Source organism: Hippichthys cyanospilos, chromosome 1 (assembly GCF_059441005.1).
Source record: "Hippichthys cyanospilos isolate Australia breed blue-spotted pipefish chromosome 1, RoL_Hcya_1.0, whole genome shotgun sequence".
In the NCBI taxonomy this organism is placed as follows: domain Eukaryota; kingdom Metazoa; phylum Chordata; class Actinopteri; order Syngnathiformes; family Syngnathidae; genus Hippichthys; species Hippichthys cyanospilos.
In genome coordinates, this window is record NC_142369.1 from 31,856,185 (window position 1) to 31,928,273 (window position 72,089).

The following is a 72,089-nucleotide window of genomic DNA, read 5'->3' on the forward strand; positions in this document are numbered from 1 at the left end:
GTAATGTGACTAATTACTTTGAAGTGACAGTGATAATAAATAATGCATTACAGTTTTGAAGTAACTTGCCCGACACTGATCCCATGAACTGTTTTGTCTTGCATTAATTTCCACTGCTACTGATGACTGCCCATTCAGTAATACGTTTCAAACAAAGGATACCAGTACCAGTACCTTCTTTTGCTTTATGAGCGTCAATTATTTTCAGTTCCTGTGTTCTTGATAACAGCTTAGTAGAACCCACTGTACTGATAGTTAGGGTAAGGTCCAATACCGCTGGGCATGAAAAGACACACAGCTTCTGGTCTTTCCAAGAGGAGCAGTGATTCTTATAAACTCTGCAGGGTGCCCAATCTTTTGCTGACACCGTCATTTCAGCGTATATTATTTTGATATTGTAAATGAAGTATTACAAAATGTTTTCCTTGGCTTCTTTAGCCGCCCAAACTTTTGCCCCCCTCCCCCTTGTGTTTAAAGCCAAAGGTTCAGTCAGAAAACAAGTTAAAGAAATAAATACATTCACAATGACTAAAAGTGAAGCTTAGTGCTATCCTAGGTTAAGCATTTTGTGAGTATGTGATGCAGATACTCTCGAAGTCACTGAAAATAGTCTCAATAAAAGAACTGTAATAACCGAACATTAAATGTCAGACTAGAGAATTTTCGTAAAACCTTTTATAGCATGAAAGCCTACATTTAAATTCTTTCCTGATCAACTGTGGTGAAGTACAAAGAAAAAGAAATACAAATACTTCTCAACAAAGCAACAAATTTCAGGGATAACAGAAAAGTTACAAACATTTAAACATTTTATAAACTGAAATACACATGCATTGATGTTGACCCTGATCCAACTTTGCACGTATAAATGAATGTATAAATGTATAAAACGACTAAGCGGAATAAAACCCCCAAACACGTACGGACAAACACAACAACAGAACTCAAGTTTTGCGTTAAAGCCTTCCATTCCAAGTCATGCGAAATGGTTTGTTTGAACTGGAACAAAAGCTCCGTCTGTCTGCCAGTTGCAGAACTCTCATGTTTCCATGTTTCCAATAGGGGCTCTAAAAACAAAACACCCAATGCAAAAAAAAAAAAAAAAAAAAAGTTTACTTGCAGTGGGCTATATGCACACACTCCAATAAAAAACAAGCAAGACGAGAGAACACAAAGTAAAGACAAATAGAACAACTAACAATGTGACATTGTGGTCCATGTTTGTGATGCCAGTTAAAGTAAAAGGTCGAAGGTGCTATTGAAGTGAGATCTTAGTGCTTCAAAAGTGATATGTACTGGTTTGAACCACATGAGCGATAATGAGTATCTGCTCCTAGCTGCTAAATGTGACTGAAGTCAGGTACTTGACACATGAAAAAGCAGTGTGATCACATACGGCTGAAATGGGTGAAGGGATTTTGGTGAATAAATACAAAGTAGTGCTAGGATGATTGAAAAAGTAAAAAGAGAAAGATAAAAATGTATTGCACTCAAAGGTTTCCATGGAAGTGGATCGCATACGTTCCATAAGCCATCACCTAAGTTGTCATCTTATAAAAGCATTAAAAATGGCAAAGAGTGAGACAATTTGTTATAAAAAGGCTACTTGAAGTAGAATACATTTCTGATGTAATATCGTCGGCATTCTTCAGTGCTTTTTGCAGAGCTACACTCGTGGTCGTCAAACTGATTATTTATTTATTTTTTTTAAACAGTGATTCTGAGATACTTGCAGAAAAAAAAAGGACCCTGTGCGGCTGACAGTCTCCGACCCTCCACCATCTAGTCCAGCACCCTTGGTCGTTGTCTGTGTCCCAATATACCTTCTGTGCTAATCCCCGTCCAAAATCTGCTCTCCCGCAAGATCCATGGCTGCGGAGGCCTTCAGTGAGGTTCCGGAAGAGTCCATAAACATCTGTGGTATGTCATTCCCAAAGTAGATTTTGCTGTTGGCGGCGATGGCCTTGTACTTCATCAGCTGCAGGTATTCGGGCGTTAACTTCAGCTGCGACAAAGGAAACCGAATTAAAAATGCGAATCAAAAACAATGAACTCTGGTGTGCACGTAACCAAAACACACACACTCTGTTTAAGTTACATAAATTCTACATCATGAAAAGTCTTAAAACAATATCATAGTGGAAAGTCCTAAGAGGGGGAAAAATATATATGTTTTTTTGTCTTATTCAACTTCCCCCGTTTGTACCTATGTACTGACCAAAACCTGTTTTTCTCTCACCTTGTTGGCCTCTGCTGCTTTAAGTGTAGTGTAGAACTCCGCATCTGCTTTGGCCTTCTGTCGCGCAAGGAAGGCCTCGTCTATGAACCGTACGAAAAGTATATTGTCAAAGTAGAAGAGGAACATAATTGTGTGTGTTGTCTGAGTTCTGCTGCAGGCTATAATCGAGGAAGTTTTACTATTAAAGAGAAAGCAACCCCCTTTTTTTTATTTTAAATATTACAATCACCGCTTTTCTCCGTGTACAATTCGACCTCGTACGTAAGTCGACCCCCCCGCCCCCCTTTATTAACTTCAACTTGGGTGAATTTTACACTTTTACAGTCTACCCCTGACTTGAGTGGTTACACGTATTATGTCTGTCCAATTAAAACACATGCTGTGTGTTAATAAAATGACAAAATGACAGTACTTTTAGTTGCATTTCTTCATCGTATCGGATAACATACTGACAAGTGCGGGGCAACGCGTGCGTCGACGCAAATGCCGAAACTAATGTTGAAAAAAAAAAACGATTTGAAGTTTCAGTGCTTTATTTTTTGACACTTTTGGCTGAAAATAAATTTGTCTAAAAGCCGTCATCACTATCTGAAACGCCAAATAGCTCCTTCCGTTTTTTTCTTTTCATAATGGGTCAAAGTCCGCCGGAAAAATTATCCACGCAGGCTTGTTGCTGACAACAAATAGGCAAGAAAGTGGAGCTTGACAACAGTGCATTTGAAATTATGAATGTTATTCAAACACAGATACTGTATGTGGAGAAAATTGGTCTGGTTTTGAGTTACGCGGGTATAGGTTGTCCCCCCAATATGCGGGTTTAAAATGAGGGAAAAAAGAACTCTACTTGAACATGGAGGAATACGGTATTACTGTAAATATTCTATGCAACACCATGAGTTCAAGTTGGGCATCCTGATTAGTGCTGCCATTGTGGAATGCGAATGATGCAGCAAAAACCCGCTTTTTTGTCCATCTCTGGGGGTTTCTCAGAGGACAGGTAACGACCATTTAGGGCTCAGCTTGCGGACGTCTCACGCCCCAAACCGGAAAACAGGTGAGTCTGAATGCAGAGGAACTGTGATGCAATTTTCTGTCGGCAGACTGATTTTGCCGCTTGATTCTTTTTCCACAAACAGTCAGGATGCCATCTTTGGACTGGTCGGGGCAAATGAAACTTAATATTGCCACGAAATATTTGATTTGATTGCCCCTTTAATGTTCCTCCTCATCCGAAGATGACATCTTCCAGAGAAAGTGCACAATTGCCACAGCAGAGAAAAAATGTTGGGTAGTGGAAAGAAATGTCTCGCCCCCACACAGAGATAGATTTTGGCAGACATTAGTCGATAAAACATCCTGCTGGGACTTGCCAAATACCTTCTGCTGTACAAGAAAGATCATTTTACAAAAGATCTATGGTGAAAATCTCAACCCAGAATACAAACCTTCAATTTCGGAGATCTTTTTCTCAGTTTCCTTTTCCATGACTTTTTGTCCAAACTTGATTTCTGCGACTTGAGCCACTTTTTCAGCCTCTGAAAGACAAACCATCCAAATGTATTTTTTCCTCCCCAACTTCTCTTTTTATCACATTATTTGTGGACAAAAGACTTCCTCTTTTACCAATCACAGCTTTGATCCTTTCTGTTTCTGCTTCTTTCTCCACAACTTTCTGCGTCTGCTGGGAGATGAGCAACTTAGTCTTCTCGCTCTCCCTGTGGGCAAACGCACAACCTTGAACGCAAATACTGGACATGAAGGATCAATCAATCAATCAAATTTTAACTGCCATTGCCAGTTTGTGTCTGCTGACACCGGCATTTCTCGTGCTGGGTAGTGTGTCTTAAAAGTGCGTTGCGATATATTGCCATAAAGCAAAGGCGAATTGCGAAATATAGTATTGGACAATCTTTGTTTAAAAAAAATCTATGGCATATATACAATCAATTAATGAAAAATGGAAGGAAATGATTAAAATAGACCAAATTGTTTTTCAGAAGCCATACATCATAGACATCCACTGTATGAGAACCCATTTAACATCCGAACCCAACAACAACAAACGAAACAGCTCTGACGTCACTCGCGTTGATGAAAAAAATGCGACAAAAACCAAGGAGAGATCTATTGTTATAATTGATCAAATACAGTGAAACCTCGAGATACGGTCGCTTGATGAAAATAATTTAGCGTATAAAATGAACAAATTGAAACAAAAAAAAAACTTCAACCCTCGAAAACTTCAAATTCCCATTTGAATTAAATGCAACATGAGATTTTACTGCTCGATACGGCTGCTCAATGAGGTAGAGTCACATATTATTGCGCTTCTCTGAAACACAAACGGAAGCTTACTACGGACGAACTGAACATGATAAGGAAGCCCGAAATATGAGTTCAATGGCAGAAACGAAGGAAATGCTATCTTCGTATCATAAAGTTTTCTTGTTCTGCTGTTTGGTCTCTTCCTCTGCCACCAAATTCACTTTTGAACATGGCCTAACTTGAAAAGTAATGTATTCTAACAGTTAATGTGGTGTTTTTTGAAACGCTTGGAGAGATTTTAAAATTTTTTGATTTCATTTAAAATGATTTAAAAAAGCAAATTGGTTTTAAAAAATATTACAATAAAAAAAAAAATAATAAGGCGTTTCAAAACCGATACGCAATATATTGGAAACTTGAACGTCATATCACGATATGCATTTTGCATCACTTCGTATCGCAATATATCGATATTATCGCCCAGCACTAGTCATTTACCTACATGCACATCTCATGCAAGTCTCATGATAAATGTTGAGCTTCACTGGATGTGACGAACCATATTTTTAGGACCATAAGATACATTTTCATGTATGCAGTGCTTTGCAGCACATTAAGAGGAACAAGACAGTACAGAACATAAGTCAAATTTTATTCAATTTCAATTCAACATCCATACGTGAGGTCCACCTGATTATAAGGCGCACTGTCAATTTTTGAGAAGAGACATAGATTTTACGTACATCTTATTGTAAAAAAAGAATAAATACCTAAATTCCCCGTTTATGACAGCTGGCTTTTTATGTGCTTCCTTGCACTTAGTGGTGTTTAGTATAATAATGGCTTGTTTTACTGCTAAGATGAAATGCACGTGTAGCAGACACTGCAATGAATGACCATGATCTTCAGAAGAAAAGGTTTTATATTTTCAACGTTGTTTGATAACCAACCTTTTAAACTTGGTATTCATATAAAAGTGAGCCCCCGTGGGCTTCTGGATCGCAGAGCAACATCGGCGGGCCAGACAGCAACATTTCAAACACTTTGCTACTTGAAAAAAAAGAAAAAAATCCCTCACACTAAGCTACACTGTTACACACTCACGTCAACATAACAGCACCCCAAAAAATAGTATTAGTTTACATGCTAAAGGAAAAAAAACAAGAACAAAATATAACACTATCGTGGTGAACCTTTTAAGCACCAAAAAAAAAAAAAAAAAAAAAAAAAGAGCACCGAGCGACATTTACAGTCCGCTTTGAATGAATACTTTATTGAAAAATAAAGGTGTCTCAAAGGTCAGAACGGGCAGAATACTCATGCCGACTGTTACAAACAGACTTTATCTTCACAAATGCAAACATCTGTATAACCTGTATTACCTTCCTGAGCTTCTTCAAAGATCTGACAGTCATGATGAGCGCTTCAACAAATAAAGCAACGATCTGACTAATCCCGCGTGTTATACGTGGAAATCGTCTGTACACATTGACGCTAATGGGCAGCTCATGCAGCTTTACTCAGCAAAGAAGCATGACAGCGATTCCGTTAAACAAAACTAGCAAACTCAAAACACAAAACATCAATTTGGCTCAGGGCATTCAAATGACTTATAAGGATACGTACTTTTTTGGAAAAGGAGAGGCTTTGGACAAGACAAGTTCGAAATTATGTAACAATGTGCAAACGCAATGGATAAAATTGCAGTCAGAGATGATGAAATGCAACCTACTCCTCAGCAATGCACACTAAAACTTTTTTTCTAGTTTTTTTTTTCCTACAGATATTGTTTTGTTGTCTAGAAAGTAGTGGCAAAGTTTGGCAAATTAGAAAGGACTTTTAAACAACAATAACTACCTAAAGGCTACAGGAGCTGAGAAACAGCTCATTCTATGCACATTTGCCAGGATGGAAAATTTAAAGAAGCCTGTAGTGCACTGCCCATGTCAGAAAAGGTAAGTCACTTGGAAAGTTTTCACTTGTTGGTTTTCCAATGTACTTGCCAGTTTTTGATACGCAGGTGAACATAGTATGAGCCTAAAAGTTAATTATTGGGGTTAACACATATTTGCTCAATTGAATGATATCATCGAGGTTTTCGTCTCTGGTTGCGCCACTGAAAAGAATACTAAACTTTGATGTGGGAGGAAATGATCTGTCTTTGAGAGTTAAGATAACTAAATCTCAGCTGCAAGTTGATGCATGCACCGTATTGTCTGTTGAAACCCAGTGCTGTTAAAGTGCCACGTTTTTACGTGAAATGAGAAAACAAAATATCACAATTTTTTCCATCTCAAATGTGGATTTTTTTTTTTTTTTTTTTTTAGACACATCAAGCAGTGAAAATTATGGTCGGCGAAATATTCCCAAGCCAAATGAGAAGGGTAGAAAAAAAAATTGATGGACAGTCATTGTCATTTGGTGGAGAGAAAAAAACGTCATGGAAAAAACTATTAGATGACTTGTTCATTTTGAATGTCTGCTACAACTAATGTTTTTGCCAAATACAATGATAGCAATAAAACTATGTGCAGATATTTTCGATGATCTTCTTGAGCGTAAGCAAAACCTCTTAAGTTCATACAATTGCCATTCCACTCTAGTGCCAAATGTGGTGCTCGATTTCATGTTTTCTTTATCGGTCAGACAAATGATACGGCAATAATGTTGTAAGCAGGCGTTTAAAAGAACCAGAAATGGAACAAAATAAGGTCTAATGTGTTTCCCTGATTTGCTCAAGCGTGTAACTATTATCCACATAGTACTTTAATGGATTGGGAATTCTCATGTTGAAACGCATGTTTTTTTGTGGAAGGAGAAGTTCTCCTACATATTGTATAACTAACTGTTTCAGCTGTCAACACTCAACTCAAAGATATGAATACCAGCGTCATTATCTAGATACAACACGCCCTTTGAGCAGTTTGCCTACGGCCACGTTACGCCAGGAGGTCTGAGTTGTTGGCTTATTTCATGAACGTGGGGGAGCACATTATTTTGGCAGGGGAACGAAGTAAATCTCATGAAAAACGTTTGAGAAAGGAGAGAAACAACTTCTTTTCAATGTCCATGTACTGATAGATGGGAATGAAGAAAGAATACACCTTTTTATTGCCTATTTTAGGTCAGAAATCAAGAGTAACACAGCTTGGGCTCTCACTATCGCATCTTTTTAAAATGGATGATTTTATGATTATTCTATAGACTAACGGAGTGCTACAGTCTTTTTCAACCACTGTGCCACGGCACATTAGTGTTCTGTTGGAGCCCACTGCTATTTAAACTAAACTCTGTTAAAAATGCCATGGTTTTGAGGAATGAAAAAACAGAAGTTATTCACAACTTTTTCCACCTCAAACAAAGTGTATCAATTATGTTTTAGCTGTATCAAACTGCGAAAACTATGGCCAGTGAAATATTCCAAAGCCAAATAAAGTGATATAGTCAGGTATGCAGTGGGAAATCACTGTATTTTTCAAATTATAAACTACAGCAGATTGGAAGACGGACCAATAAAAATGTAACAGAAAATGCATCTTTGTCATGTTTTGGCAGCGCCGATCTATAAGCTACAGGTTGTACCATTAGATATTTATGTAGAAAATGTTTATTCAAAACTTTTTTCAAAATGCCAAGGCACAGGGTGGCGAGGAGTAAGAGCGGCAAGGTATGGAGCTGTGGAAAGGTATCCTATTTGACTACTTTACTAATTGCGGCATAGACACGCAATGGTAAACTTGGTGGGACACGGCTGGTGCGCAACTTTGGGTATTATGGCAAAATAAACTCAAGCTGTGTCGCGAGGAAAAGGAAAAGCAACTGCTTGGAGCGCATTCAACGTTATTCACCGACCGCTCACAATGTGGGAGAGATGAGATTTATTCTGTTTTGCTAAAGTTTTTACATTCAAACTGTTGGTGCCTTCTATACATGGTACCAAGAAAATACCAGAATCTGACCCTAAAATTAAAGGTGTCCTATATTTGGGGAATTACAGTATGGTAATTATTTTAAATATTCTACACAAATGAATTATTAGACACCAACAAAATTTGCCTATGCTAAATGGTTATCTATGCCAATTTAAACTGCCCCCTACTGCATGCATAAACAATATCTTACGCTAAAATTTTGCATGACATTATTAGCACCATTGTCTGTGTTTGTTGCTATTTATTTCTTTATCGCTCGATGATGGAATGTAGTCTGCTGCTCGGGGAAGTGAAACAGAATAAGAATTTATTGTGTGGTTCAACTATACATATGGCAATACATCTCTTGAACTTGAATAAACACTAGCGCATTAGTGATTAACAAGTAAAGTCAAAAAACACTAACTACCATTTCGTTCAGGCCTACAAATAGTTATATGTATATTAGTCATAATACACACAAAAGTGTCTTTAACTCATTTGATCCAAAAGACATTTTTTTACGTTTTCTCAAGACTCCAGACATTTCATCCCACCATCCCATACTTAATATTTCTTTCCAATTTCTTTTCAGGTTTTTGGCTAAAGGAGGGTCTAAAAATGAACAGTAGTCTTCTGCGGCTGCTGCTTCGTCGTCGCCTCCATGAGCAGACTGGACACATTTCGTGCTTGATTGCAATTTTTAATTTGAACACCTCCAAGTTAGATACATATTTTTTTAGTTACAATAACTCGCTTAACAAAGTTTCAGCCAAATCATGTTGAATCCAATAATAAGGTGGCTACATTTGCGAATCACAACTTTTAAAAAAGAATCAACCTTCTTCTTCTTCTCTTGTTATTTACGATTGACATACAAACCTTTTCCCCCTTTTTCTTCCTATTTTATTTGCGACTGGCACACAAACCCAAAACTTGCTCGGCTGCACACAAGACACAAACAGACGTCCAAACCTGAATTTGAATTACATTCACAAAGTTTTCCTTGTTCGGCTATCTGTTGCTAAAAAATGGTGGCGAAACATGGCTGCCTCCTCTCTGAGCGGCACGCCTCATGTAATATGTAATGTAACTAGACCTGCGATTATATTTAACAAAAAATGTTGATGCGATAAAACACATTGATTTGAATGTTATTGAAATTTACAACATTTTGGACAAAGAGGTGTCCAGGTGTCTGAACACACACTAAACATTGCAAGTCACCAAGTTAGTAATGATTTTGCACACACAGCGGAGGATTGTGTGAGAATTGGAGTTAGCATTTTAAAGTTGCTGTAACTAATCAAATTTTGGCCCTCCCGAAACACCTGAAGTCAAAGCTAAGATGCTAAAAGGGTGACATGAAAACATGTGATTAGTTTTAGGTTTCCTGTGGAACATTTAGCAACATGAGTTTCAACAACCGAGTATTTAGGAGAGGGACAAAAACAATACGAACGGTGGGGCCCAAGGAACATTCTCTATTTACGCAGGGATCAAAAGAAAACTTACATGAGCTCATAGTTTCTGCGGATACTCTCTGGGATGTTGGGCTTTGTGACACGAACTGCCTGTAAAGCACAGAAAAGACTGGTTAGCTCTTTAGCAAAATGTTGCCCACCAAGTGTTCACCAAAATAAGCAGAAGCAGATGTTGAGGAGCCCAGATGTAAAAGCTCAACATCCTCGATGTGACAAGATTACTGGTTTCCCAGAAAGAGCAGCGACTGTTATTACAACTGGTTCTGCTTATTGACAGGAAACTTCAGGCCAGAGTAATAAAACCCAAGGGAAAGTGTAACACTCAGCATTGAAATGTGTGTTTATCTACAGGGTTTAAGAAAGTTCTTCATTAAACCCCTAGTCCACCTACCCAAAAAAAGAACAAATCAAGAGCACTGCTTATGAACAATCCTGTGGGGACGGTGAAGGTCTTGCAGGGGTTGTGAAAGCTAACTATAAATGCCTTCTGGTCTTTCACTGACAATACAATATATACAATGCTGTGCATAGCTGACATCAAATTCATCAGGGGTTCAAATGATGGTTGAGCAGTATTTTCAATATCGGAGGGTATCAAATGAAAAAACTTGCACGAGAGGTTATGTAACGCTCGTTTGGGCTAGGATGGGATCTGACAGCTGCCAAGATGGTGAGACACGGCAAACAGACTATGAACGACTATGGCGCCATGGGGTGCAAATAAGACGTACACAAAGCCTGCTTTTCATTCATGTATTATTAATTCTTAAATTATCATATACTATAATCATATATATATATATATATATATATATATATACACATATACACAAATTATGCTATCGTGATTTGCTATTAATAAAAGATATGACCATAAGTAGCAGGAGATACTGAAGATTTCAATACAGTGCATAATTGAATAAATTTTCCCTTTTTTAAATTTAGTGCCTCAGTCCATATAGTGAGGTGCATAAAAATCAGTCGCATCGCAACCTCAACACCGTTACAAACATTTGGGATTCTCTATCTTGTCATCTGTGACCTCGGAACGCACGGACTAAATTCCCCACCAACCATCAGTCACAATTAACATTTGCCTTCCGGTAACAGTGAAAATACAGACTTTATATTGTGTCTTCTGAGAAAATGAAAGGAAGACAAGCAGTGGTCAATCAATACTTCACGGTTATAAAAACATAATAGTTAAGGTTGACAAAAAAAAAAAAAAAAAAATGTCCGACTAGAGTTTCTCAGCAGTCAGGCTCTACACACAAACACAATTTCTTTTTCTACTGGTCCCACCACCTCATCCAGTGCCATGCCATACAGTAAATACTGCCATGGACTCAGACAGCTGTGACACCTCAGCACTAGTTTGATTAGAGGTCACAAGGCCATGTTTAGAGCTTAAGTACCAACAAAATATCAATTTTCAGATTTGTGATTTAATGACCAGAAAAGTTCAATACAATAAAGCACATTGAAAGGCATTTCTACTCTTGTATTTTAAAAGTAATGAATCAGAATTTCACTCCAAAACAAAATGGAAAATATTATTTTTGCAATTAAAGAGGACTGCTGTTAAAAAACAGTTGAAGCTCTTTGCAAACCAGGCCAAGTCTAAAATCTTGGGAGTACTTTGGTGTGATTGTTGAAAGTAAAGTTTGAGTCAATCAAACTTTACTTTCAACAATCACACCAAATCAATCACTAAAAAAGCCTTTAAGTAGCTGAAAATGATATCCAGATTGAAGGGAGACCAGGAAAAGCTTAGCCATGATTTATCTCCAGTAGACATGATTATTGTCTTCTGACTAAACTCCCTAAAAGGAACATCAAAAAACTGCCGCTCATTCATAACACTGCAGCACCGGTCCTGACCAGAACAAACAGATTAGAACATATTACGGAAGAACAACAAAAGGCTCTCCAGTGGCTCCCTGTCAACTCTAGAAGAGATTTTTAAATTCTGCGACTGGTCAATAAATCACTGAGTTGTTGGGGTCCTGAATACAATAAGAGAAATGCTGATTGACTATAAACCCAGGAGAGCTCTGAGGTTTGCAGACTCGGGTCAGTTAGTGAAACCCAGATGACAGTGCAAACATGGTATTTAGCTGTGATGTTCACACAAGTTGAATAAGTTACCAAGAGAAGTGAAGTCAACGAAGACTCTAAATTCTTTTAAAACCATCTTAAAACCTTTTTCTTTTTCCTCTATCTTTTCACTCGGGTCTTTAAAGAATATTTATATTAAATCTGCATGCACTGTCTCAGTAATTTTAGCTTAAGTTGTTTTCTTTACTTTGCTTTTTTGAATGTCTGTTTAAACCTGTGAATGTGCTAAAATGTAGTTCCTTTGTTGATTTCTATGCCTTCCCTTTAGCTGCTGTGTCTGCTTGTGTGAAGCACATTGACTTGCCTTGTGGATGAAATGCGCCATAAAAATAAAGCTGCTAGGGCTATAATGTGGTATGTAGTGACTAGGAGTGGGAATTGATAAGTATTTAGCGGCTTTGATTCAATCACTGACATTTCATTTCAACCACATTTTTCATTGAAAAAAAACACATAAAAAGCTTTTTGAATTACTGTACTTTGTTGTTGAATAGTGCTACTCTAATAAACCTTCTTTGCCTATGGGTGAAGACCATGGTCTCAGATGTGGAGGTGCTGACCTTCATCTTCATGGTCCTCAGTCGGAAAAGTGTGGAATGCCCTCTGGAATGAAGTCCAGCCCCAAGTGGAGGAGTTTAAGTATCTTGGGGTCTTGTTCACGAGTGAGGGTAGGATGGGACGGGAGATCGACAGGTGGATGCAGAGTCCGCATTAAGCAGACGCCGCACCGGTCTGTCGTGGTAAAGAAAGAGCTGAGCCAAAAGGCGAAGCTCTCTATTTACCAGTCGAGCAACGTTCCTGCCCTCACCCATGGTCATGAGCTGTGGGGTCGTGACTGAAAGAACAGGATCCCGGATACAAGCGGCCAAAATGAGTTTCCGCCGCGAGGTGTCTGGGCTCTCCCTTAGAGATAAGGTGAGAAAGCTCGGTCATGCGGGAGGGGCTCAGCGTCGAGCCCTAACCCTGAGAGGAGCCAGTTGAAGTGGTTCGGGCATCTGGTTAGGATGCCCACGGGACTCCTCCCTCCCGGAGGAGCTAGACGAAGTGACCTGGGAGATGGAAGTCTGGGCTTCCTTGCTCAAGCTGCTGCCCCTGCGACCTGACCCCGGAACACTGGTAGAAGATGGACCAATGGATGCTTATGGCTGTTGTAGCCCAGCTGAGCAAACATACTTACACAGCAGCCATGTTGGTGGGGGCAACCTTCCCATCACAGGCGATGCAGGTATTGTACATTGAAAATAAATCATAACTCATTTCTCAAGTGATTGTTGATCCAGTTTACTACACTTGAAAGTTAAAGCATATGTTCTAATAAAAAAAGATACATTTTCAATTAATATTGGGAAAAGGTTCTAGGGTGGGGCCTGTGAAACTGAGAACAGCAGGGAGGGAGGAAGGGAGTGAGAATCACTGGTGATGTAAGTAAAAAAAGTTGATCTCATATTTAAATATAAATAGTGCGTAGTTCTTTTTGCTCTGGTTTTTGTTTATTTTAAAGTGAACTCCAAATGGGGTGTACGTAATTAAACAGCGCATAGCAGACTTAGGCCTTGTCTACACATAGCTGGGGTTCTTGCAAACCAACAGTAAATGTCTTCGGTTCACCCTATTTGTTATATGTGGCTGGGCTTTTTTTTTTTTTTTCCCCCCCATCAAAACAGAGTCTTTCAAAACGTCCGGCCAAAGTGGGGTTTTGCCCTATCCTCTGGTTTCGTGGTTGCATGTGACTTGCTTAAACTGGAGATTTGCATCATGGCGCTACTCTTTTTTCCCGCTAAAGACGCAGACACTGATGACGTCAGAGGCGGATGTTCTTTCTGATTGAACAGAATTTGGTGACACAACTGATGCCTCGCGACTTGCCATGCTTGTAAGTTAATGAAACCACACTGTGGGTTCGTATAGATGCGATTTCTTGAAATAACAATGAGGGAGAGACTATGTGGGTTTAAATAAGCTGGTTACATGTAGACAAGGCCTCAGGCATGATTGCAAGTGAACGAAAACCACACTGCTGGATGTGTATAGAGACGATTTCTGTAAATAAACAAACTACAACAATGAGGGGGGACTATGCGGGTTTAAATAAGTCGGTTACATGTAGACATGGCCACAGGGAAGGCAAAAACACAAGCGTGTCCCACATTTGCACACGGCAACAAGGTACATCCGGTTCCTTTCACAATGTCAGGAGCTTGCAAGCACAGCATCAATCAGCAAATTAATTGTTCTTGAATATTTTCATGACCACGAGAAGACATAATCATGATTACATTTAAATTAATATCGCAACACTAGCATCACAACCAGGGAGGTTAAACTAATTTTAGTTCAAGGGCTGCATGGAGAAAAATCTATCCTTATACAGTCGGCCCCCGGTTTACGAACACCCTCTTTTACGAACATTTCGACTTACGAGCGTGGACCACAGAGTTTTTTGTCCCACACTTACGTGCAAACCTTTCGTCTTACGAACAATCTGACATGCCGGCCATTGTATTAGTTCAGATATTTTCGCTCGGCTGCGTCAACAAAATCAATAGACGACGCTGGTCACGGCAACGTTGAACGCTATTGCTCTTACAATGTCACAGTCACTGTCTCATTCACGGTGTCAGTCACGGAGATGCCGATATGCTATTGGTTGATTAAGGTCATGGTCTCGGTCTCACTCACTGAGATGCTATTGGCCGGCATCACGTCAATCACAGAAATGCCGATATGCTATTGGCCGAACGCCTTTATCTAGCTTGATGGCACAGCTGGTCGGGACGGAAGGAAGGAGAGAAAATGAGTCAAAAACGGAAGGAAGGAATGTTGTGAAGACTTTGCAAACTTTATCTGTTAGACATGGCTTCTAAAATTGCAAGTGGCGGTAAAGGAAGAAGTAAGAGGATGATGACAATAGAAACCAAGCAGGAGATAATAAAAAAAAAAAATACGAAGGAGGCGCACACATAGTTAACCTTGCTCGTGAGTATGGACGGAACCGCTCGGCAATCTTCTAAGGGCAAGACTTTCCTTGCCGGGGGACGGACCTCGCTCGACAACAAAATGGAGAGGCTTCTTCTAATATGGATTAAAGAGAAGGAAATCGCCGGTGATATGTTTTAGTTTGAGAAAAGTTCTTGTTTAAGAAAATAAATCAATAAATTCTGTGGGTTGGTCTCTGCTCACCTCCGTCTCCACTCAGCTCAAATCACTTCGCCCCAGAGGAAAATGTCATTTATCCTTTGTGTATCCATGTTAATTAAATTAACTACACAGTAGGTTATGGTACTAATTTTAAATGTGTGTGTGTAAATACGTGATGGTTTTATCTCCGATTTAACCACGCGTTGCTAGTCAATGTGTACGTACAATTGACAGCGTTTTACTATTTCAACGACATCATCTGCTCACGCATGACACGGAATCGCTGATATGCTATTGCTCTTACAATGTCACAGTCACTGTTTCAGTCACGGTGTCAGTCACGGAGATGCCAATATGCTATTGGTCGAACGCCTTCATCTAGCTTGATGGCACAGCTGGTCGGGACGGAAGGAAGGAGAGAAAATGAGTGAAAAACAGAAGGAAAGAATGTTGTGAAGACTTTGCAAACTTTATCTGTTAGACATGGCTTCTAAATTGCTAGTGGCGGTAAAGGAAGAAGTAAGAGGATGATGACAATAGAAACCAAGCAGGAGATAATAATAAAAAAAAAAAAAAACGAAGGAGGCGCACGCATGGTTAACCTTGCTCGTGAGTATGGCCGTAACCGCTCGGCAATCTTCTAAGGGCAAGACTTTGCTTGCCGGGGGACGGACCTCGATCGACAACAAAATTGAGAGGCTTCTTCTATTATGGATTAAAGAGAAGGAACTCGCCGGTGATATGTTCTAGTTTGAGAAAAGTTCCTGTTTAAGAAAATAAATCAATAAATTCTGCGGGTTGGTCTCTGCTCCCCTCCGCCTCCACCCAACTCAAGTCACGTCGCCCCAAAGGTAAATGTAATTTTTCCTTTGTATATGTTATTTATTTTAACTGTACAGTAGATGATGTTACTCATTTTTAATATGTGTATAAATGATATTTTTACCTAAGGTTTTTGCACGCGTTGCACGCATTCACTGATTAACATAGGTTTGGAGTGCCCGTCATACGAGCAGTTCAAGTTACGAGCGTAGCCGCTGAACGGATTAAGTTCGTAACACGGGGGCCCACTGTATAAGATCAGGCTATATGGCTTAAAAACAGTGTCAATTTTACGTTATTTTTTTTGCTGTGTGTGCCTGCCTGGTCATAATTCCACATAAATAGATGGGGATCAACTGTAAATATAATGTTGAAAAGTAAATTAAAAATCATAATGTGTCTTGATTTGGCAGTTTTCTTTGGAATGAATGGAAATTTTCAATGATATTTTTTTTCCATTTGTTCATATAGTATATATTTTTTTTACAGAACATATAATATGATGAACTAAAAATCAATAAACAAATAAATACAATGTCACACTGTCCAGAGGAAGAAACATGCTACAATCAGAATCTTGGATACTACTTATTTGCAATGGGTGTAGTGAACTACAAAGGATTTAACACTATTAAACGGTGCTGTAGCATCTAATTTTAGACACTGAGAACGTAAAAAAAAAACCCTCCAAAAGAAGTCATGACGTCATGTGGAATACATTGGTATTTGTGCTAATTGCTGAGATTTTAAATAAAGTAAATGCATAAAACAAATACAAGACTGATTGTTGACTGACCGCACATCGAGACAGTGCTGCTGCTGTTGGAGCCTCAGAGCACCCAGAACTATCTGAGGGGCCCAAAACCCCTTAAAGGGGGACCAAGCTCCCCAAATTTTTAGTTTTATAATTTTTTTAACAAGGACCAAAGCTGAATATCTGCCAAATATCTTCGGGGCGGTCGAAAGTTTTTACCTGGGCTGAGGAGTAGCACGATCGAATGGAGCTGCTAATGTTCCACTTTCTGTCACTGAAACAATCAGCAAGCTATTTAACACAATCATGGCAAGCGGTCACTTCCGCTTGAAATTTGCAGTGCTGATCGTGTCATTGCTTGTAAAAGTAAGAATTTTTGTTGTCGGGCATTGGTGTAACAATAATATTGTTAATGTGAGTTGTTAAGAGTGGGACACATTATAGAGTGTCGGAACGAAGCGTTGGCAATAAAAATGAGCACGTAGCTGCTTTAACTTTGTAAGGTTACAAAAACGGAACAGAGTGAAACAACGAGAAAGCCTGCGAAGGACGACTGAGGCCTGTAGATGTGAGTTTTTTTTTTTTTTTTTTTAACGCTTCATGAAATCATCTTGCGGGCGGAATTAAATTGTACATCACCCCTTGGTGATAACAATTTTGTTAATAACCAAAGAATTAATAAAATTCCAAAAACGCAATAGTGCAGATGGACGACTTACACATGACAGGCAAAAGAGCAAATGAAACATCATGTCCGGACTCGCAGGCTAGTGTGTTGATCGGGTTGACTTGAGACAACAAAAGGATTGTTTCGAAATCACACTTATTATATAAAGAAGAAGACAGGCGGACAGAATGACAGCATTTCCCAAAGTTGTACAAAAGCAAACAGAATGATGCTATCACATTGCTGCTACGTTTCATTGCAATGAGCTGTGCCAGATCCAGATTTTATAGCATTGCACAACTTGTTATATAATGGCCCTGTTTCAAGTTAATAAGGGTCCTGCAAACACAACAATACTGGGGATACGGTTACGATTGAAAAATTTTGGAGTACAAGGAAAAATAACAGTCTGGATAACCCCACTGCTGAAATTAGAAATTCCCAGAAAGATAAAATTAGCAACAGATTTTATGTGCAGCATAGATTGGTACAATACAAAGATAAATGTATCAATAAAAACAACATCTAAAACATGACGGTGTGTTTGGATCATTATGCTTTTATGGGGGCTACTTTCACTGTACCTGTATGATGAGACCAGGTGCCATGCTTGTTAGATCTTCTTGCAATGTTAGTTTCAGGTTTTCGTCGATTTGGTCTGAAGATGAGATTGTGGGTGTGCAGATGAGAACATGACTTTGCAGACCAAGTAATACCATGAAAACAAGGATACTATACGAACTAAACTGTCAAGTTACTCATCTTTTAGAAATATTTTCGTGATATTCATGTCTAATGTTTTCATTTTCCTCTAGGATTTTTCAGCAGTAGGGGGCAGATATTCCAGGGAGCTTGCCGTGCTTGATCACCCCGACTCCAAACAAGGATACACACATTTAATCAGTGTGGGAAATGCTAATAAGTAAATGAACACTCGCAAGTGCATTTTCATACTGAGCAAGATCGTTATATCTGGGCTCAATACTAACTTTTACATTTTCAGTTGTTCACACATCACGGGATTTGGTCAAACACTTTCTTGGTTACAGTATTTTACAGTATAGTATGACCATGTTTGCTGATATAGTCTTAATTTGCATAATGCAATTTTCTATGACATTTAAGATTGGCAGTGAATCTCGTCCGTCCAGTCTTCTATCCATTTTCTGTCGCCGCGAATGGCCACTAGGATTGCTGGCGTGCTGGTGCCAATGTCAGCAGTCTCTGGGCAGTAGGCGGGGGAAACCCTGAACTGGTTGCCAGCCAATCGCAGGGCACACAAAGATGAACAACCATTCACACTCACAATCACTCCTAAAGACAATTTAGAGAGTCCAATATACCTTCCATGTATGTTTTTGGAGTGTGGTAGGAACTCGAATTGCCTAGAGGAAACCCGCGCAGGCACAGGGAGTTTATGCAAACACAAGAAGGCTGGGGCAAGCTGAAATTGAACAAGGGATCTCTGAACTGTAAGGTGGACATGATAATCACTGTGCCACAGGGTCGCCTAAAAAATGAACCTATATATATATATATATATATATATATATATATATATATATATATATGCAAAATATTTTACTGTAAAAAGAACTGCAATGGCTGAACACATGAGGTCCATTAGTTTTTATAATAAGAGGTCCATTATTTTTTATAAGGTTGACAGTATAAAAAAGGCTTTGTTTTTAGGGAAACATAATTTTGTTCGACGCAGAGGGCCAACTCTTAATAGCGCAATTAGATGTTCCAATGCAGCTTTCCAACCACACATGTGACTATATTGCAGGAGAAATGTAGAGACTCATTAAAGCTTGGATGACTGATGAAAATAAAACCGCATACCATGGCTCTGAATATTATTCTTGTCCAGTGTTTTAACACCCCTTTAAAGAGGACAAATTTAAAAGTGCTCTATGTTTTTGTGATAAATGTTACAAATAATGTACAGTATATACCAAAGGCAGATTTATTTTTCATCTTGATTCACAAGCACCGGAATTGAAGATGGAAGCTGTGTTGTTTGATTAGGGAGTTTAAACATAAGTAGACTGACCATGTATTGAAATTACGTAAAACAATTCCCCAAATGTAACACACACGTTTTCCCCCCAAATAAAGGCCAACAGTATGGGTGCATCCGATAGAATAATTTAAAGATTAGAATTTTTTTTCTGATGACATTTGACCATGGCTACATTGCACATAATTGAAAGCTGAGTTTTGATGTACAAAACTCATTTTTATAAATGACATACAGTGGGCCCCCGAGATTAATCCATTCCGCGGTTGGGCTCGTAAGGCGAATTCACCAATTGGCAGCCAATCCAAAACTATGCTAAATAGCTAATGCGTTAAGAACCCCAGGTAAAAACATCAAGATTGTACATACATGTTAAAAATTGGTACCAAAATAGTATTGTAAGCGCTACGTATATATAATATACACAATAAAAAATATAGAAAGGATTTATTTGCATTTGAGTGGCAATTGTTATGCCCATATTCCCTAGTAAGGGTAGCCTAGGCTGGGCTAGCTTCATATTTCTTGATTATCTCCAGGTTCGTTTCCATATAAATCATCATCTTACTTCTCCCTTTAACATCATTAGCAATCCTGGGACCCATGGCTAACCCAACCAAGTTAGAACTAAGCAGTAAAATGTACTATAAATACGGTTTTGTAACCACTCGCGCTAGAACAAAGCTTTACCATTCTGCCATTTTGAAACAAGAAAGGCCGACCAATAGCAGACCAGCATCTCCGTGAGGAGATGCTGACCAATAGCAGACCAGCATTGTCGTGACGCGTCGCATTGATCCAGTATGACGGGCAACAGAAAATAAGTGCAATTACCCAAAAACGCCTGCAGATGGAGACAAAACAACACAAATACAGCCAACCCCCTAGGGTCATGACAGTTGTTTTTGTAGCAAAGTGGGGAAAACACCTTAAAGAGGAGAAAAAAAAACTCAATATTGCACATCGCAACATGAAATAAACGTAAGCCAGGGACGCTATAACTCAGGGGTCTGCTGTATTCTTACTTACAATAAAAGATAAAGGGCAGATGTCAGTTGGCTGTTAGAATCTAGTGCCTGAGTTGCAGGTAACAGCAGCTCGTGTTAGCAGAGGTTGTTACTGCAGAAGCAAGCGAATTGAACCTTTGTCTGAGTTCATTCGTGTTCACATGGGAACACTGCAGTAGCTTTCAAGAGGAAAGTGATTCTTGTATCAGAGAATGGTGCAAACCGTGAGGCTGCTACAAGGTTTGGGTGAAACGGGTAAGGGCCCTCACACGGCAACCAAACATGATAACGAGGAGGTACAATCAGTGTTAATTTATTTTAACAGCACGCTTTGAGAAACTCTGCCGAGGGCACCCTTATTTATAAAACTTACGGATGTAAAAATATGAAGAAAAAAAATAAAGAAAATTTGAAGAAATTACTAAAAGGAGATTTATTCTGTTAAGTTACAGTTTTTACATGTCGCCAAACTGTTGGTGCGTTCTATACATGGTAACATAGAAAATACCCCTTAATTTGCCCCTAAACGTAAGAGTGCATTATATACAGAGGTGTGTCCTATATTCGGGGAATTATGATAGTAATCACATCCAGTCATTCTTGGTGATATATGTCAGCTTTTATGGATTGATAGTAATCTCACATTATTTAGACATTTGTAGTTCCGCACATCACATCAATTGATATCTGAATGCTGTCACATTCATGTATGTAATAAATAAAGGACTTGTATCACAGTATTTAAAATTTTCCACAGTTAAAATATAGGCATATAAATTATTGACTCTTACATTGTCAATTTAGTTTGGAATGAAATATGTTTTTTGTTTGTTTTATTTTGGTACCAACATTTCTAACCGGAAAGTGAAATATCTGATTGACTGAACCCCGCGCCTGTTATCACGTGGCAGCCGCGCGTCTTCATAAAGGCGCTCTAAAGCTGACCGGCCACAAAACAATAAAGAAAATTGTGAACATAACTTGCAAACAAAGCTTAAGTGTACTTTCAGCTATGGCCTCTCCATATGGTGCAAATGTGGGAAATGCGCCAGCTTTTCATTTGACATTTCATGGCAAATTGACTCTTGTATTGGTGAAGGTTCACCATGCAGTGCAGCCGTGTACTTCCAAACACACATTTTTCGCCATTTTTGTAGAGTGTTTTTTTTTTTTTTTTTTTTTAACTAGCGAATGTATTTTTGTTATTTGGCTGAGTTTTTTTTTTTGGTAGCAACATTTCTAATCAGAAAGTGAAAAATCTCATTGACTGAAACCGCACCTGTCACCGTGTGGCTGGTATTTAGACCCGACGCCAGTCTAGCAAATTAGAACCCTGCGTCTCAGTGTGTTGATTTACTGCTGCTATTAATTCCATTTAAAATGTTGCAGTTATGCTCCTTATATGTGTCCTACTGACATTTTTGTACCTACCAAACAGGCCAATGTAGACCTCCTGCAGAGAGTGAACGCTGCAGAACTGGTTGAGTTCGTGGTGAACCTTATTGAATATTAAGGCCTTGTCATAATCGGCAGTGAAATTCTTCACTATGTCAAACACTGTATAGAAAGAGAGAGAGAGAAAAATCAAAAGACATCAAACTCATAACATACTGATGTTCTGAAAGATCAAATAGTTATGAAGTTGTTTACCTGCTGAGGGAACAAGGTAATTTACTACCTCGATGCGATCAAAGTAGATCATCACTCCGCCACTGCAAGATATTTTTATTACATACTTTTGAGTGAAAAACCCCTCTGAAAATGATGCCAGTGCATTATTTTCTTTACACAGGTTGAACCATCTTGAAGCACACATACAATACCACTTAAAACAATCAAAAGAGACACCCTACCTAGTACCACAGGGAACATTTTTCACCTCATCCGTCTGAAGTGTTGTCTAAAGAAAAATAACACTGCATTATTTTCTGACAGAGTATCAGCACAAAAAAAAGCTTCAGTACAGTAACCATATAACCATATTTAGGGAACACCAAGTCTCAGACTGCTGAGGACACAAGTTTATTTACAGTGATCATGGGCATTAATGCCATGACCTTTTGCTTTAAGGTGTTCTTTCTTTACCAGCGTAGAATTACAGGGTGTTCCAAAATGTTTGACCCCATTTAGTAGGTCAATAATTTTGACAATTTTCGTTGACCTCAAATTTTCACAGCTTGTGTAGAAACGTTTCATGTTTTTGTGTCTAACGTTTTATCTTTGTGCAAAGTTCTATCTTTTCAAGTTAAGAAATGCCGTTCACTTCAAAAGAAAAGGCATTTTGCGTTATAGAGTATGCTCGGACTCAGTCACCGAAGACAGTGCAGCGTGCCTTCTTCACAAATTTTACAAAGAAGGCACCAACGACAAAACAAATTAGGACTTGGCACCATACATTTCAAAATGAGTTACATTAGGATCCATCAAGTAGTTTCCGAGATACGGCCATTTAGATTGGGGTCAACCATTTTGGAACAGCTTGTATTATGCAGCTTCCACATTCTAAAGATATTCCGATCCCATTTTTACCTCGGCAACGTATTAAGGAGGCTGGATAGAATAAAAAGTGCATCCAAATTGTCGCATTCAGTAATTTAATTTTTTGCATATAAAACTATGCCAACATGATGCCTTTTGGCTCGTGATGGAGTGGTTAAAACCATAAAGTTTAAAACTAAAACAAAACTATTGAATCCATGACTACTCCTGAAGTCTTCTCCATGCCACAACGCCAAGACACGATTGATCCACTCCCATGCTTAAAAGTTGGACAGGGAATGCTTTCATTCAATTACTGTATGTGCCCCTTCTTCACCAAGTGTACCTTTGATCATTCCAGCCAACAAGTTTAATTTTACCTTCATGGGCCCACAGAACGTTTTTCCAAAGTGCATCAGGATTGTCCATATTTGTTTACAAATTTCAACTGCTGATTTGTGGGGTAGGCACGTAGAAAATATTTTCTTTTGATGACAATGGTTTGATACACACAACCTTGCGTCTTTGTGCAGTCGAGTGAATACCTGCATTAAAGTGTGATAGCACCCTCTGTTGGTGAAGGCTTGCCGTGTGTCAGAATCTCGAATTCAAAATCGTCACTGAGTATGCCGTGGAGCGTGCGGAAAATTGTCCTGTAGCTCTAGACCAGGGGTTGTGAACCTTTTTGAATAGAGAGCTACTTCTTTGCTACTGAGTAATACGAAGGGCTACCAATTTATGTGAAGACCCTGATCATGTTATTGATTTCTTACAATAATTAAGAAACAGCTGTAGTAAATATGTGAATCAAGTGTAATATGTCATGTTATATATGCATAATCGTTAAAAAAAATTAATAGAAAATCACAATATTCTATCACTGTAAACTATTATCAGAACAGGACTGCTGGCTACTCATGTGATCCTCGGGGGCTACCTAGTGCCTGCGGACACCACATTGGTGACCCCTGCTCTTGAATCTATGGTGTAGCCTACTTTCAAGCTATTAAAACATCACTTGCAGTAATCCTAGCAGTAGTAACTACACTTGCGATGGCTCGAGGTTTGGAAACGCTTGGACGCGGAATTAAAACCTAATTTTTATTGGAACCTTGGTTGACAACTTCCTAGAAATTACATGTATGTATTAAAAAAGCTACTGAGAATGACATTATTAACAAACCCTATGAAATCTTTAAAAGCCAACCTCAAGGTATTATTCTACAATGGAGGATTTTTTTTTTTAAATGAAGAAAAAATCCTTAATTAGAGGATGGTTCCAAATCTTCTAAGGATACCTTATACAAGTCAGACCTGAGTATAGGTTTTAAGAAAGAAGAAAAAAGAAAGAAAGGATATAACTTATTGTACGAAAAATACAGTTATTGGGTTGATTATAATAAATTGTGCTTGGAATAAGGGGCGTTAATTTACTGTTTGAAGTGTTGTTTTTGACCACGGCAAAACACAAACATATTATTTAGCATAATATACATTCATTTGAATCACCTGTACAGACTTGTAGGAGGTGATGAACGGAAGCATAAGATGGAAACCAGGTCCACTCGTGGTGGTCAGGAGAGCTCCTCCCCTATTTTGCAAACACATGAGCATTCATTTGGGATTATAAAACATAACAAATTGGTTTTTCTATTGTGTTGAATCAGGAAAGTCGAACCACTAGAATCCGTTGCTTTACAGGCGTTAGTGCAAAATGCTTTTTTTGGGGTCACACTTTGTTAAAGATTGCATTGACAGTTGTCAGACATTCACAAACGTTTAACAATTGCAAATAGTTTTTTCTTCTTGCAATGAAATGCTGAACATGTTCACAATTTCATAACACTAGGAAAAACATGCTTGTATATTTGTCTTATTGATTGTCTTTCCTCTGGCCACATGTTTTCAATTGATCCAGGGACTGAGATGAGCAGTAGAAAACATTGACAAAGTTGCCATATCACAATGTGCAATTAGTTGCATTTTCAGGAAGACAACTCTCCAAAGCCTTATAAATTATGTTTAAGATGTCTTTGGCAAATTGAATAAAAACAGATGGCTGTTTTACAGATAAGAAGGTTAACTGCTTTGCACACAAAGAAAAGCCAAACATGCTGCACAGACCTCACCTGTAATACACTCCAGTGTGACCCTCATCAATCTTGTGCATTGAAGCTAAAAGTGCTGCTCCAGCAAGAGCCACAATAATTGAGAATATGGCACCCCACTGTGCCATCCTGGAAAGCAAAATAGACAGACAAACTGTAATAACGAGTGGATAGTTTAAGAGCGGTGCTAAAAAAAAAAAAAAAAAAAAAAATCAAAACAATCACCCCCCCACCACCACATTCTGATCTGCAGTCACTCAGGAATACATGTAGCAAATAAGACATGCACGTATGCTTGCTTCATGCACACTGTTTATCTGCGCTAGCCTGAGGTTAATCTGTCATTGGCTGGGACTTAATAACCTTGTCACCCTCTAAGAGGATTGAGCGTCAACTTTGAAAATCCCCGATGATAAAATGCATTCAAAGTACTCTCTACAATTATGGGGGATGTCTATGCACATACAGTGGATTCAATCATCTATGGTCATAGTGCATTTGTTTCGCTCTCAGTCGGGACATATAGACAGCTAATCAAACTGTTGATGGTTGTTCTCATTAGTCAATGTTTTTGTATAACTACCTGTGTAAATAGATAGCACCGCAGCTGGACTTTTTAGGCATTGTCTCCGCGTGAACTACGCCCATAAGACACTTACGTGTTAATGGTACTGACAAACCAGCATTAAATGACGTTTTAGCGTGCGCCGTTCTGCCGAATGAAGGAAACAATGTAAAACGTTTGCCCCAGCAAGTAAGTATGCGATCATAATATTGTGGCCAAATGGTCATTGAGCTTTCTACGATACAAGGTACTACAGGGTAGCAAAACAACAACACACAATGTCTTCATGAGTTGCCATGGATCGTAGTATTTACACCGAGTATTGCGGTAAGTATAATTCGATTCTAAATGTCGTTTATGTGGCGCCCTTACCTGCTATTTCATCCAACCGATGTAAAACATGAGAAAACCACACAGCCACCTGTTGACTTCTTCTTCTCACGATTCAACAAGGCTTATAGGTGCGCTACTGACCTCTAACGGACATAGCTAGATAAGCTTAACAAGTATGATGATATGTGAACGCTAATAGATACACACGTATGACACATCAATATTTGTACAATAACTGTAAAGTGTGTATCATAATATTATTAACAGTCATAATGGAAGAATTATGAATTACAGTGTATGAAATAATGCTAACGATTTTATTTTAGTTATTTAAGAAAACACAATGATCGTTTACATTGTTGATATGACAGGATTACCAACTCCTGTACAGCAGTATCTTCTGTATATTTGAAAAAATACAATAAAAAAAAATACTTTATGTACGGAATTAAACTTAAACTATCCGGAAGTCCATCAAAAAACCCTTAGTCCAGGTCACAAACAAATTCGACATTTTAGAAGTGTGTATCAAACTTGGTAGCCCTTCGTATTACAGTATTCATGACCAAATAAGTATATCGGTTAACAAAAAAATAAAAAAAAAAAAGGAGGGGGGTTAGAGGGGGGTGATCCCTGGCATTGGCTATACTTAAAGAATATCATTTTTTTGCATACAGTAGTTCAAAGTAAATGATTTGCCGAGTTAAAACAGCAGAGGGCGACAAAAGACCAGACATTATTTGGCTACATCCGAAAGAGTCACATTTTACTGCAGTCTTTAGACAATGTACTTCCGCAGTGTTTCAGATCAACCTGAATCAGATCAACAGCAATGGGTGGTTCCGTCTGGATCAAAAGGGCAAATTTCTTTGTTTGATTATAAAGGTGGAATTTATTATTTACCACCTGCAATCTTAAGGGTCTTGACTTCAAATGGCAGTGGCACATTATTTTTAGACATTGGCCTCTTGAGAAATTCACTGCGGAGCAAAACCAACCCTAAGGTGTGCCGGTGGCAGCTCTGTGCTTTGCATTTTAAACAGGTTGGAAGGATAGGGGGAGAGAAAGGGAACAACAGAGAAAGGGAAAATAAGTTTGTCAGAGTTCATTAAATATCAAGGGAACATCGCTGGAACTGGCAGCGTAAGCCGTGCCGGGGCCCTAGTGCCATTAATCACGACTGACATGAAACTAGGGGCTGAGGGAGGATGGAGAAAGGGAGGGTGGCTGTGCAGAGACTGCAAGTGATTATAGCAAAGGGTCCCATGCAGTCCAGACCAGAATTGCTGAACACTGGAAAATTCAGGAAATCGTTGCATGGATGATGCTCCCACCAATCGGTTGAGCGTTTCAAGAGTAGAGAATCATTGTCTGTCTCAAATGTGTTCATCTCTTCCTTTGTTTAAATCATGATCTCACCCTCATTTATTTTTGTGCTGAGCCTCTGGCAGAAAAGAGAGAAAATAAGGCAATTACACCATGCCGCTCATATATCTTAGTGAAGTCTGCCTGACAAGTTTTTCCCTGGATTCCCGGAAGCATTGTCGTAGCTCCGCACGCTGCAAGCCGCCACCCTGGAAGAAGAAATAAATGGAGGAGAGAAAGCGAGTGTGGAGAACACTGGTGAGTGGAGAAGATGGAGGCCTCTGTTAAGTGCTGTGCTTGAAAGCCAGTCTGGCCTCATTAGCTGTCAGTTGTAACAATACTGAGCTGGCAGCGAAGACTGCTCCCAGTCTCGGTGCCATAAATCACAGGCTGACAGGGCCCTGACAGGGCTGGGAACTTACACACATGCAGGACTTGCTTGCGCTCATGCTCTCTGCTGCACTTTTTCTTTCCTTCTTTTTCCACCGTTGTCTTTTTCTCTCTATTTATCCTCCCACCCCCTCTTTTTTTCTTGTTTTTACCACTCCCCACATTTTTTTTGTCTTTCCTTCTCTGTCTCACTCAAATGTTTAAACACACATAAGATCACTTGTTTTGTCTGTACCATATGTTGCATGCGGTATAAACAGGGTATATTTTACTGTATATGGTCCATCTGTTTATTTGATAGGCGAGTGTTTGTAAAGTTTTACATACTTTGATGAATCATCACATAATTGGATTATATTGCTTTGCAGATAGTAAAACAATAGTTTGCTTCACATTTTATAACACTTGTCTTATGAGTTCAACTCTATCACGCTTGGAACTCAATTTACTTTGTATATCAATTCATTCATTCATTCTCTGGAATGCTTATATGCACCACGGTAGCAGGTGCACTGGCGCCTATCCCAGCTGTACTCTGTAATAGGGGCAGGTTACGACCAGATCCAGCCATTTGCAGGCACTGCATATGATTTCGGTGATCTGGTGCAAGGAATTGCCAAAGAACATGAATGTCAGTTAGCTCAAAAAGTGGCAGTGGCAGTCTATATAAAACTGCTGCTTTGGTGCCATATACAGTAGCTGCCGCCACCATTGTTTAGAAGCATAAAACTCCCTGCTGCCACACCATATTTAACTGCGGGTGCAACCCCTTTAAAATGACAATATGTAAGATGTAGACCGCTTGTCATTAAAACATGAATAAATTAAATTATTATACATTTCTAGAACCTGCAGATAAATGTGTTCTTAACGACCAACAGTACGTTTTAAATATAATTTTTAGTTATCATTAAATTCAGTGGTGGGCCGTCAGGCCAGCAAGCCTTCTCTGCTGGCCTACTATAACCTCATAGTATCATAACTATAATAAACTTTAATAATTAAAATAACTATAATAAAAGTCAATTTCATTATATCATATATAAAATTATTCTCCATATTCGGTTCTTTTTGTGTCATATTATATCCATATGGTTACACTCCTACAAGTGCTGCCGTTTTAGTGTAGAGTTTTTAGCCAATTAGAATTCAGTTAACGTGTGTCGCCAGGCAGACCTCCGGGCAGGCATGATGCCTGCTTAGCTGGGAGGTGCTCAGGCATTCGCTTGAACAAGTAGAACCCTGAGCAGTGTGCAATGACGTATTGTGTACGGGCCTGTTTTTGTTTGACAGTTGCAATAGGCAATCGAGTCATAAGATCGCCATCTAGAGGCCTCACGTAGAACGTGACGTAACTGGACGCTCACTGCAGGAAGGCAGCAGTGTTTATTTCCACCATGTTTAACAGTGGAAGTAGTTAAATAAAGTTATTTAAATAAAAAAATAAAATAAAAAAACATGTTGCTCAACCAGCTAACATTAGTGTACATCGAAGCCAGACATGCGGGCGCTTTTTTTTTTTTTTTTTAACCCAGAATGGCTGAATGGCTGAGCAATACGGAAATTAGACCGGCGCAACTTTCAGCATTGGCGTCCATGCCAATACAAAATCATTTATTATTGGAAATGAAATGCGATGACAAACTCTACAAGCAAGTCATGAAAGTCTTTCTGAGGAAAATAAGAATGGATTTTGAACTGGAATAACTTGGGGACAGCCATTTTGGGTGAGTTGATATGTTTTTGTGATTTTTTTTTTTTTGTCATTCATATTCAATTGTCATGTTTGGTTGGCTTTTGTTGTTGTGGGGTTTTGTTCATGTTTCTGTTCCACTCACGTCTGCCTTTATTGTCTTTATTTTATTGTCTTTATTACTTTTTTCCTCCATTTTTTCCTCCTCCCAACTCAACTCACCATGCACAGACGTGGCACTTATATTAACTTCATTGACAAATAATTTGAAATTATTATGACTTAGTCTAAGTTTTGGCACGTATAATGATAAGTTTCAATTGCTGATGCTGGTTTATTGATGTTTAAATGCTCTGAAAAAAGCCTGCGTACATGCGCACATCCAATCACTCAAGGCCTAAGTGTGAAATGCTCGGACCGCCACTGATAAAATTCTATTGCATGGGGGGTGGCACTCCTCCAGAGGTTGCCATGTCTGTTAGAGCTACGGACAGCCTGAAGATGAGTGTATATTGTTTGATTTACCGTAATGCCCCTAAAGCTCCCATGGGTGCATGCGAAAAATTACTCTTACTCCCTTTAAGGAATGGTGCTTTGCCCAGTCATATTTGTTTCGACAAATGTACCAACAGTTCATCATTTAGTCGTTTATGTCTTAGTGCATTTCTCATGCATTTCTGTCTTAATGTAAAATTGATCTTTGTCACTATACATACAAGGGCTTCAATGAGACCTTTTTGTTATTGTCTCCAATGTAATGAGACTTTTTGTCCTTGACACCAATGTAAAGTCATTCATATAGTTTTCAGCACAGTACAACAGTTTTCAACAAGCAACTGTGCCGTGGTCTGGTATTATCCGTCCATCCGTCCATCCATCCATCCATCCATCCATCCATCCATCCATCCATCCATCCATCCATCCATCCATCCATCCATCCATCCATCCATCCATCCATTTTACTTCCGGCAGTAGGGAACACCCGAAGTGGTTGCCAGTCAATCGCAGGGCACATAGAGACGAACGACAATTCACACGCCCTATCACACCTAAGGACAATTTAATATGTCAACTACACCTGCCATGCATGTTTTTGGAATGTGGGAGGAAGCCTGAGTGGCCAGAGAGAACCCACACGGGCTTGGGGAAAACATACAAACTCCAAGTAGGAAGGCTGGAGCGAGATGAATTTGAATTCAAAATTATGAATTGTGAGTCCGACGGCTAACCAGTCTGACACAAGCCGTCAACCCAAAATGTTAAAACACAGAAAACAAATCTGTCTGGAGCTGCAAAAAAAAAAAAAAAAAGAGTTTCTGCCATCTTCCCCTTTAAATTACTAGAAGGTCCAGTCAAATGAATTTGGTCAATCCAATTCATCATTCCTTGTACCTATGCTGACTTTGAATGTTAAATCCAGATGGATCCAATAGGGACTGGCCACTAACATACTGCACTAATGCACATGCCTTCCAGAAGTCAAATTTAAGGGCATGTTAACCAGCTGTGAACTCCCTTTCGGTGTTTATATGTACACACCTGCACATAGGCACATTATAAACATGTTAGTTGGGTTCATTCCAGCTGACTGCTCTGTCTGTAAACCCCCAGCAATGCGCGCGCACGTGTGTGTGTGTGTGTGCGTGTGCACGCACGCACGTGCTCGTGTGTTCTACATGTGTCAAATGTGATGATTGATGGCCCACGCTCTTCGGCTTCCTTCCTCTCTGGTCCAGTTGTGTCACACACATCAACACACATCGCCATAATGGATGGCTGCAGACAGCTTTAGAAGCTCCTGCTCAGGCTCAAGCATGCAAACCGTAACTTCTTCCACATGCAAATAAAATTATACATTCAACCCAAAACCACACAGACACTTTGCATTTCAGTCGGTCTTTCAACAATATTCGCTGTGTCCTTGAAGCAAAATGCGCATGGTGCCGTTGTTCTTGTTCGCCTCAAAATCAGTCATACTCTACTGTTGTTACAGTGTAGCTGCGGTTTGCAAGAACACATGTATATAATCAGGGTTACACCGATTAGTCGACAAGTGGACTTCACTACTTCAGCAATGACATATAAAGCTCAAAGTTGGAAGGGCTCTAATCGTGCGTTTTGAATCGGGAAGTTTAAAGAAAATGTTCAGCTGCCCCATCAGTTGCTGTCAACAGACTATGATGTTCTTTGGTGCAGGTAATGTCTGGTCAACAAGGAGAGACAAGGGGATTTGATGACAACAAAGTACTGAGACTGCATCAGTTAGTGATGACATACAGTACATCTGAATAATGGCACCTTCTAAACCTGGATGGAGCTCAGTACTGTATTTGATCCTAATATACTACTAAAGACAAACTAAATATCTATTGGCACAGTGTTCAACTTTTTTCAAAATTTCAATTGCAAGATAGGACTACTTTGTCTCAATTAGAGGTGTATATATATATATATATTTTTTATCATAGCGCTGCTCTTTCAGATTGGTGGTCATGTTCAGCAACGGTGTTTCCGATCAGTCTCACATTGCTTTTCGTTTGGGCAAACTGCATCACAAACTTGAAGCGTAAAGTTTTGGATAAAATCCTTGGCTGTAAATGGCCAGGCTGATTTCACAATTTCTTCTGCTGAGATAACAGCCTGTCTTTGTGAATTGGCTTTTCTGAGTAGAGCCTGCTGCGATTCTTTATTTGAATATTTTTAATTCCACATACAGTAGCCTTTGATTTGTGTCCATGTTGTCTTTGTCTGCATGTTTCGTTTCATGATGCCGTCACGTCTCAGATTGTACTGTTCCATTTCCGCCACACTTTCTCCGCACAGAAGACACACCGGTCTTCCAGCAAGCAACCTCCGTGAACATGTATTCCGACTTCCACCTTGTTTGAAACCCCTGGTTCTCTGTACACCATTGATTTCGCCATTTGTGTTGGGTGTCTGAAAGTTGACATTTGCTGTTATGATACCTTATGACTTCTAATGAATAATAAAATGAACCCACTTCTCGCGCAGACATGCCACTGTTGGATTATGGGAAATGTATTATTGGTGTGTGTAAAACACTTGGTTCTAAGAATAAACCAATATCCTCCTGGTGGCTATAGAAAACCTTTTTGGGAGCTGATCGGGCCTGCCATCCTTGACTTTGACATAGTATGTGCTCTAAAGCAAGCTTGAACGGGCACAAAATTCAAAGTGTGCCAATTTTTACACCCACATGGATGTGAACTGTTTACAAATATAGAGCCACATTTCTGGCATAAAGGTGCATACATAATACAATGTATCATAAGTTGATGGGAGAATCTCCATAGAACAAAAAGTGTGCAACTGCACAATTTTCCCTCTTACGCAATGGCGAGTGTTGAAGATTTAGGTTCCAGTGCAGCCTTCCGAAACTGGCCTCTCGCAGTGTTATGACATTAATCTTCCGGCTGCAAAATTCAACCTATAACATCTTTGTCTATTGTCTGCCCAGTTTTGTTTTGTGAAGAAAACTATGAGACGTGTCCGTGTGTGTGATTTTGTCTGCATGCCTGTGTGTGGGTGGACAGGGCAATTGTTCCCGTGAATGTGCTCTGGTCTGTTGCGGCTGAATCTAGCTGCAGTGTATTTACAGTACAGTTTTGTGCTGAGCTGAGCTATGGGGGTGTGGGAAAGCGATCACAGTGGACTTCAGAGGGAATTGTGGAAGAATGAGGAAATTGCAGACAGATAGACCTAATGGTAGTGCTGAGAGAGTAGAGTGAAAGGCAAGCAGCTGTTAGCCATCCATCTGAAACCAGCCAAAGAGAGCTGGACTAGACAGGACTGCTCTGCCTTGAAGTATTTCGATTTTACCATTTTGCAATGAAAATCTTTCTGTTTGAGAAATGCCATTAATATTATTATATACGTCTTAATGCATGATTATCATTTGTTTTCAGTGTGAAGATGAAGATTTGCACAGTACATTTACTGGCAAATCGCCACGTGTGTGAAGGAACACAAAGATGAACAATAGACGGAAGGAAAATGTATTCCGATATGTCTCCAACTTTTTAAAATTTATGGGCAATGGTTGCTTTGAACACCAACTTTAGATCATCTAGTTATTTTCAGTAATAAAGTTAGTTTTTGAGTATAAATTTGTCATAATAACATTTGTGTAAAAACTTTGGGAATCCGTCATCTAAGGTGGGGGAAGCAGTTCACCATTAAGACTGTGTACAGTGGAGATGAGGCGCTGTTGACCTCAACTCGGGACATTTTAAGCCGGTGGGCAGAATACATCGAAGACCTCATAAATTCTATCAACTCAAACCTTCCTTTGAGGAAGCATTCTGGAAACTGAGGTGGACCCCCCTTTCAGTGGGCTGAAGTTGCCCAGGTGGTCAAAAAACTCCTTGGTGGCAAGGCCCAGAGGTGGATGAGATCAGCCCAGTATTCCTAAAGGCTCTGGATGTTGTAGGGCTGTCCTGGTTGACACGCCTCTGCAATATTGGATAGACATCGGAGAAAGTGCCCCTGTATTGGCACATCGGGTTGGTGGTCTCGCTTTGTAAGAAAAGGGGACTGGAGGGTGTCTTCCAACTACAGAGGGATCACACTCCTCAGACTCTCTGGTAAAGTCTACTCAGTCAAACCTCGGATTCAGGAGGAGCAGAGTGGTTTTCGTCCCGGCCGTGGAATAGTGGACCAGCTCTGTACCCTCAGCAGGATCCGTGAGGTTGCATGGGATTTTGCCCAACCCATGTGTTTTGTGGACTTATAGAAAGGGCATTTGACCGTGTAACTTCGGGAGTCCTGTAGGGGGTGCTTCAAGAGTACAGGGTAACAAACTCCTTGATACGGGTTGTTTGGTCCCTGTACCACCGTCACCCTGTCAGAGTTTTTTCTGCATTGCCGACAGTAAGTGAAATCTGTTTCCAATGATCAGGATCGTTATCTGGGTTCTTTGTCACCAATTCTGTTCATTACTTTTATCTTTTATGGACAGAATTTCTAGGCGCAGCCGAAGCTTTGAGAATCCAGTTTGGGAGTCTTAGCATTGCTTTTTTGCGGCTGATGTGGTGCTGTTGTCTTCCTCAGTGGAGAGGTTCGCAGCTGAGTGTGTAGCGACGGGGATGAAGATCAGCACCTCCAAATCTGAGACCATGTCCTGAGTCCGAAAAGGTCGGAGTGCCCTCTTCGGGTCAGGGATGGATCGTCACCATCGGGTGCAGCGTCTGCTAGGATGCGGACGCTGTACCGGTCTGTCGTGGTGAAGAGAGAGCTGAGCCGAAAGACAAAGCTCTCTGTTTACCGGTCAGTCTGCGTTCCTACACTCACCTATGGTCATGAGCTATGGGTCGTGTCCGAAAGAATGAGATCCTGGATACAAGCGGCTGAAATGAGGTTCCTCCACAGAGTACTCGGCCTCTCCCTTGGAGATAGGGTGAGAAAAAAAACTATTGAAAAAAAGGGCAAATTCTAAATGGATCTGGCCCTATAAAACATTCAAAATAAATGTAAAGTAAATAAACAAAATATTTTTCATACTTTTTTGTTTATATTCATTTATTCCAGGGGTAACCAAACTTGGCTCTTGAGGCCCTGCATGTTGTTCCAGCTTTCTTTCCTATACACACCTGATTCAAATGATCAGGATTGTTATCAGGCTTCTGCTGGGCTTGCTGGTGAGCTGATCATTTGAATTAAGCGTGTTGAAGAAAGACACTTGAAACACCTGCAGGATACTGGCCTGAGTTTGGTCGCACCTGATTCATTTATTCATTCCTTTATATTAATGCTCAACTTATTTTTCTAACGTGAAATTCAGAAAGGAGACAGAAACAAAAGTCATGTTAATACATTTAATCATTCAAAATTCATTCAAGGGTATTTTGGGGGGGTGTGGCGGAAGGTTTAAGTGGAATTAACCATTCAAATTTTGATAGCATCACCCAGTGAGAATTGACTATATATATATATATATATATATATATATATATATATATATATATATATATATATATATATATATATATATATATACGGTATATATATATATATATATATATATATATATATATATATATATATATATATATATATATATACGGTATATATATATATATATATATATATATATATATATATATATATATATATATATATATACGGTATATATATATATATATATATATACGGTATATATATATATATATATATATATATATATATATATATATAATATATATATATATATATATATATATATAGCATAATTTGATGTTTCTCCTTCCCTCGTCTCACCTCCCATTTCCAATTAAGTCAATTTTTTTTATTTTTTTTTTAAAAAGCGCACCCCTGCTTGCGTTCTCTCCGATCAGGTTTCCCCTCTTGCATGGCTTTCAGGGTCGGCACACTTGTGTGTGTGGGTGTGTGTGCGTGTGTGTGCATGTGTGTGTGAGACGTACGGATAGACGGAAAGGTAACAGAGACCATGTTAAATAACCAAAGAATGACAGGAGACCTTTTTACACTACAGAAAGAAGGGAAATCTAATTAGATTTTTTAACTTTTCCCCGAAAAACTGAACAAAGTACATTGTTTTTTGCAGGGACCACAGTTAGAAAAAGAAAACAAATCTGGATAAACCAGAATGGATCTCTAGACTGCCAGTGTCATGACTGGTGTTTCTGCTCTAAATCAGTATGTGTTTTCAATCCTGTTCTGTCCTATATTCTTTTACTTCATTTTTTTTAACCTGTGATCATTGACTGAGCTTATTGGAATATACAAGATATAAGATACTGGTCTTGTATCTTGACTGTATGTACAAGATACAAGAGACTGACATTATTCCAATACGCTCACTCAGTATTGGTGTCATCCATGGGGCCTCTTCAGAAAGTTCCTTACTTTCTTTCAAATCTTTCTTTCACCTTTGCTGAATTAAGTCAGTGAGTCAGCAAGAGATGAAAAGGTGTTTCTCCTTGAACGTAGGGGGACAGTGATGATGACAGTGATTATTGCTGATGTATCTCTAGCTGTTCAAAAAATTCACAGATTGTATCCGTGTGAAACGTTTCCACAAGATATAGAAACTAGTTGTTGTTACTGTGAGGAATCCGCTAAAGATATGTGTTCATTGTTTTGGGAATTGCTCATCTAGTGTTTAAATAGATTGCTCTGCTCTTAATGTATCTTTGTAATGGAAATAATCCTGTGGTTTTGCCAATTATTTTGTCACCCACATGGCGAGGGGTTTTCTTTTCTGAATGACTATCAAGGCTCTCTCTCACAGACCAGTTTAACTAAATTCCAGTCAATCAGTCCAAATCAGCAGCTACATATCTATTTCCCTGCTCTGCATAAGACCTTGCCTCTTCCCACCAGATGGTTTTCAGTCCCTATGCCAAGCCTTCCAGCAATTTCCCTCATTCGCCTGCTCGTGCCTCGACCCTGCCTGTCTCTGACCACTCACCTTCCTGCCGACCCTTCTTGCCTTCCCGTGCTTCAACTCTGCCTGTCTCTGACCACTCGCCTGACTGCTACCTATTCGGTTCTGCCCGTGGTTCATCCAAACTGGTCTCGTTAGGAATACATGCATATCCAAGCTTACGCCGGTCTTCTCTGACAGCCAGGCAGCTCTGGCTCAATTTAGCTTCCTTACCCTCTGCGCCCCACGCGTTTACGACTCTTGTACATAAATGAAATGGCAGTTACACCTCTTACCTGTCTATGCGTGCTCCTGTTCCGCTCCTTGATTGTGATCATTCATTTACATGTATTTACATTTCTCTTGGTTGCTATTTTTTCTCTAACCCAAAATGACAGTATATCCCACAAATGATTTTCACCTGCGATTAGCTGAAGACAGCAGGGATAGGCTCCCATGTGTCTAGTCTTATAAGAACTTTGATAAATTCATTTTTATTTGTGTTGCTTTTCACTAAGACTGGATTCTTGAGGCATGTTTGTTTACAGACTTTATTTTTAAATGTGTCGTCATATTTTAAATTCTTATTTGTCAACTACATCGGTGCCCTGTTGCTTTAAATATAGCTTCCATAAAGAATTGAGGGGAAATATCGTTGCGTAACAGTTGGCCAGGAGTAACCTCTGCTTAAGGTGGCCAAAAGATTGCATCCAGGCACCTTTAAGCATTTAAGAGTCAGAAAGGATATGAAAAGAAGTTTGATATTCGCAAAACCCAGTATCCTCAGAGGTTCTTGGTAGTCTTTGTTTGTATGTAATTAAGACTCAAATAAAGGACTTAATGAAACGTTGCAAAATGTAGCACCTTAAAAGTTCATTTTTTTCTTGTAAGTACTGGGGTAAAAGAAAGAATTATGTTGCAGTTAAAATACTCTGATAATTAGTCTAACAAGTTATGTCGTTCAATGTGCAGTAAGTGTAGCATGTTACTTCTCCTTTGTATACTGTACTGTGCAACATATCTTGGTGCACTATTAGATTTAAGATGTTAGCATTATGTTCATACTTTACAGCAGTGGTCCCCAACCCCTGGTCCACGGTCCGTGGATCAACTGGTACCGGGCCGCGTGGGCTGCACCTGAAATAATGTTTTGGAGAGTATTTAGTTTAATGGTACGGGTGCACTGAACGCGAGTGAGGCGAAAAAGCGGAGCGTTTTGTATTGTAGTCAATGGAGTTTGCGTGACTGGGCATGAATGCACGTCAGGCGACGTGATGGACGCGAATGGAGCGACGCAAATGGCCGCGCACGGTCACGAGAAGCCAATTTCGCCTTTCGCGGGAATTTTTTTTTTTTTTTTTACTTTTTCTGAGGCGTAGTGAGAAGGATGATGTGGTTTTTAGAGCAGCCAGCCCCCCCCCCATTCCGCAGTCTAAATCTAAGGCGCTGACCCGGGCTGCGGTGATCAAAAGGTTGGGAACCAGTGCTTTACAGTACAGTAGAAAGGCAATCGGCAAACTAGAGACCTCCAATAAAGCTAAACAATTGATAATAACGAAAACAATTTATATAGCGTTATGTCTAGATTAATTTGTCCTTGTTCCATGTTTGTTAGCTAGCAAGCTACCTTTTTCTAAACAGAGGATGAAAACAAAAAACAGACAAGTGCCAATATGATTGCAGGTGATAGATGGTTCCATCAGTGTCATAATTACAGTGGGCCCCCGTGTTACGAACTTAATCCGTTCAGCGGCTACGCTCGTAACTCGAACTGCTCGTATGACGGGCAATCCAAACCTATGTTAATTAGTGAATGCATGCAACGCGTGCAAAAACCTTAGGTAAAAACATCACGACTTTATACACGTATTAAAAATGACATAATCTAAACAATCTACTGTACAGTTAAATTAAATAACGTATACAAAGGGAAAATGACATTTACCTTTGGGGCGACGTGACTTTAGCTGGGTGGAGGCGGAGGGGAACACAATTTATTTATTTATTTTCTTAAACGGGAACTTTTCTCAAACTAGAACATATCACCGGCGATTTCCTTCTCTTTAATCCATAATAGAAGAAGCCTCTCCATTTTGTTGTCGACCGAGGTCCGTCCCCCGGCAAGGAAAGTCTTGCCCTTAGAAGATTGCCGAGCGGTTACGGCCATACTCACGAGCAAGGTTAACTATGCGTGCGCCTCCTCCGTATTGGTTTTTTTTTATTATCTCCTGCTTCGTTTCTTTTGTCATCATTCTCTTACTTCTTCCTTTACCACCACTAGCAATTTTAGCAGCCACGTCTAACAGATAAAGTTTGCAAAGTCTTCACAACACACAGACCAGCTGTGCCATCAAGCTAGATCCATGTTTTTCAACCGCTGGGTGCCGCGGCGTGCCGGCATCGTGCCGCGGCACAGCGGCATCGTGCCACGGCACAGTGGCACAGATATTGTCAGTTGTGCCGCGGGAAATTATCCCCCCCGGTCCGCTGTCTAAATTTACGGCATTGACTGTGCCGCGGACAGCACCCTCAAGGCTTTAAATGTGACGAGGTGATCAAAAGGTTGGGAAACACTGAGCTAGATGAAGGCGTTCTGCCAAGCGTTCGGCATTTCTGTGATTGACGTGACGCCGGCCAATATTATGTCCGCATCTCCGTGAGTGAGACCGGGACTGTGACCTTAATCGACCAATAGCATATCGGCATCTCCGTGACTGACACCGTGACTGAGACAGTGACTGTGACATTGTAAGAGCAATAACGTTCAGCGTGACCGTGACAAGCGTGAACAGTTGATTTCGTTAATGTAGCAAAGCGACAATTATTGTGCGAACACATTGACCGGCGGCATGTCGGATTGTTCGTAAGATGAAAGGTTTGTGCGTAAGTGGGGGACAAAAAACGCCGCGGTCCACGCTCGTAAGTCGAAAAGTTCGTAAGAGGGGGAGTTCGTAAACTGGGGGCCCACTGTACTTTCCTTTGGGACAAATAAAATGCACCCCTACCCATATAGTCACATGAACGGATTCAAATATCAAATAGTTGAGTAGCAATTGAACCATTTGTATACATAGTTTTGTGGACTTTAGTTTTGCATTTATTTGTCTAAACCTGCTGTATCCTATTAATGCTTCACAAATGATACTGCCTACTGTGAAAAAGGGCTATTACAAAAGCAAGGCTAGTGGTGACCTAGACTTTTGTACGGTACTGTATATGCTAACATATGCATGTGCACACAAACCCGCAATTTACCTTAGGCACAGGCCGCCACACATATGCACACAATCAAGCGTGAATGCATGCACACTCAAATGCGAGCACACACGCCATTAGGTACACACTCACAAACTCACACCCCCTAACCTCACTGTGGTCACACACAGCGGGCCTGCCATAAATCAATGGGCAGGATCGTGTCTGCCAGTTAGACTAAACAAGAGCATTTGTGAGGATTTGCTCTCGCCCATTAATCATCTTGACAGCTTAAAAAACACATTTCCCCTTTAATGACTGTATTTGGATAATCAGCTCTCTTCCCTTCCCTTCCCTTCCCGCCCTCTCCTTGGCTTCCACTGCTATATGGGAATGGTTTTCTTTTCTTTTCTTTTTCATACCATAAGCACTATGATTACTTAGGGGGCTTCTGGGTAACATACATTGATGGAAGGTGAAGGAGGAGGCAGTAAAGGTGTGTGTGTGTGTGTGTGTGTGTGGGGGGTGGGGGGGTGGGGGGGGGGGACTCTCTACATCTAAAAGGGTTGAGAAAAGAATAAAAACAATCACACCGCCTATTGGGACTTATTCTCTCTCTTATTCCAGAAACCACAAGGCCTCTGCTAATGTAAACTTGAGTGTGAATGTGTGCTCTCATGAGTCACTCTTCAGTTAAATTAAACACAGAGATTCGATGGATGGTTCCGAATCACAGCCAACAACCACCTCCAAACATAGTGCAATTTTGTAACAGTGAAATTTAATCAAAAAAGCACCACTAATGGTAAATCATTTCAAATTAAAATTATTACCAGTAAACATATTGTAATGGGAAGACTTTTCAAATCTGAAGATGGCACACTTTAATTTGGAAGATGCTCAATTACCTTTAGATTTTTGGAGGATAGGGCAGATGTGTCAGAGACCTGCTTTAACATATTTGCCAGTGAGGTGAGGCAATTATTTTAAGACTTTGTAAGATAAAAAACAAAATGATGCACGGGGACCACCCAGCTAACACATAACAGTACAGCGGAGGAGTTTTTTTACTTTCACTGGTAAGATGTGTAACAGAAGAAAGCCACATGGTCAGGGACGCACATAGGTTGTACGCATGCTCGACAGAAATCACTGATGCGTAACGTTGCATGCGTCACTTGGCGAATTTGCATACCCTACTTAACTTTTACCCATGATGACAACCTGAGCTGAACATTTTTTCGCTTAAAATGGCTCAAAGATGCGGCATGGCTTGATGCTCACTTAAAGGTGTGCACAATTTACTTTTTGTATCCCCAGATAGCTGAGAAAACAGGTACATTCAAAAATTTTCCTTTACTTGACAAGTATGAAAAGAGCATGTAAATGTAGCACAACTTATGGCTAATAAACAAGCTAATTGAGAAGTGATAGTTAAGCGCCCACTTGCTAGTTGGCGACACAAACTGCAGGAGTAACATGGGCTGTGCCTAATAGTTTTCTCCTCGTCTTTCATAAAGCTAAGCATGCGCACCCCACGTCTTCCTATTTTGAGGATATGTTTGTTTATTGAAGCGGCTTGGACTGGCTGTAGGGGCGGCGTATCATTCTCATGAGGGTGTGAATAAGATTGTTTATGTTGTCACTTTACAGTGATGGAGAGTTTACCTCTGACTTCCTTGGGCTAATTAAACCGCGCAAACAATAATTGATGGACTTATGAATGTTGTTGAGAAGGCCGGCTTGAAAAACATTGCTGAGTGCAAACAGACAGTGCATTGAGGAAGACTTTATCAAAAGAAAAAGGTGCGTACCAAACACTACATCCTGTACTCAAGGGAGTAACTCAGAATAAAAATTAGGTGCATCCCTGAATATGGTCCTTCATGTTTGGTAAAACTGCATTACTACAGGTAATACTGCATTACAACTAGAAGTACATTTAACAGGACATGTTGAGAAGACGAATTTCACTTCTAATTCAAGTGAATGGAACACATTCACACACTAGCATTGAATAATAAAGCACAACCTCTGTGCACCGTCTCCTAGTTAAGGAGATAAGACACTTGTAATAATAATGACAGCTCAAATCAATTCAGGGAAGAATTAAAAAAGACCTATGACCCATAATGATTCAATGGGCTGCATTTCAAGTGCAGGCTGTCCAATATTGGAGGTAAAACCCAAGTTGTCGGTCAGAGCATGAATCAGAACTATCAGAACTTCCCCTCATTTCCTGCCAGGGCACGCTCGTTTCCGAAGACTTGTGACATTATTGCTGCAATGTCTTGACAAATGGAATCCAGATGGACAGAGTGGCCTGTTAGCACTAGTATATGGTACAGTTCTTCATTCCTCCCCAATTGAGTTGGCCAGTAGGTGTAGCTACAGAGTGTTCTAGTTGACAAGCAGCAGTGAATGTTGGAGCAACCTCAACAGCTGTAGCAAAGTAATTTGACATTATTTATGCAGGCTGAATGCTTATGAAGTGATCTCATAGAATTCAAAAGAATCTGCATCCCTGTGAGAATAGAAATCAACAATGCTGTAGCTTCAGACTGATTCTCGTCAAGACGTTGACATGTGGGACCATTTCTGAAATCAACGGGTGCATTAACATGAGAAAAGCCTTTATAAACTGTACCATATACAAATTCATATATATGGTACAATCTACAGTGAACCCTGGCCACGATAGCTGGAAATCCACGAAGTAGCACCCCCACTTTTCGCATTGAATAAGAATATATATATATATATATATATATATATATATATATATATATATATATATATATATATATATATATATATATATATATATATATACAGTGGACCCCCGTGTTTTAGTGTCCCTGGCTTCCGTTTTTTTCATGTTGCAACGTGGAATACTGAAGTTTTTTGTCCCTTCTTTATTGTATTTTCCCGACTTTGCGACAAAAACAACTGTCATGACCCTAGGGGGTTGGCTGTATTTATCTTGTTTTGTCTCCATCTGCAAGCGTTTTTAGGTAATTGCACTTATTTTCTGTTGCCGTCACATGACGGAGATGCTGGTCGGCAATTGGTCGGCCTCACTCATTTCAAAACGGCGGAATGGTAAAGCTTTGTTCTTTCACGAGTGGTTACAAAACCATATTCATAGTGCATTTTACTGCTTAATTCAAACTTGGTTGGGTTAGCCATGGGTCCCAGGATTGCTAGTGATGTTAAAGGGAGAAGGAAGAAGACAATTTATATGGAAACGAAGCTGGAGATAATCAAGAAATACGAAGGTAGCCTAGCCTAGGCTACCCTTACTAAGGAATATGGGCATAACATGCGCAACTCAAAAGGTAAATAAATCCTTCCTGTATTTTTTTATTTATAATATTTTCTGATTGTATACATGTATATTATATCTACAAAGCACTTACTGTACTATTTTGGAACCAATTTTTAATATGTATGTACAATTTTGATGTTTTTACCTGGAGTTCAAAACGCATTAGCCATTTAACATAGGTCTGGATTGTCCTCCATACGGTGAATTCGCCTTACAAGCCCAACTGCAGAACTGATTAATCTCGTAACACGGGGGGGGGCACTATGTGTGTGTGTTTTATTGTTGTTGTTTTTTAATGCATCAATGGCCTTTTTTTCTGTCTGAGTTTGAAGTTCACGACTTCATGCAGAGGTGAGCATTTCGTCAGCACTGAGGGATTGTCCATCCATCCGTCACCGACGGACGCCATTTTGCTGATATACAGACGAATGATGGGAAAAACCCCAGCAAATTAAAAATGTATGAATTGCAGTTTTCATTCATTGTTGTAATCTTCGGGATGGACATTGCATAAAATTTCCGTCGGCCCACCACACCACTTGTTTCTTAAAAAAAATTAATCAACTTGATTATCTGCTACGTTACTGCGTCTTTATATCACAAACTGCAATCAGCCTGCTGTCAATGTGACCATATCCACTTTACAGTTCCACCAAGCAGTGGAGGAACAAGTTCTTTAGTGTGATTAAACGGGGTTGGTTCAATTCACTACTTGTCATTCACAGATATAACACAGCTGACTTTGCTGGAGGTTTATTTGTAGTTGCTCCCTTTTTTAGCACCTGGTTTCAAAAACCAAATCTCATTCCCTAATTTTTTTTTTTAGTAAATTCAAACTCAGAAATAATTTGTTGTAGTTGTAGTGTATGCGACAGATGGAATTGAGACACATTTTAATGAAACCGTCTTCTCTAGTGAGAAGTAAATGAGAACTGACATCCATCATTTGAATATCATGTAAAGCATGATAATGTCATCCAGTGGACATGATTGCTAACTGCGCTTTGGCCCTACCTGTGTTCTCTATAGATGTGGATTTACAAATAAGATGGTGTATTATAGCCTAGGGTTAAATCCCTTAGCTAGCATTGTATTTCAATTGCAGTGTCACTGTATGACCACAGACATGGTGTTAACTTTAAGTGCATGTACAAAAATGGAAAAAAAAATTGGTATGAGTGCAGACAGAAAAAGACCAGTGCCTAATGAATGACGGACCTGAAAAAAAAAAAAAAGTCAAATTTTGCCCTCTTGCGGTGGCGGAAGGTTGGGTAAAAATACACCAATGGACTAGCGATTAAAATTTTGTCTGGCTTGAAGAAATGACGGAGCAATGATGACGGAAAGGTTGCAGGGCTTTGACAAATGTCGGACCAGCAAAAACTGTAAAATTGCCTGGCTCTGACTACGTGTAAATGCACTGTGAGTCTCGTCCTCACTTTGACAGCTAGCGGAGACTTGTGCTGCATCATACAAAGACAGTGTAAGTGATGAGTGGTTTCTTAATGTCTTTTTGTTTTTTAATGGCAGTTTTTGGTATATTGGTAGCTATGTAATGAGATTGCTATCATTTGGAATCAATAGGGTCGTGAGGACAAGTCAAGCTAATCGCTGTGCAACCTTCATCATGAGGAACAACTGCAGAATAAAAGCCTGCCAAAGCTTTTGCAATGACATCCATTTATTGTGTGTCAATTTATTTCATATTTATTTTTACCGTGTCTCTGTTTTGAAGTTACCCTATGTGGCACTTACGTACCTTGTTACGTTGCTGTGTTGTTGCGGCTTCCTTGGCATGGCGGTGCCCATCAAATAAACATAAATACATGAATACAAAGTACTCACGTTACTCAAGGACTTGTTTCACCCCTCATTGCCAAAATCCTTCGATACATGCAGTTTACATGATCCGCGTGGGTTTCTCTTCTCTTCAGCTTGACATGAATTCCCCTACAACGAACATGCAATGTGATTTGAAGGCTTCACGAGAACAATCACATATATATTTTCACTGAGCAATCCATGAACCATGGCTTGAACTGTGGCGATTATGCCATATGCATCACAGGTTAAGTCTGACAAAACCTGGCACTCTTAAACACAAATGAACCGTCGTTCAAAAAACATTTGCGACCGTTTTTGGGCGCTTGGTTCACATGGTGATTCCATGTTTACATGAGGCGCATAGTCTAATATTTACGTCGTAAACAGACAATTTTTAGGTTACACTGTTGTCAACCTCAAGGTGGGTACCAGATCAGGCCCGCCAAATCGTTTTATGTGGCCCGCGAAATGCTGATTTCTTTTCAAGTTTTTGGCTAAAATACCAAACTTGCAAGTTGTCTTCAACTTTTAAAACTTTGCGGAGCAAACAACTAGCATATTTTGTTCCCAATCTCTCTTTTGAACAGTTTTTAGGAGCCTCTGATTTCAAAACTACACCAGTAAGTGGCAAACTTTGATTTAAATTAAATATATTTATAAAATAAGTTAATTTATTCGACTTCACAGGCATTCTGGCTCTCTGAACTATAACTAAAATGTGGCCCGCGATAAAAATGAGATTGACAACCCTGCACTATTGCAACAGCTACAGTTTTAGTTTTGTCTCGTCAACAATTATTTCCATAAGATGTGTATAAGTGTATATTATATTACTGTTAACTCAACTAAATAGAAAAACTAAATAACACAACATTTCTTGGAGTTATAATTCATGAAAAATTAAGCTGGAAAAAGTGAAAACTATCGGTATCCTGTGTAAAACAAAGGCTCTACTAAATAAGCAATCAACACATACATTATACTGTTCAGTATTACTGCCATATCTGACATTGTGTGGATTCATGGAGTAATATGTATAGAATAAATACTGAGGCAATTTTTAAACTAAAAAAAAACATACGTTGAATTTATACAGAGCCAACAAACCAATTGTTCATCAAGTTGAGTATTCTTAAATTCTATAAACTAGTCGCATTCAAAACAGCACACATTATGTACAAAGTTTATAACAATCAGTCTTGCCACGGTGTACAAAAGCTATTCAAAATTAGAGAGTTATTACGCCCTAAGAGGCCAAGGTGTATTTCCAAAAACTAAGACAAGAACCAACATAAAGTAAATGTGTGTTGAAAAAGTGTGAATCTTTTACTATGTTTAAAAAGATGTTAAAAAACGCAATGTTACAAAGATACAGACAAATGTAAACCTTAACAACTGTACAATAACTTCATGCTCTTTCTCATTCTATCACTAAGAGATATTTATTTTATTTTCTGTATTTTATTACTGGGTCACATGATTTTCAAATGTTATTATTGTCACATATATTTTTTCTTTTATTTATAGGAAACAAGGGGGTAGGACTATATACGTTGTGAACTTCTTCCTACTTCTTTGAACATATAACTGTACTGTAAGATCATTAATATACTGTATAGTGATTTTTTTTCCCTTTGGGTTGTGTTGATTTTTGATGAAATTTGTCTTCAATCTTTTTAATGTTGAGTAAATCAAAATCAATCAATATTTTGTGCATAATTTGAAGTGTTATTTGGGGGGTGTACGGTGTGAAAATGTCTTTTGGAATGAAGCTATTATTGCGACTAGAAAAAAAAACGTTGCAAATCATGTAAATATTGCATTCCATGCTTTCTTTTCATTTTGCACACAGCTGCTTTTTTATTAAAACCATGCTTGGGCACAAATAAACTCGTAAAGCAAGGCAGGACATCTTGCTTCCAACTTAGTACAGTCGTACAAGACAGCGGTACAAGAGCCAGTGAGAGGAGTTGGAAGAGTTGGTCACGGAGTTATGCGGAGACAGAGCAGACTTTGTGTGACAGAGCCTGACGAGGGATGTGTTCACGCCATCTGGCCCGCCTTAACACTGTGGTCACTGTCTGATGCCAAAAGCGCTGTACTGGGTCCTGATGTCAAACACAGAGGTGGTAGTCATGGAGTCGATGTTAATGTTTTGTTTCAGAGACACGGATAGTGAGACATAGCGGAAAAAAAAAGTAGCCCCGTGTCTATGTCTCTCTCTCTCTCTCTCTCTCTCTCTCTCTCTCTGGCTCTGTCCTGGCTGTCAGCAGCATTGGTGGGTTGAGTAAGAGCTGGCTCTAATTGAAGAGCAGCTCCACACCCTGTCGTCATTAATCACCAGTGCTGTCAACTGGCTGCTCAGGACCTCACAGTGGCACTGCAGTGTCTCGGCATCTCACAGGGGGGAAAATATTAGTCCTCTCCATCACCATCTGTCACAGTTACTTCTTTGATTTCCACTATCAATCTTTTCCAAGTACTGGGGCGATACGTTCACTCTTCATAACAGCTAGAGGTTATTGAAATATGTATTTAAGACATCTTATCGGTGAAAGGTGAGAGGGGGTCGTCTACGGTTAGTAGTTTTTTAGTTGCTAGGCAATTTACAAGAACATTTTGTAGATAGTTGACACTGGCAGACCTTAAATTTTGCTATGAATGTGGATCTCTAAGTAGAAACAAAATTGAGGTATTAGTCTGATATGTCTATTGATAACAAACACAAATATGGCAAAGCACGCGAGTTGCAGATTCTTGTGAAATAAAAGTGCTGGTCTTTTTACTCATTGTCATCATCATCATCATCACCCTTAACTGCAGAAGGGCTAAATACAAATGGACAAATGAATATAGATTTGACACACTTTTTTTTTTTTACTTTTTTTATTTGTAAACCTCTATGTTACTGTAACTTTTATTTGCTTTATTCTATAGCAACCTCAATCTCACAGCTTCATATTAAATTACACAATATCAAAATGGAGTTATGTATCCATCGATTTGCTCGACTGCTTGTCAACATGGGTGAACAGGGGCCTATTAGAGCCAACATTGGGCGGGATGTGGGGTAGTCCCCAGATTGGGTCGCAGGATTGATCTCAATCAATCTTCCAAAATAAAAAAAAAAAAGTATAACGTTTTTCTATTGTTGCTGACTTTTTCCTATTATGGTTCTAAAACTGAGACTTATCCTCAAGATATACATTTAGATCAGAAATGGAAGAGGAACTTGATACTACCGAGGCCGCAACCAAAATCAAATAAGTAAATACGTGTTTTTGTAAATGAAGGGCAGTGTTTTATGGAATTCAATACAACAGAAATGCTGAGTCCTGCCTCATATGTCAACGAGTACGGACAAAAGATGGAGGCTGAGTACACATACTTCCACAAGCGCACAAGCCCCACACAGGCAACATAAATGGAGTGTGTGGGTGTTGACTCAGCTGCAAGAGAGTGTGTGGGGGGAGATAGATGGCGGAGACTGATGAGCAAGGGAATAGGGAGAATAGTGAGGCATTTGATGAACGAGTGCAAACTGGCATCAGTGAAATTAATTCCACCTCCAGACATGATTGAAAGTTCTCCCCTCTGTATGACCTCCGCTGTAAATTATCTTCAGCCTGCTCAGCTTGTCAGCAGTACCTGCAATTTGTGACATTCCTTTTTTCAACCTAGATAACGACGTATACGTGGTACATATTTCGACTGCATTTCCCTATGTGGTATCTGGCCTTTGTACTTCTGTAATACAACTACAGGGGGCAATACAACCCAGTGCACTTACAGTCAAATCACCACAAGAACTTGGAGGAAAAAAAAGATTACAAAAAAATGCACAAGCACTAAATGTAATATTTTTTGCTCTAGCTTGACTTCACCGCATTTAAAATTCCATCAAAACAGAGCCAGGAGGAGAGTGCAGATGGACTCCTTTCAAGTGGAGTGGGTCGCTCCACTTTCTAAATAAGAAAAATAAGTATAGTGTCCCAAAGAGGCGCTCAGGCTGGTTGGTGATCAGGGCGCTGTGACCTTGCTGGCGAGGCAGGGGCTGGCTGTGGTTTGGGAGGGTCATCCATTTTGTTAATGGTCCTGTCAAGTGACACCTGTGCTTGCCTTTCCCTGTCTGGAGTGCTAATGAACCGCGAGAGTGGAGGAGTCTGGGAGTCGGGGTCAATAGCCACCTCAGAGACTCTTTTCTCTGTGCCATCGACAGCATGTCACCCAAATAAAGTGGAGCGCCAAAATACCCCAAAAGAAGATGAACTGGCTCTTTCTTGTTGAATCAGTGCCGCTACAAAAAAAAAAGAAAAAAAAAACAAGTATTGCTGACATGCAGAAAGAAAATAGTTCCTCACCTCAGGATGGAAGCTTCCGTGCTTGCGGTTCCTGGAATGGAGTCCAATTTCCCCAAAGGAGTTATCAGGGCTTTGATGAACTTTTCTATGATAACTACAACCCTTTGTCAGCTATGGCCTTTGTGTTGCAGGTCTATCCATCAGTGTCAGGTGATCCTGGGTCGACACCTCCCTCAAGTCATTATTGAATTCCCAGTGACCCAGAAGCCACCCCACCCCGCCATCCCCTTTGCTGAGAAGGCTGTTTCGGGGCCTCACAAACAAGAATCAGCAATTAAAAGCAGCACTCGTGTCAACAAAAGCAATGTCCGTGATGGACGGAGAAGGGATGCAAGTCCGCAGTGACTATCTAACAGCGCAAATGTGACCCAGGATGCCCTCTCTGGGACAGCTTTGTCAACTGATATGAGCCATGAAAAATGACTCCCCACCTTACTTAGAACAGCTGGAATTAGGGATGGACCTATTTAAGGGAGGCTGAGTGCTGGGCAGCTGCTAAATTGCATTACAATGAGTATAAATATACTCAAGAATGAGTGAAAACAAGCCAAATGCAATCAAGTATTATTTATTTAATAAAATAAGACTTTCTCGTTGGTTGAATATTACAGTCATTATTAACACGATTGATCTCTGTCACCTTTTATTTGTACCATTTGTGAACCCAAATCAATGCCCCACGCTTGAAAAAATATTACATCTTTGCATATTTACAAATAAAAATAATTGTCACTGACATGCACGACTCCCGAGTCTGAATAAGCCTCCGGGGGTGAATAAAGTAAACCTTAGGAAAGTTAGACATAATTCAAAATAAATCATCATATAGCATCTTTATCACGGTGCAAGATTTCTTTTTTATTTTTACAGCGTGTAATGGTCATTATGGGTAACATACTTGAATTGTTATTGATTTTCAATTAACAGTTTATTTTAAACAGGAAAAAAAGAACAACACCACAGAGTTAAAGCAAGCGCCTGTGTGGAAAATAAATACAGAATTTCAGGTTTGGGTGACAAATTAAAAAAAAACAAAAAATACAAAAAAACTAAAGAGTGATGAAAACCAATTTCATCATTTTCAAGCTTTGCGTATTGGTGTCATTTTTAAGTCCTTTCAATCTGTGAGGCATACAAACTCCAGCAGTCATATTTGCGAGGCTAACAGGTGGTATTCCTGACAGGATGACCATCGGGAACGATGCCGACCGCTGAAGCTCCCTCTTCCTATCTTCAGAATTGCTCCGCAGAGTTCAAGCTGGTTCCCGCAGTCGGTGAATGTGATATCACGGGTATCCGAGCGCTGAGGCTGAGCCCAGTCTGTGACCGTAGAGCGCATAAGGGGAGTAGTAAGCCGAAGATGACGGTATGGACGGCATGGGAAGGCCAGGTGCTCCAGGCAAGTGGGATTTGCTATAGGGATGGTAGCGGGCCAGGCCCAAGCCAGGAGACCCTCGAAGAGAGAAGGAGCTGGGCAGGGAGCCCGGGCTGCTGTGCGGAGGGAGATGAAGATGGCACGAGGCCGTTGATGAAATCGATGAAGGGTACGCTGACAAGAGTTTACTCTCCACCATCCCGGGCAAAGCCGTATGGGTACGCAAGTGGGCAAGGAGCTCCTCCGAAGTGGCAAATCTTTTGTCACAGGGGCCTCCGACAGACACCCAGTTACAGGCATGTGGTAAAGGTTCATTGGGGAGCATGAAACCATAAGTGTAGAGAGGATGCGAGAGGGAAGGCGTGGTGCTGGAAGACAAGGCGCTGGAGTGCAAGGAGTGCAGGTGGTGCGACGGGTAGACCAGAGGGAAACTGGACTTGAGACTGGACGGGTCATGGACGCAGGTGGAACAGTTACTTCCTCCCAAGTGGGGCGCATTGGGGTAAGTCAAACAATAAGGGTCCCGACACAAGCCCTGCATCAAGGACGGAGGAGAGGCTCCGGTGAGCGGACTGGAACTAGGGTGTTTACTCGGAAGTCCTAACCCCAGACTGGACTTGGTAGGGTCCAAACCTGGAACAAACTGCGAGGGGTAACCTGTATAGGCTCCCACAATGGAGCCATGGTAGCCCATTGAAGCGGGAGGCAAAGGAAAAACAGAATGTCCTGGTTTAAAGGGGGAGACAGGCGCGATGTGCCCAGAGACCAGGTTACCCTGAGAAGACTGCGTGTCAGCCTTGTTCTCAGGCCGGGGGCTACTGGCAGAACTGGCATTACTGGAATTGGCACTGGCCCGTATGTGGCTGGAGTTGGCCAACTGAGCCCCGTCCATGACAGACTTAGCTGCATCTGAGTCTTTTTTGTCTCCGCCGCTATTAATGTCGGAGCTGGGCTGTTCCAAACCAACAGGTTTGTTGTCCATATGTGAGGCCTGGGAGTGCGGCAGCGGTTGGGCGGACGGGGAATGGCTTTGTATATGAGATTGGCTCTGACTGTGGAGCTGTGGGGAGCTTGGTGATTTGGAATGAGGTGGAAAAGAGGGACAGGAGACAGCGCCACCACCCGAGCCTCCGTTGGACACCCTGAAAGTTTTATCTGAAGATCCCTTGGACGCTTGAACTTCTTTGCGACAGTCCCCTGATGACTTGGAGTAGGGTTTGAAGCTGGACTTGTCCTCCGACGACTGGTGCTGCTCTCCGGGTTTGGATGATCGGCTTGTGGACTCTTTGTCTCCCAAACTGCCCGAGGAAAGGGAGGCCAGCTTGGATGAGGAGGGGGGATCCGGTTTGCCAATTTGAGAGCATGTTTGAGCCAGCAAAGCTAATGGACTCTTTTTGGCATCCAGCTAAGGAAGCAAAAAATAAAAACAATGTTTTATGATATTGAGACTTTAGCACATTCTTAAACTAAACATGGAGACTGTATTGACGCTGTGTAATGATAGAAATACAAATACATAACAGATTATTTGTAATGAGCTCAGAAAATTAGATCAACGAAAAAAAATGGCTTTTTTTTCATTTGTTCATTTAACCATTTAAAATACTGGCTTTAATTCGATTTCAGAATGAATTCGACAAGAAGTTCATTCTTATTTCTACTCTTTTGATATTTGCATCAATAATGCGGTCTTATTAGTCTCGGCCTCTCACCTCGATGCTGACGGGTGCGGACTGAAGGGGTTGAAGGTACTCCGGGTGGAGCAAGTGGCCGCTGTGCGCCGTCAACATCTTTACAATCCTGATGGGGAGCCTTTTGGCCTGACGTGACGGGTCTAACGGAGACTTGGCTCTGCACACGGACTCCACTCCCGCTCGACGAGGACCACCACTGGCGGCGTTCCGATCCCGGGACTGGCTGCGTAAAAACGATCTGGAGCCACTGCTGGGCTCTCTCATCGGGGTCCAGACGCGTCAAGGAACGCGAATAATATTTTGTGGACGCCGAATTAAAATTCATTTACCAAATCCATTCATGATGATCAAATTCATCCGAAGAGAATTCGATAATCCAAATAAGGCTCGTGCGCAGTGCGAAACCACGCAATGTCTAGAGAAAAACAAATGGCATCCTTTAACAGGCTAGTCACGCTCTCTAGCGTAGAGTATTCCTCGATCCACTTCTCAAAATGCAAAACCACCACGAAGTGAAACTCACGTCGGGAATATTCCGGAAGAGGACGAAATCGGGAGAAGGTGCTGCGACGTGTGAGTCTCCGTCTGAATGCTGTAGCTCATCCCTCTCCGACTTCCAGCACATCTGAGAGGGAAAGGGTGATATTTCTGAGCGGCCGGCCGCCGCCCAATCACAGAGGTGCATTGCTCAATAGAGGCGTGGTCTGGGTCATGGCCTCACCCTCATTGCAAAAAGTGTGACCTCAACGTACCGCGTTCACTATTTATACACGATCCCAAAAAAGTACGAGTGAAGGATGCTTTAAAAGAACTTTTACACCCACACAAGCTGACAAATACATTGCGTTACTTTACGTAGAAAAAATATAATTTTTTAAATAATTTAAATAATTGACTAATCTCTGTGAAGACTGAAATTCCTCAAGTATCTGAATAAACTAAACTTATGTGTTTGAAATTAGCCATTCAATTGGTAACTTTAGTTTCATAGAATTACGACAGGTCTCCAACAAAAAAATCAGACACTGTAAAGATTTTGACATCAAACGTTGTTTTATATAACCCAATGATAATTTCCCTATAATTTACAATGCATCATTCAAAAGTTTGGAAACACATTTAAATTGCACTGGTCTAAAACACATTACGGCCTGAAATCCAAGCTATTAACTTATAAATGCACATCTGAGAAATAAAAATTCTTTGTAAATTGTGAAAAAAAAAAAAAAATCATCTGCATTTCCCAGTTTATGACTGGTATTCTAGAGTTGTTAACAGTGACCCTTGACTGCTTTGTACTACAGTTTAGGTTCTTTATATCATCAGCCCCAGTATTCAATTATTTCTGGCATATTAATGCAACAAGATGCCTTCAAGCATTTAATTTACCAAATGGGATGCATGCCAGCACATCCTCATGATTCAACTTCCTTTTGTTGTGATAGTAAATCCACACATTCCTAAATCTCCCATTTAGTGGTGCTTTAATGGCTCAATCTACTTTTTTTCAGCTTTCATCAGATACACATTAACCTCCGGGGGAAATTTTGACCCAACTGGACTTTTTGATGTTTTTGATGCGTAATTTTAAAGGAAAAGCATTAAAAAAAATCCACTGGGATGTTAAAGTTTTGCTTGGATTGTCAAAACATGACAACTTTCAATAAGCCACGCTGCCATCACTTCTAAATGCCTGCAAACAGGAGGTCAAGATGTACACCCTATATGCGTCAAATTTAGCCCATGTTGGGCTCATTTACTGCCATTCAAAATTGGAAATGTTGTCAATTTTGACTGAAAACCCAATGTTTTTTCATGCTTTCCCCCAATTTTTGCATTAATACTTTCAACGGCAACCGGGTGCGATAGAAATCTTTTGTGATGAAACACCAAAATCATCAGGAGGCACTAGCAGCCAATTTAAGGCATTTGCAAGCCTTTCAATGACTTTGATGATTGGGTTAGCCTGGACTCCCATAATGCAAAAGTCTGCAAAAGTCATAATACTCTAATTATTTCAAATATTATTTCAATTTCATTAATGTTTAAATATACCCAATTTTGTACATAAAAGGAGCGGAGCCCCCCTCCCCCCCATAAAAAAGAAAAAAAAAAGGAAAATGTATGTATACATGCATGCATAGGGCTGATGCAACTGACTATTTTGAGGGGTTGAAAGTAAATATATATTTATATTTGATAAAGTCAGCCTAAGCTGGGTGATAACAAGGCCAGGCTAGTGAAAAATCCCTGGACAGCCCGGGGTTAAAAATTCCTTTTCCTCCAAGAGCAAGTGGACCTGTTATTAGAGTTTTATGATAAATAATCTTATTCACCTACAGTTTCAGATTGAGTTGCTAAATTGCATCAAGAATCACTACCTTTCTTTTGAAGTAAACTTGTTTGACATCTTACAGTTGAGTTTTCACATATAGAATCCTTGTGTATGCTCCAGCTCTTTTTTCATAAAAGCTGCGACTGTTTATCGGCAGCTGAGAGGCGAGGCGGGGTCACCTAGTTGTCACTCAACAGCGGCACTGTTCGACCTGTCATCATCGGGCTTAGCCTTCATTCATCAACTCACACATCACCACTCACGCCTAAGCGGCCTGAACGGATCCAAGAAAGTGCGAGCGTAGAACGTGCATGCCAGATTTAGTGCATATATTGTCTGTTGCTGCCCTGTTGAGACAAGGAAACAGGTGACCCTCAAAGTGAGACTTTGAGCACTTATTGTGAATTTCAAACACTCCTTTTACAAGGCAGGTCTTACAGTTAATGTGTGAGCTTTCTGACTTATGTAGTCACCCGCCTTGTTAAAAGGGTGAGTGGCTGCAGTGTGGGTGGGGATGCACATGCAAGAGAAGGAAGGGGGTGAGGTGGGTGATTAAAAGTAGACCAAAGAGGTGGGGATTGGGAAAAGCCAGACAAAGGCAGTGAGAGAATAAAACAAGGGGAGGGCTCAAACAACAGGGAGGAACTCCTTTCATGTGGCCCTTCGTGCAGGCTGCTAACAGCTGTTTTGGCGTGTTGATGACGGATAGCTGTTTCCTGTTGTGGATATTTTAAAGGGGACGGCCTTGCTGATTCTCAGCATGTTCAGGGCCCTCGGGCCATTTCCATGCTTTTCTCGGGCTGTATCAAAGCGTGTGCTTAGCCGGGACAGGGACCAAACAAAACCCCCAGGATGAGGTTGACCGAGGCTCACGAGGAGCGAGGAGGGCCGGACCCGCCGTGTCCGTGTGATCCCAAGATTTATAGAGCAGCTGAGGCTTGTAATGGACGCCATAGCTCTGTGGTGGGCCCTAATTCATCCTGGTGTTGAAAGGCTGCTGTTTGCCTGACTCCAGAGTATATATGAGCAACACTGACATTAGGCAGCTGAATCCTTCAAGCCTGTCTCATGAAAATGCTTGTCTTTGCATTGTGTTTGGTCAAGCCAAGACTTTCTCTGCCACACATGCGGATTAGCGTGTGTAGGTCCGTGTGATTGTTCAATGGCACACATTCACTGGTGTCAGCCAGACACCGTCAAAGTCTGGATGTAGTACTGTAGAGAGAAAGAGAGAGAAATGAAAAAAGCGCCAGGGAGGCAGAGAAGGGAAAACGAGTGTAAATAACTCCTATTTAATTATCTGTGACTGACTTATGTGGTGTGTGGAATGGGGATAGAGGCCTGAGCCTGGGGCCCTGCTGTAGCCCTCATGTTTTCTCCAGCAGCAATAAAACCAAGGGGAAAAAGCGGATTAAGACAGTTTCATGGGGTGTTGCAAGACATGGCATTTAGACCCAAACACTTAAAAGGAGCCTTGCAGGCAACATTCCAGCCAAGACAGTTGTAACAAGGATTTCCCTGAGCTAAAAGGTCCACAAACAATATCTGCAAAGTGTGCCTTCGTGCGTTTACGCATCGTTATTTATGTTTGTGTGCTTGCCTTTCTAACCCGTGCACCAATCTTTGCGTAGTCCAATGCAAAAGCATAGCCGGTACAGACAAACAAAAATGAGGGCCACATTTTACAAGAACTTAACATGTGTGAGCTTTTTGTAGTTGGTCACATGCTTTATGTTTGTGTGTGTGTGTGTGTGTGTGTGTGTGTGTGTGTGTGTGTATGCGGGTGTCAGCGTTCCATCTGACAACCTTATCTCTTCAGTTTAGTAAGGAGATTGTCTTTCTTGTCAGCTTGTCACGTCTCACAAGCTAACTCTCTTATCCACTCTGCCTCCCTGTCGTCTATCTGTCTGCAATATAATCACACCGGGATAATAGCTTCCCCTCTACGTTCACAGAATGGAACTTTTATTTGCGAATCTTGCACCGCACAGAGTTCCGCCTATGTGCACTTGCTGCACCTGAAACACATTCACAGATGTACATAGGCAGCACATTGACCAAATTACGCGCATCTCAAGTTCTCTCTGCACAGTCTTAAACAAACACAGCTATTAAGCTCTACATGGAGAAGTTATCGAGAACACTGTCGGGGGGGATGGATGAAGGTTTGGCTTTTTTGATTGTGTGGTTCTCAAGTCAGATTATCTGGTATCATTGCATGAAATTTCAGATGACTCCAAAAGTCTTATTTATTTATTTATTTACTTTTTGGGGAGAAAATGTTACATGTTTACAAGGTTAGAATATTAGGTAATGCTCGTTACAGTTAAAGCTGCTTCCTGCTATGATAGCTGAACTCTTGATGGATGCGACGACGCTACCTTTCGTAGGCACATAAACAACAGAAGGCAGTGGAGGTGGTAGAATCGACATAGTTCCTGCCAAACACGATCTGAGATGATGATGACGAGCGTGGGTATAACAACAACTGTCAGTCGTCAACAAGTGGAAGTGAGACAGCGCATGTAAGCTGCCAAGTCAGTAAAAAGACAAGGGGGCGTCTCACTTGGTTAAACTCAAATCAATGCAAGTCAATCTTTCAAGAATGACACATCAAACAAATATTTATTGAGGCTGTCCACCTTTGTTGTTAATCTCTCTGTGGGAGTATGAAAGCCTACAAAAATGAGTGGATACAGTGAACCCGACAAAAGCAATTCATAAACCTGTCTTACAGGCTGAATGAAAATAACATATTAAGTGGATTTTTAAAACATACCTTTTGTTCGCTGACTGTGAGTCCATATATCTTAAAATGATCCAGCATTCATAAAAAAAAAAAAAAAAATGGTTTTAAGAACTGGCAGTCATGGATAACACATTCCACACACAGTGGCCAAAATATTTTTTCTCAACTGGGTCCTTGTGATGAAAAAGCACTGTGCTTGTCCCTGGCAGTGATTCATTGGTTCAGATGGCTACATAAAAGCAAGCTTATATATCAAATAACTCTCCTGAGACACACATGTGCACGATTGCACACACACACGCACGCTTATACATACACACACACGCAAACGTGCATTAGTCTAGCAAAGTCACATCCAGCTGTTTGTTATATGAGTGTGTATTGTCACACAGGCTACAGGCCAAGATGACACTTATGAAATATTTTCCTTGCTGACCTTAGCTACTGCCTCAGCTTGCAAGATTAATCAAGTGTCAGTGTAAACTGCAACACACACAGTACACATACAAATATGCTACCTCTGGTGACTGCAAAACATAGATGCAGCAGGATTGTTGTGGCGGCGGAAATAATTACAGCTAGTTCTGATTTATTCCAACGATAAGTGCGACACAAGAGAGCAGACAAATAAATGCCCGTAAGCAAATGAAAATGCGCATGGTTTAATTAAAACATTATTTACTTTATATTCATTGTTCTAAATGCCAAAACCCTCATCCACTCAGTTAGTTTATACATTAAACATCTCATATTAAAAATAGTAATGTAAATGTTGAAACTTACACTTAATTAGATACTAGCAATGCTTTATCACAGTGTGTGCTCTCGACTTGTATCATTAAAACTGCTATGTGGCCTCTCCTTGGCCTTTTCCAAAGTATATTTTTAGGGGCGGGGCCAAAAGGTTAAGGGGCACAAACGTAAGCCGAGGGCTGGAGTACAAGGCCAAAAGTCGAACGGGTCATGAGAGGGTAAAGAAAAAAAAGGCGGCAACTGTTGAAGGACATTTGTTCTTTTCGCTGACCTAATTCACAAACCGACTGTTATCTCGAATAACAGAAGAGCTATAAATCGCCAAAACAGATGCACTAGTGAGAAGATTTAGTTGCGTGTGATTCATCACTGCCTCCAAATATGGGTAGGAACAAAAGAATGTATACACCGCCGCAAGCCACTCACTCTCTGTTCAATGAAAATACTTTGTCTTATTTGTCACTTAATTAATATATAGTAATAATATAGTATTTGCTCAAATAAGTGGGTTGTTTATTTCTTTAGTTGTCTCAAAATTCAGTTATCAAAGAATGTACTTATTCCAGAGTAATTGACTTTGAGACTATCATTCAAATGTCTTCAGTTAGTGGTGAGAGAAAGAAAGTAGAAGGCAGTTTTCTTGCCAGAAGGTTCCACTAGCATAGCAACATTAATGGCTTGAGACAGTGTACAATAGGGCGGGGTGTGGCGTTCGTGTGGGATGAAGACGGAGGAGCTGGGGAGGAAGGAGAGGGAGCAAAAGAGTAAGTGCAGTTTTCCTCTTCATCCAGTGTGATGAATGAGTTTTCGAACAAGGCAGAATATACATCATATCACCTTTAATGGGTGCACATTTCTACAGCCATAACTCAATGTTTGGAAATAAGGAGGGGAGGATGAGATACGACTTCGTATATTCCTCCCAGTGACACTTTTACGAGCCCTCCCTGCAGTATAAAGGCATTGATTGCTATTTCAAAGCTCCGTGTCAGACTCAGAGCTGAGTACCTCCAGCTGCCGGTGAAAAGCAAGCCAGAAAGTTCTTTACCACATGGAGCCTCCAGTGATGCCTTCTTCCATCGGGTAAAAAGAGTGCCTTCAGGTGAATACTTACACCAGGGGTCACCAATGTGGTGCCTGCATATAGCAGGTTGAACCAAAGGGTCACGTGAGACGCTTGGACACTATGATTTTCTAAGAATGTTGCGTAGGTGTTCAATTAAACATGTAAACAAAGACCTACTAAGTTTTGTAGAAGGTGGTTTTAGCGGGGCTAACGTTAGCAACTAGCCTACATCCTCATTGTTGTGTTTAATATACTGTTTAGCATGAGTTTTTGCATGCTTCGACTTTAGGCACATTCACCACAACTATTTATAGACCATAGCAATTGTACAGTGAAAATTTGTGTTAGCCTGCCTTGTCATTATTGTTTATTTCGTAATGCTGGAGAATTCACTGTGGAAAGCGGCAGCATATCTTACATACTCCGCCACGAGTCTCCTAACCTTTTGAGGCGGAAGTGGCATCCCTGAGCGAGAGAACAATCGTTTTAGGAATGCATCACTCCCAACACTGATTATTAATAGCAGATATTCATGAAATAACCAATCAGTAATTTTACAAGTGTGTTTGAAAATGGCCCTTTGCACTTATCAGTAGCCAAGAAACACTGTAAATTCTAAACTACAAAATATAGATTACTGCAATACTAAATTCGAAATTAATGCAAAATTATTGATGCACCAACCTTTTTGAAAGTGAGAGCTAATTCTATGGTACTGACTAATACGAATGGCACCAGGTTTAGGCTTAGGGTTAGGGTTAGTGAAGACACTGATCATGATTTCTCACAATAACTAAGGGACAGCTGTAGTAAATATGTAAATGGAGTGAAATATGTTATGTACGTGTAATATATGTATAATTGTTTATAACATTCCTTGAAACTCATACAGTTCTGTCACTTGACAGTGACCTAAATGAGAAAACAAATGTTTCTCTGTATGGACCCAGAGTATGGTCTCATAAACTTACCAAGTATGGTCTTCCAAAGAACATTTCCAAGTCTTCCCGTTCCTGAGAACACAAATCATCTTATAAATGGTAGCGGTTGCGTACTCATTCACTCAGTAGTACATACAACAGAAATTGCTTATTAGTTCCTCTCAAGCTCCTTGATTAACAGACAAAGATGTTCCTTAAGTCAATAAATACTGTATTTTCCGGACGATGAGCGACCTCCGTGTATAAGCCGCAGCAGAAAAAATTGAGCAAAAAAATAATTTTTGTCTCGGGTAAGTCCACTGGGCAATAAGACACAGGTCACAACACCCGATATTTACGCAAAAAGATGTTATATGGAAGGTTTTCATGATTATTTTTCTAGTTATTTAATTTTTTTGATTGCCTGACAACATCAACATCCTCTCTTTAACAGACTGAACATGGCTGCATGCTTTGTCTCAACATATTAATAAAAAAAAATGGACGAATGGATGGATGTTTTCAACATAACAGAATACTGCAGAGTAAAATATCAGTTCAAACTTGAAATCAATACTTCAATAGCATCTTCTTCTCTTTCCCCTTGATAGATTATTTTAGTGAACGTATAAACACATAGAACTATAAATATATAAATGCAGTCATATATACTGCATATCAAATTGACATGTCACAAGCATTTATACAATTATTCAATTCAGGCATATTTTTTATACTTTTTAAAATATATTTTTAAAACCCTTTTTGACCACAGCCCATGATTCACATCTTCTCAGTTCTATTTCATAGTTGTTCCATAAATTGACACCTTGAAAAGATACACACATAAGCTTGACCAGAAAACGCAGATAAGCCGCACTAGAAAGCTGCGTCCGTGCATTGTCGAAACGTTCGTTGGCAATGAAAACACATGGCAACTTAATTCTTGATATTGTTGTCAGTCTTTCTGTTTTCAAGGGTGAAATGTTTGCAAATAGAAGATTTTTGCCCCCCTATTGTGAACAACTTCATACTGTGACATCACTTGAGTTGGAAAGAAAATCAAAATAACAACACAAATTAAGAAGAAATTGATAATGTATTCATTTATGGAATACTTTACTATAATAAAATATTACAAGATTTACAAAAATGATGCATCTCAAAATTGATAGACAATATATTGCAATACTCATACTGTGTCACTTCATATAACAAAACACGGATATATACAAATGCATTTTGTTATGCTTAAAATAAATGGAGCCTCTTAAAAAATATGGCGTTTATTGCAGGATATACAGTAGATATAGCTAAAGCAGGGGTCACCAACGTGACTGCTCACATGAGTAGCTTGCAGGCCTGTTCTGTGGTTTTCTAGGAATTTTGAAAACAATTACACATATATTATTACATTTACGTTACATATTTACTACAGCTCGTTCTTAATTATTGTTAGAAATCAATAACAAGACCGATGTCTTCATTGAAAGGATATAACATTAATTAACCTATAACAATAATATTATGACAGACACTTTGAGCAAATTCATCATTTCAGTAGTGTGTATCAAACTGTTAGCACTTTATACTACTCAGTACCAAAGAAGTAGCTCTCTTTTTGAAAAAGTTTGGTGATCCCTGATCTGGAGCTAAAGACACATGGTAGATAGCAAGAATATTGGAAAGAACATACCGTAGTGCAGAAATCCCCCTTCCTCATCTGTTTCAGTATTGAAAATTTGATTGAAAACCTCATCTGGATATCTGCCATGAGCACTTCATTTATTCAAGCTGAGGCCAAGGAGAATTATTGTTGAGTAAAAGCCCAAAGACTTTTAGGGGATCAAAGTTCCAAAATATAAATCATGTTTCCCATGCAGCTTTAGCTCAACACCCCCCTTCTCTTACTTCTTCTCCAAACTCTTACTGTACTTTAATGCCTCATCGATCAAAAGCAGACACACACAAATAACTTTCCCTAGAAATATTACACAACTTTTCATTCAGTGCCAAATAAAATCCACAGCAAATCACTCTCAACGTCCAACTGCTCATGCCCTGCTGTGTGTGTTTTTTTTTAAATGTCTTTACTGAGTGTGTTTACATGCAGAAATGAATTGCGTTACCCTACTTAGCCCTGGCCTTTTTAAAAGTGTCAGTCAAAATAGGTTTCTCCCAACTTTTTTTTCCGCTTGCTGTACTTTGTATAACAGGAATGATGCAGAATGAGGAGGGGTGCGTGAATGTTGAAGTCGACCAAATGATTCGCAATCTCCAATTGTCGTATCAGCGGCAAAACAGAGTTGCCGGTCAAGTGTAAAGTTCTACATTGGAGACTCACTAGCCACAACACTTTGCAATTGCTGCCAGTGTTGGGCAAGTTACTTCAAAACTGTAATGCAGTATTTATTACTTATTACAGGCATTTCAAAGTAATTAGTTACTTTACAATATAACTGCATTTTAACTTTGAAGCATTATACTAGACACTGGAAATATGGATTTGCCATTCTAAACGCAGCTCATTATACATCCAGTGGAAGGTTGGCTTCAGCTTAAAAACAGTGCAAATTATTTGATCTGTATTGTATTGTATACCTTTAAAGAGATGACCAGATATATAATATTTTTTTAATTTTAATCTTGAATCCCTTTCTTTATTTTAATACCTTCATTACTAATCTTCACAGCATAGTGATGCATTGCGTCTCCCGGCATCATTGTAATCTTCACAATGAATGCTGCTTAATATGGCACAATGTATCATCTTGGCAACTATTGTCACCAGAATGAGCAGCCTGAATGGGGGTGCCTCCAAGCTGCAGACCCTTCTCAAGGTTTCTTATTTTTCCCAGATGGGGTTTTAAGTTTTTCCTTGCCCTTCTGGGAATTTTTTTCAAGGGATATGTTATCAATTGGTGATGATTTCTGTGATTTCTTTTTTTAAGGGCTATAAAAATACATTTTTACTTGACTTGACTGGGATATTTACTAGGAATGACTGGATTTGAAAGCTAATCAAAATGGAAGACCGGTATAATGTAAAATTAAATGTAATCATGTGGAACCTCAAAGATGCTCATATCCGCCATAAGACTGGTTTGTGAACAAAATTGTGCAGCCGAATATTGTTTTGTTTGAAGAGCTATGCTTCAGTCAACACGTAGTCACAGCTTCCGTGGGAAACGATCAGTTGTGCTTTCTCATAAACAGTGTGATGGTTTTAAACCATTACCCGTTACACAGTTACAGCCCACCTCTTGGACATGATCTTTCAAACAAATTACTATATTAGCAACAAAATACACACATCATTTTCAATCAACCTATTTCGAATGTAACTTTTCAAAAATGGTTTCAATATAAAAGAAGGCTCATCTTATATTCCTATAGTCTAGTCTCCTCTTGTGCAAGTAGCCGGCAGTTGCCTTGTTGAACACCTGAGCCCTGTTGGGTGGCATTGTAGTGAATGGAGCAGGGTGATCAGTGGCAAAAGAATGAGCTGCATCCTCAAGAAGACTTGTTTCAGCAAGACAAGAGATTTTGTGTGTGAAGTAGAACGTAATTGTTGGGGCATTTTGTTGGAAGCATGTGAGAAACATGTTAAACCGCTTAAATACATGTTTGAGTTGGGATACACAATGCATGTCGATTTTTATTTAAGGATAGGACTATTGAGATGAAGGTGACTTTGGTGTTGGTTTAATGGTGCAGGCATTCACAAATTTGCTTTTTAATCAAATAGTCTGTGTATTGATACCCTTACATACTGTGTCAAAAATTGTATGTAGATTTCCATTTGTAACCATGAAACAAATATTTTTATTTTTTATTTTTATGTGTGTTTAGTTAAGTTGTTGTAACTCTTTGACTCGAAGGAGTTCTCCCACTCAACGCAGGTTGTTTGCACTGGAGTTAATTGCTCACATTAGCTTCCCGACACAAGTATGTGTCAACGGTGAGGCTCTGAGGCGTTTCTCACTTTGAAGAAAGTATGTCAGACAGCAATAAAGTCTAGTTACTTGTGATCAGTAATTATGCAGATCTATCACACAATAGTCCTACTTTTAATTTGAATAATTGCTAGTGACAGGTAAATTATAGGTGTTGCTCACACAAAGATGTGACTGTCATTATACATTTGAAGTCGGGTGCTGGCAATTTTCAAAGCTGATTAAGAAGAATGTCAGTAACCTTGCAGCATGGACCAATAGCAGCAATTAACTTAATATTTTAAAGTCTTGTAGAACATCTTCAACCTTGCGGCCGAAAGCAAATCTAAAATAGAGCTGAGTAGAAAAATCAGGATGAAGCGAATGTTGATGTTTTTCATCCCATTTTTTTACAGAGCACATTTTTTTTTCAGGAATTTCCACCCCATTGCGTCATATGAACGTCATTGGAAGTGATCGGGCCTAAAAGAATGCTAAGCCAATAAAAGGAACAAAAGCATTCTATGTGAGGTACAGTATGTGTGTCTGCGAAAATGGGACACCAGACACTAGAGGAGGTCTTTTATAGCGCTGATGTAGATGCATAGCTCTAAAGTATTGCTTTATAAATGGCAAAGGGACTTTTATCAGTAGCTTATAGAATGAACTTTGTCAACGACACCGGGGTTGCTTTTTATTGTTGCAAAATTTACGGTGTTTGTGAATGGGTGCATCCCTTTGCCCATGGTGCAGTTGATGGGTATGTATTCGTTCAGTTTAGTTTTTCCTCCTGAGATTTCTGTTTTTGCTCAGTTCTTGTGTCCTATTGAGCAGTTAAATGCAATTAGGGGTTTGTCCATTTCTTTACAACTATTTTAAGTACAGTATGTCCAATTATTACAATTCTGACTCATTTTTCATTTGAATGACACTGTGGGTCAAATATGGTCCATGGGTTTTGGGTTTGACACCGAAACCACTGTGTACATCACTTGTGTTTTAAGTTAAAGCATATGCTGACCATTTAAAAAAAAATACAGTCCATATTTAAGTGCTTATAAATGTCAGAGGGAGAACAATTCGCGGTGGAATTGGCACCATCATGACAGTAGGATTAATAATGTAAAATTAAAGTTCTCACATAAATATAAAAAAGGAGTATTCTTACGATATATATGCGGGTGTAGAGACAAGCTTTCTGTTCTTCTGTGGAATTTGCCACTACCCGCATTGGCTGGCAGATTGTATCAGCCAACACAGCAGCTGTACATACTCTACATGCTGCGAGAAGAACTAAGAAGAGGGTTTAGTGATAAAACTGTGAAGGATTATCTGTCATTTGGCAAGCCCGTGCTGATTTGCTATCAAAACGGATTTTGCTGTAGAAAGAAGTGATGGGAAGGGAAAGGATAGAAAGGAGGCAACAAAGTGGAGGCGGGAGGATAGAAGAAGGCATGGGGTTGAGGGAGTTGACATGCTCAGAAGGATTTTGTTTTCTATTTAATTTCATGCCCGCTCCCCCCACTCCCTTCAAGCCGTGCCTCCTCCTCAATTCAAAGAGCTGAAATGTCAGTCACACAGACATTTTTGAAATTGCCCCATAAACACAGTTGAATGATTGGAGTTGTCAGTCAAAGTAACGCGTTGTCGGCCAATGGTGGTACTGGAACAAAGAAGAAAAAAGACTCACATAATTAGTGTGAAGAATACATTTTCTCTCACAGAATCTCACAGATATTTACCTGGAATATTAGCAAAGCCAAACTTTGAAGGGAGCAAAACAAAAATATACCTCGACAGGTGCGTGAAAAGAGTACAGCTTAACCTGGGAGAAATTTTGACCCAACTCGGGCTTTTTGATGTTTTTGGTGTGTGATATCAAAGGAAAAGCATACAGAAAAAAACATTGGGAAGCTAAAATACTGCAGAGATTATCAAAACATAACCACTTTCAATATGCCACGCCGCCATCTCTTCTAAAAGCCTGCAAACGGGAAGTCGAGAGGTACACCCTATACTATAGGGAAATACTGGAAATTGGAAATACTGTCAATTTTGGACAGAGTGAAAACCCAATGTTTTATCTTGCATTTCCCAAGATTTTTGCATTAATCCTTTCAACGGCAACGCGCAAACAGGGTGCGATACAATTTTTTTGTGACATTGTGACTTATGACATTTGTAAGCCTTTCAATGACATTGATGATTGGCTTAAAATTCTTCAAAAGTCATAATACTCTAATGATAACATAACAAACATTCCTATTTCCATTTCATAAATATATGAACATACAGCGTAGTTAGCTTTGCTATTATCGTATATATACAGGATAGGGCCGATGCCACTGAACATTTTGAGGGGTTGAAAGTAAATATATATTTATATTTGACGATGTTATGACCTTTTCAAAGTCAGCCCAAGTTGGGCTATAATAAGGCCAGGCTAATGAAAAATCCCTAGACACCCAAGGGTTAAATACCACCCACATCGTCTACTATGTAATAGCGCTACTCAAAAGCTTCCTTCCTTCCAAATATTGGGGAAACCAATGTGTATATCTCTGTATTTGTTTGTTTTTTTTCTCACAAAAATATGGGTAACGAGACTTTTTGGGGGGAAACTTTGAACAAAACCCTCTTTGTGGATTTGAATCTTCCTCAGCAAATGTACCAAGTATGAGATTAATGACATGTGACTGGCGCGGTCCAACCATTTGACTGGGCCAGTATGCCCACTCCTGCCAAATGCCCCCTTTGTGCTAAACTTGTCACCCCACTGACAAGCCAACATCCTTGTTCCTGGGAGCTGAGTGGCTGTCTCTTGAAGTTTGAACTGGAGGTGTGAGATGAGGCACGTTTGCCCATGAAAGGCAGAACAGTCTGCTCTTGAAGCCATGACACACTGCAATGAAACTAACTAGAGCTTGAGCTGATTTTATAGCCTAGGATGGGTTGCCTATTGAGTAGGTTGACAGAGGCAACGGGGGATTTCATGTGGAATGGAAATTCATTCTCACCAGTGCAAGTCAATTTGCAAATGCCTTTGACGCATAGAAAGCAGTTCCCTTATTGACTTTCTCTAACAGTTGTATCAGTTTTTCCAAAAATCAGGTTAGTTGTTGGGTAGATGAATAAAATGTGAATTTAACTTAAAACTTCAAATAGGGTTGATTTTTAACATTCAAAAGAAATGATTTCGGTATGTCGGGACTCACTGCGTAGTGCGGTGAAATGAACCAAATTCCCAAACATGTGTGTATTCATGAAAATCAGCTTGAAAATCAGAAAATCAACTTTTTGTCTGTGAATAAATAAAGAGATTTTGATTTTTCTGAATTTGAAAATTCTGAATTGTCGAGCCTTTTTCATCCATGAAAACGTTTGCTAGCTCGCTGATATGCTTCCTGTCGTCATAGGCCAGACTCAATACTAAGAAGCTAAAATGAGACATGCATACAACAATACTGTGGGAGGAGCAATCATTTCACCATTTTTGTATTGTATGTATATACTTGAATGTAAATCTCCTGCCACGGTGTGAGTGTGAGAGAGCAGCAACCCAAAAACAACAGAATAATTCTTCAGTTTGCCTGTAACTGCCTTCAGAGGAACAAATGAAGTTATTCACCTGCTCTGAGCCGCCATAGTTCAAGTGAAACAAAGACAGATAGGCATGAGATGTGGGTGGGTGGGTGGGGCGGGGAAGAAGGGGGAGGCAAAAGGTGTAATTAATGTTTCTCAATCCTTTTCCTTTAGGCCAACTCTCTCTCCTTTTACCACTCTTTGCTCTTGCCCCTCCATCACCTGGGTGTCTTCCTCGGAACTTTGAAGGATTAGGCTCGCCAGGCCCGGTTGGTAGTTCTGGCTGCCAGCAGGACTCCTCGGGTTTCACTCAGGGCCGCTCGTCTCCCCGAGGCGACAGGGCGATGTCAGCGTCTGTCAGCTTGCGTCTGTCATCTAAGCCCTGTCAGCACCGGCTCTGCCAGCGCTCCATCACGGCTCTGTCGCTCCATGTTTCCTTCTGGCTTATGATCTGAGACACTCCGACACCGCAACTGACTTCACAGCTCCAAAACGTTCCCCCACCGCCACCCGGCCCCCTTTGTACGGCTCGATACTTAACTTGACACAACAAACACAAGGTCAAGGTGTGTGTCATGTGTAAGTGCGTGAATGCGGCGTCACATTGTTACGGGTGCCGCTGGATGAAAGCTGGGTGTGTCACCTTGCCTGGAAGTATGTCTGCGTGCTTGTGTGTGTGTGTGTGTGTGTGTGTGTGTGTGTGTGTGTGTGTGTGTGTGTGTGTGTGTGAGGGCAAGTCAGGCAGCTTTGAGTGACAGTGTGAGTGAGGTGAAGCCAGGCGGCGTCTCTTTGTAAAAGTGCACCTACCTTCTCTTCCCACAAGTCCCTCCTGGCAACAAACTGTCACGGCTGACAGGCCTCACAAAAGAAGGAGAGCGAAGGGAGGCAGGGGGTACGGGGATTAAAAAAAAGTTTAAGAGATGAAATTAAAGCAAAGAAGGGAACCTGACAGCACCTTGAGAAGAGGCATTGTCTCCGAGGGGAAATATATCTGTGCGAGCAGGCTTTGATCAGCGGAGGATGAGCGTAGTGAAGCGCTTGTAAAGCTCCCTCCTCAAGTCCTTTGACTAGAGCGGCGAGGACGGAAAGGAAGTCTGGTCCACAGTCAATTCACACCGTGGTTTTATTAAGGGGGAAGACCTTTTCCGTCGGCCATCGCTGCAAAGCCAATGTTTTGCATGTGAGAAACTTCACTTGGTTTCTGGCAGAGGAGGGTATAGAGCGGCGGCTCTCAAATGGGGGTCCCGTACCCTTCGGGTACTTGAAGGAACTCCAGGGGTGTCAAATAAAACACACAAACATGTAAAAATCTTTTCAATTAATGATTGAATTCATTCAATGTTTCAGGAAAATGTAAGGTCAAAAAACACATTTATTTTCACTAGGTTTTTCATTTTCATTGTTTTAAAAGCCCAGATTGTCCACCATACTAGAATGGTTCGACCCAAATTGTCAGGTGCCAACTCTCGTTACCTGTCAAGTTACTGATTTATTTTTGTGAACAGATCTCAACTATGATCCCAAAAGATGACACTTTGTTGTTGAATATTATTTATCGGACAAGTACTTATTCATAACTATTTATTTTTGAAAACATGTCTAACATTTTTTGGATTAATTTTTTATGGACAAATGTTTATTAATAACTAAGTTAATGATTTATTTTTGTTAACAGATCACTACTGTAATTTGAAAAAAAAACGGAATCTTTATGTTTAATATTTATTTATCCTGATTTCTTTTTGAAAACAGGCCTCGCACTTTATGTTGATTTATTTTGTGGACAAATATTTATGAATAATTAAGTTATTTCTTTTAGACAAAAGATCTCTGTTGTAATCTCAAATGAGGATGCTTTATGTTTAGTATCTTTCTGTGGACTTTTTTTTATGATCTCTTTTTGAGAACAGGTCTTGCACTCTTTGTTGAATATTTTTCAATGGACAAATATTTATCAACAATTAAGTTAATTCTTTATTGTTGTGAGCAGATCTCCTCTGTAATCCAAAAAAGAACACTTTATATTTAGTATTTTTCTGTGGACAAACATTTATTTAGAATTACATCTTTTTGAGAATGGGCCTAGCACTTTATGTTGATTATTTTTGTGGACAAATAATTATGAATACTATATATATGTATGATCCATAAGAGGATACTTTGTATTTAATATTTTATGCAGACCAATACAAATGAAGTTGGAAAGGTTCTGAAGTTTAATAAACATCAGATACTGATGGTATATTTTAAGTCTCTCTTTTTTTTTTTTGCTTTTACCCCCAAATTCTTTGCACTGGTTAAGGGGTACTTAACAATAGATATTTCACCGGGGGTACTTCAGTGAACAAAGGATGAGAACCACCGGTATAGAGGGGGACGCAGACAAACCATTGACACGCACGAAGGGAAACATGGAATAGAAAACTTAAAGGCGGAAAGAAGGAAGAATAAGCGGAAGTGGTCACAGCAGGGGGGAAAGGAGATAATCACCTTTTTTGTGAGTGTGATTCAGTGTAGTACTGCTGGTGGTTGGAGGAGGGAGTGAAATGGCAAGAAGCACTGCTCCAGTGCCCCTCCACGCATGCAGCAGCCACTTCGACAGACAAAGCAGCATGTTGAAGAGGAACCTCCTGCTGGCAGGATCTGAGCAGCCTGTTTACAGAGGGGCTTGTCTGATGTGAAGCCCTGCTTGCCCTCTTGTATGGAAAGCACTTGCTCTTTGATGTCTCTCTCCTTCTGTCTGCAGTTCTTTCTTACGCTTATTTTCCCTCTGCCTCTCACGGCTGTGAGTTCCTCTCGCTGGTGTCTGACACATATCAAAATCTGCTTTGCATTATCAGCTTCATCCTCCAAACATCTCGCGTTCCACTAAAAATTTAAGGTGCATGAGAATTCACTCAAAGCAAGTAGAGGGGTGCGTGTATGTGTGTGCGTGCATCCTGACAGGGTCACACAGGGCTTGTCAACAGGCGGTCTACTTTAATATGACATATTAATGTGCACTGCCAATGCCAATAACTCTACACAAGCAGCACATGTGCATATTTATTAGAGTCCATAACATCTTCTTCCCTGTGAAATATTAAACCCCTTACGTGTGCTGGGAGCCGCTGAGTGTGTTCATAAAACAGCAAGTGTGTTGTTTTTCATTCCCCTCCGACAGATACTGTAGTAAATTTGTTTTTCACTGGGTGTGTTTGTGCATACGTGTGTTTGTAAAGTGGGTGTATTTTTTTCCCCTCAATATTCTAATGCCTATGATTGCACCCAAGTTCCAATACCCCTTAAGTATGATTCCGTATCTGACATAATTTTCTTGGTAGAATTTTTTGGTGGGCGTCACCAATTTTTTTGAAAGCGATAGCTTTGACTAAGTACTTGGGTAATGAATAATAAGATGGGCTACCTGTTCGATAACCCAATTTGAAACTGACGATTGTAGCGGGAGAGGCAAAGTTCCCCACTTCCTTCCTGGCTTGGCAATGTTTCCCCTCCGGGCTGTTGTCAATCCATTAATTAGGGCCTCTTATAAAAGGAGGTACCTGGGTCACTCATCCAGGTGCCACTCCTTAGCTCCTAGGCCCGCTCACTTACGGCGGTACCTCGGTTGGATCCTTTTGGACTCATACAGTTAAGGTGGGCTGCGGTGCTATTTTAGAAACAGTCAAGATCTGAACCCGTCAACTTTAACATTAGACTTTGTGTTCAGCAGGCCGTTTTGTTTAGCCGCCAGAAGAAATGCACCTCCTGTTAGGTGCAGACTCTATGGCCATCAGGTTACGATGCAGCCAGGGAATGCCATGTGCTCCAATTGAGCTGGTTGTGACGTAAGGTGACCTATAGCCGCTTGTTTTATACTAGTCATTAGGTTAATTTGCTATTTTATTGCACAGGGTTTGATTTGTAGCAGGGCACTGCTGCATGTTACTGGAAACAACTTTGCAGATAATTAAGTTGACTCCCTAGCACTGTGGACCCCCAGGTAACGGCGTACCTGGTTTACGTTTTTTCATGTTACTATGTGGAATGCTGAGTTCGTCCCCTCTTTAAGACATTTATCCCGCTTTACGATTAATATCAACCAATGTCATGAACTGTGGGGTTGGTTGTGTTTGTTATTTTGCCTCCCTCTCGAGACGTTTTTAGATAAGTACCCTCATTTTCTCTTGGTGTCAAACTGCAACGCGCCACTAAAATGCTGGTCTGC

General features: G+C 40.1%; 2 protein-coding genes across 3 annotated transcripts; both read right to left on the reverse strand.

Annotated features, from left to right (window-relative positions):
* Positions 1-660: 660 nt before the first annotated feature.
* Positions 661-26,034, reverse strand: LOC148430120 (erlin-2-like). Its single transcript, XM_088433212.1, has 12 exons — positions 25,952-26,034; positions 25,036-25,143; positions 24,416-24,497; positions 22,282-22,328; positions 22,079-22,140; positions 21,860-21,985; positions 17,983-18,056; positions 9,931-9,989; positions 3,863-3,954; positions 3,685-3,774; positions 2,240-2,319; positions 661-2,005 (listed from the first exon to the last, which is right to left on the reverse strand). The coding sequence occupies exons 2-12, from the start codon at positions 25,140-25,142 to the stop codon at positions 1,832-1,834; spliced, it is 993 nt and encodes a 330-aa protein (XP_088289338.1). The 5' UTR covers position 25,143; positions 25,952-26,034; the 3' UTR covers positions 661-1,831.
* A 23,991-nt stretch (positions 26,035-50,025) lies between these two features.
* znf703 (zinc finger protein 703) lies at positions 50,026-53,167 on the reverse strand. Of its 2 annotated transcripts, XM_088434095.1 has the most exons (3): positions 53,066-53,167; positions 52,561-52,957; positions 50,026-52,253 (listed from the first exon to the last, which is right to left on the reverse strand). In XM_088434095.1, exons 2-3 carry the CDS (start codon positions 52,804-52,806, stop codon positions 50,760-50,762), a joined length of 1,740 nt encoding a protein of 579 aa, XP_088290221.1. In that variant the 5' UTR covers positions 52,807-52,957; positions 53,066-53,167; the 3' UTR covers positions 50,026-50,759. The 2 variants fall into 2 exon arrangements, with proteins under 2 accessions (XP_088290221.1, XP_088290220.1); XM_088434094.1 differs by having other exon boundaries at positions 52,561-53,167.
* Positions 53,168-72,089: the final 18,922 nt, after the last annotated feature.

Coding starts and splice junctions, on each gene's coding strand:
- znf703 (XM_088434095.1), bottom strand. CDS start 52,806: ATGAGAGAGCCCAGCAGTGGCTCCAGATCGTTTTTACGCAGCCAGTCC. Junction 52,254..52,560: donor CCGCACCCGTCAGCATCGAG/GTGAGAGGCCGA, acceptor TTGCTTCCTTAG/CTGGATGCCAAAAAGAGTCC.
- LOC148430120 (XM_088433212.1), bottom strand. CDS start 25,142: ATGGCACAGTGGGGTGCCATATTCTCAATTATTGTGGCTCTTGCTGGA. Junction 22,329..24,415: donor CCTCCTACAAGTCTGTACAG/GTGATTCAAATG, acceptor ATTTTTCTTTAG/ACAACACTTCAGACGGATGA. Junction 22,141..22,281: donor AATGTTCCCTGTGGTACTAG/GTAGGGTGTCTC, acceptor AATATCTTGCAG/TGGCGGAGTGATGATCTACT.